This window comes from Zingiber officinale, chromosome 2A (assembly GCF_018446385.1).
Source record: "Zingiber officinale cultivar Zhangliang chromosome 2A, Zo_v1.1, whole genome shotgun sequence".
NCBI lineage: Eukaryota > Viridiplantae > Streptophyta > Magnoliopsida > Zingiberales > Zingiberaceae > Zingiber > Zingiber officinale.
Window position 1 is genome coordinate 104,211,001 of NC_055988.1, and position 72,089 is coordinate 104,283,089.

Here is a 72,089-nt window from a genome sequence, read left to right on the forward strand (position 1 = left end):
GCTCGGTCGAGATGTCCGAGTCAGGAGATCAAAAGGGTTGTGCGAGTAAGAGATCCAGATTGGGAGGGCAAATGGGCACGCTGGTTGCGGTGCTCTAGTCAAAAGGCCGGGAAAGCATCATCAGGAATAAGGAAGAAGGAGAAGGAACCAACCCGATCAGGATTTACATAATAAGGCTTCCGAAGCAGGATATGCAGGTCAGGATTACAGGTCGAGATTTACAGGTCAGGCTAGATAGGTCCAGATTTACAGGTTGAGATTTACAAACCAAGCTAGGCAGGTCAGGATTTATAGGTCAAGACTTACAGGACAGGCTATGCAGGACAGGATTCACAGGTCAGGATTTAGACAGGTTATGCAGGGCAGGATTCATAGGTCAGGATTTACAGAATAGGGCTTCCGAGTCAGGATTCACAGGTCAGGATTTACAGATTGAGATTTCCAAGTCAGGCTAAGCAGGTAAAGATTTATAAGTCAGGATTTACAGACTGAGACTTCCGAGTCAGGCTATGCAGGGCAGAATTCACAGACCAAGGCTTACAGGTCAGGATATGTTGGTTTGGATAGATCGGTCTGGCGGGACTTCTCCCTTCCAGTCAGTTGGTCATTACACAACAATTAAGCCAAAGAATCGCAACCACCTATCAGAGAATAACCACTGGGTGTCAGGGTATATTCCAATGGTCCATGACTCATTACCAGAAGAACCTTCTTGTAACCTATGATAGGATGCCACGTGACACTTACTCCCAGACAAGGTCTGACACCCGACATTCCCTGACATTTGCCAGAGACCAAAAGTACGCATTGTCATATAAAAAGGGGTGCCCTCTCTCTTACGCAGGTACGCTCTCTCACTTTTCGTATTTGTCTTTTACTTTCTGCAATTTTTTACTGTTCTTCAAGAGAAAAAGTACCTGACTTGAGCGTCGGAGGGTCTGCACCGGGGGCTTTTCCCTGGTTCTTGATCCCTACCATGAGGGGGGCTTGTCTGAGTGTGCGCAGAGAGCACCCACATCTGTACCCTCGTCATCACCCCCTATTAGTAGCCCGTGGAGCTTGACTGTGCAGCATTGTCCTTGTGGAACGTCTCCGCCAATTTCCATCAACGCCAGTGACAGTATAACCAACCTCCGTCTAACTCATATTCTAGACGGGATCACTTAGCATGACAAATAGTTGCTCGAGCTTCATTTTTTTTCTCTCTAAAACAATGGAGCATGGAATTGTTAATACAACAATGAGGACATTTGATACATGAAAAGGCAACTTGCAACTTATTGAAACATCCCTCGGGATCTAAACTTCCAAGTCGGGTAACCTGTGACAAAAGTGGGCAAGCACACCTTAAATTAACTGTAAGATTTCTTATAGCAATGTATACATCGACTGGATTTAAGACTATGAACAATGTCAAACAAAGAAGGGCATAGTTAAATCTACTAGAGAAGAATAGCTATGAAATCCAAAGCCTGTAGGATAATTGCAACAAAGTAGCTTAAGAAAAAAGAAAGAGATCCACATAAGCTCATTCCTGTCAAATTAAGACTCCAAATCAGAATTCTTGGGCAGGTCTCCAGATCAGAATCCTTAGGCAGAACTCCAGATCAGGATTCCTGAGCAGATCTCCAGATCAGAATCCTTGGACAAAACTTCAGATAGGAATTACTGGACATATATCCAGATTAGAATGCTTGGGTAGGTCTCTGGATCAAAATGCCTGGGCACACTTCCAGACTCTCGCCCCAGTGCGAGTTATAAGTGAGCTTGCTCTCGCGACCAATGACCTCTCGGTCGAGATTCCAGACTCTCGCCCGAGTGCGAGTTATAAGTGAGCAAGCTCTCACACCTCCAGACTCTCTCCCCAGTGCGAGTTATAAGTGAGCTTGCTCTCACGACCAAAGACCTCTCAATTAGGATTCCAGACTCTTGCCCCAGTGTGAGTCATAAGTGAGCATGCTCTCACGTCTCCAGACTCTCATCCCAGTGCGAGTTATAAGTGAGCTTGCTCTCACGACCAACGACCTCTCGGTTAGGATTCCAGACTCTCGCCCCAGTGCGAGTTATAAGTGAGCATGCTCTCATGTCTCCAGACTCTCACCCCAGTGCGAATTATAAGTGAGCTTGCTCTCATGACCAATGACCTCTCGGTCGGGATTCCAGACTCTCGCCCCAGTGCAAGTTATAAGTGAGCTTGCTCTCATGACCAACGACCTCTCGGTCGGGATTCCAGACTCTCGCCCTAGTACGAGTTATAAGTGAGCTTGCTCTCATGACCAATGACCTCTCGATCGGGATTCCAGACTCTCGCCCCAGTGCGAGTTATAAGTGAGCATGCTCTCATGCCTCCCGACTCTCGCCCCAGTGCGAGTTATAAGTGAGCTTGCTCTCACGACCAACGACCTCTTGGTCGGGATTCCAGACTCTCGCCCCAGTGCGAGTTATAAGTGAGCTTGCTCTCACTACCAACGACCTCTCGATCGGGATTCTAGACTCTCGCCCCAGTGCGAGTTATAAGTGAGCATGCTCTCACGCCTCCAGACTTTCGACTCATTGCGAGTTATAAGTAAAGTTGCTCTCACGACCAACGACCTCTCGGTCGAGATTCCAGACTCTCGTCCCAGTGCGAGTTATAAGTGAGCATGCTCTCACGCCTCCCGACTCTCGCCCCAGTGTCAGTTATAAGTGAGTTTGCTCTCACGACCAACGATCTCTCGGTAGGGATTCCAAGCTCTCACCCTAGAGCGAGTTATAAGTGAGCTTGCTCTCACGACCAACGACCTCTCGGTCGGGATTCCAAACTCTCGTCCCAGTGCAAGTTATAAGTGAGCATGCTCTCACGCCTCTAGACTCTCACCCCAGTGCGAGTTATAAGTGAGCTTGCTCTCACGACCAACGACCTCTCGATCGGGATTCCAGACTCTCGCCCCAGTGCGAGTTATAAGTGAGCATGCTCTCACGCCTCTAGACTCTTTCCCCAGTGTGAGTTATAAGTGAGCTTTCTCTCATGACCAATGACCTCTCGGTCGGGATTTCAAACTCTCACCAACGACCTCTTGGTCGGGATTCTAGACTCTCGCCCCAGTGCGAGTTATAAGTGAGCATGCTCTCACGCTTCTAGACTCTCGCCTCAGTGCGAGTTATAAGTGAGCTTGCTCTCATGACCAACAACCTCTCGGTCGGGATTCCAGACTCTCGTCCCAGTGCGAGTTATAAGTGAGCATGCTCTCACGCCTCCAGACTCTCGGCCTAGTGCGAGTTATAAGTGAGCTTGCTCTCACGACCAACGACCTCTCGGTCGGGATTCCAGGCTTTCACCCCAGTTTGAGTTATAAGTGAGCATGCTCTCACGCCTCTAGACTCTCTCTCCAGTGCGAGTTATAAGTGAGCTTGCTTTCACGACCAACGACCTCTTGGTTCGGATTCCAGACTCTTGCCCTAGTGTGAGTTATAAGTCAGCATGTTCTCACACTTCTAGACTCTTGTCCTAGTGCGAGTTACAAGTGAGCATACTCTCACGCCTCCAGACACTCACCCGAGTGTGAGTTATAAGTGAGCTTGCTCTTACGACAAACGACCTCTCGATCGGGATTCCAAATTCTCGCCCCAATGCGAGTTATAAGTGAGCATGCTCTCACACCTCCAGACTCTCGCCCCAGTGCGAATTATAAGTGAGCTTGCTCTCACGACCCAGGACCTCTCGGTCGGGATTCCAGACTCTTGCCCCAGTGCGAGTTATAAGTGAGCATGCTCTCACGCTTCTAGACTCTCGTCCCAGTATAAGTTACAAGTGAGCATGCTCTCACGCCTCCAAACTCTCGCCCCAATGCGAGTTATAAGTGAGCTTGTTCTCACGACCAACGACCTCTCGGTCAGGATTCCAGACTCTAGCCTCAATGCCAACTATCAGTAAGTATAGTTTCATATTCAGCAATTCAGGGGATTACACAAAAGGAGAAGTGCCAGAAAGAAGAAGGAAACATAAAAGAAAGATATGAACAAAGATCCACAACATAGCCTGATTGACATTTATTTGATAAAGTTCAGAAGGCATTCTTCAAAATACATATTGTCACGCTAGGAGTGTAAGTAGTGCCCACTTCCCTTTCAATCAGCAGGGTCAAGTTGACACTGATAGCTGGATCAATCTGCCCGACTTGCCCACTCCAACTGGGCTCATACTTGGGTCAGTTCTATCTTGATACACTGGATGGAGTGATGTTGCTGGGTGATAATTTCATCTTTTAGCCGACTTTCTTCTTGGAGAAGGGTCAGAGAGTCCTCATGTTTTATCTTTAAATAGGCGATAAAGTGAGCCTGACTCTCTAGATCGGCATGAGCCTTATGCTTCAAGGCCGCCTCAGCTCAGGTCCGGGACTTAGCGGTTAACCAAAGTTCTTCCATCTCTCGACGAAGGGAAGATTAAAGGTCCCTACTCTGTGTCATCTCCAATAAGGCCTCATCCTTCTAGGCAAGTAACTGAGTCAGATGAGTGAGTTGTTGGTGTAAAGATGATATTTCATCAGGATCCAATAGAGATTCCATGGCAGGAAGGAGTACAAGGAAAGTGTAAGGGTATGAGAGGGGTCAACTCTTCTTAAAGAGATAGAAGTGAAGGATTATCATCGGAACACACAAACGACACATAGGAAATGGTATCGCATTCAAGGACACGATGTGTATCCCAAGATCTGGGGATTGATGTAGTGGCACAAACATCCGGGAGATGGTGCAGCATCCAAGAGCATGGTAAATTCTCAAGGGCATGGGGAGAGGAAGCAGTAGTTGATGTCGCGGTAACAAGGCTGAGTGAAACCGGATTCTGGTCTAGTCAGTCGGATCCGGGCCTCCTTCAACTAGACTTAGGGGGAGGCTTGTGATACGATGCATGGTAGTAGGGTCGGGTCAAGGTGACGTGGCAGTCAGAAGTCAAGGTAACATGGTAGTTAGAAGTCAAGGAGACGTGACAGTCAGGAGTTAAGAGGACACGGTAGTTAAAAGTCACGGGGACATGACAGTCAAAAGACAAGGAGGTGAGACAGTTTGTATATGGAGGGGGACCACCTGGGGTTATCTAGGGTATGAAGTCAGAGAGGGGTCTCCCAGTCGAGAAACCAAGGTTGCGGCAAGAAGCATGGTCAGGACCCAACCCGACCTAGCTTTACCGATTAGGGGTTGTTGAGTGAGCCTATGTGAGTACACTTATCACCCTCAGTGGGGTCGGAATCATAAAAACTGACAGAAGGGGTCGACCAGTCTATTCATCAGCACTCAACAGACCAACCAGGGTCGTTTCAATCACATCCGGGCAGGACAGAAGACACTACATGATAACAGGGCAGGGAATCGTAACTACCTGTCAGAGAATATCTACTGTATGTCAAGGAATATTCCAGCGGTTGGGATCATCTGCCCGTAGAGCCCTCCTCTGGTCTATAGGAGTGGGTCATGTGTCCTCCACCACTCGACAAGTCCTGACACTCGACATCCTCTGACAGGGGTCAGTCTCCAGAAGGTATGTATTGTCATATAAAAAGGAATGTTCCCTCCCTTGCACAAGTACGCTCACTCGCACACTTGTCTATTTTTCTACTTCCTTCGTACAATGTTCTTCTGGGGAAAAAGTACCTAACTTGAGCGTCGAAGGGCCTGCTCCGGAGACTTTTTCCCTGGTTCTTGGTCTCTAACGCTCCGTATGTTTGTCTGAGTGTGCGCAGGGGTCTGGTATCGCCGACGTCGGCTCCGTATTTCTTCAGGGTCACGTGGGAACCCCCTCTGGGGTGCTCGTGTGACAGTCTCATCATAGTCTCCTCCCTGTCAACACTCGCGACACTTCATCCGATCTTCGTCTGACTCAGACTCCGGACAAGAACACACTCCTTAAATTGTAAGATTTCTTATAGCAATGTATACATCGACTGAATTTAAGACTACGAACAATGTCAAACAAAGAAGCGCATAGTCAAATCTACTAGAGAAGAATAGATATGAAAGCCAAAGCCTGTAGGATTATTGCAACAAAGTAGCTTAAGAAAAAAGAAAGAGATCCACATAAGCTCATTCCTGTCAAATTACTTGTCCGCCAGAAAGAAGTACAACCGCTAACTTTTCTTCTGAAATGGCCTTCAAACCTCGCTTCCACCACCTTTCTTTTTCCTCTACCGTTCTCGCTTCCACAGTTGAGTCACACTGGCTCAATGGCAGGCAACGGCTGGCCTGATTATTTGAAAGTAACAACAATGGTGAGACCATGATCTTCCTACTATCCAAAGTGAATTGATCCCATAAACAAACATATAAGAAGCATTCACCTGGAGAACCAAGCGAACATCTAATGATCCGAGCAAGCCTCTGATACACAGAAGGCATTAATTTTTATTTTCCGACTCGAAGCATAAAGAAAGCATGAGGAAAAACTCACTTTTATCCTTGTTAGCCAAGTAACATAAAGAAATCTACATTGGGAATAAAGTTATAAACTTCGAGTCCAGGATTCAATTAGTTCAGCATAAAATTGCAAAAAACGCAGGCATAAATGCACACCTATCCAAAATTTAAAAAATCGCGTGGGAATTCCAGAGGCAAAAAATGAAGAATTGCGTTGGAATTCCAGAGGCAAAAATGACAAGAGCATCCATCACAAGAGAACAGAGCCAGTTTCTATGGCTGCAAAAATTTTCTATGTAAGGAATTCTCTATTTGACAGAGCTTGTCTGCCACAGGAATCAATGTTCTATGTGAAACAGTCGATTCTTAGTGTGGGTGAAAATAAATGTTGATCGTAAATACAAATCAGAGCTTCATATGATCTGAATCCTTCTCTCATTTGTTTCTACTGCAAAGTCGGCTGGATCAGCAGCAGCAGCAGCAAGATAAATGAATTCGAATAGCTGTGCCCGTGGTAATTTGTCTCGTTTGCGAGAAATTGCATGCGATAGACGAAGGATTTCTGTTCTCAGTTCTCTTCGGCCGCCTATCCAAACAAAAAACAAAAAATAAAAAATAAAAAATAAAAAACAAAAAACAAAAAACAAAAAACAAACAAAATATGAAATAAAAAAACAAAACAAAATGAAAAACACGCAAAACGAACGAAAAAAAAATCTGCGTATCCTGGTAAAAATGCGTGTAACAAGAAATGAAAGCGGAAAATGTTGTAAAAAAAAAACCGCCGTCTGTGGGAATCGAACCCACGACCACGTGGTTAAAAGCCACGCGCTCTACCAGCTGAGCTAAGACGGCTGATAAATATTATTTGCAATTTTTATTTTCTCAGTTCTCTTTGGCCGCCTATCCAAACAAAAAACTAAAAATAAAAGACAAAAAAAATATGAAAAAAAAAAAAGAAAAAACACGCAAAACGAAAGAAAAAAAAAAATCTGCGTATCCTGGTAAAAATGTGTGTAACAAGAAAAGAAAGCGGAAAATGTTGTATAAAACAAGTCGCCGTCTGTGGGAATCGAACCCACGACCACGTGGTTAAAAGCCACGCGCTCTACCAGCTGAGCTAAGACGGCCGATATCCCTTGTTTATAGATACTTACTACTATACTTAAATTCAAATTTTAGTCGATAGTTGTTTACTACAAAAGGTGTTAGGTCAATTTTTGATAAGTTTAAAATGTCTCGTGTGTTTAGTATTTTCATGTAAAGGGTTATTACATTAGAGTAACATATCCCTTATAATTTATCAGTCTCAATCATATTATGAGACTAAGAATATTGGATCGGTTGGAATGAGCAATATTACTTTTTACTCCAATAGAATAAGAAATTTTATATCCTTAAGCTATCTTCCTCTCTCTCTCATGCATTCTTCTTTTCTCCCACTGTAAAACTAAGTTTTCGCTCCTTCTCTATATTACTTGTAGCTCTTCCTCAATGTCAGTAGACCCTTGAACTAAAGCCTCGATACACTAATATATGATTTTATCTTAACTGGGATATATTTTTCATACTAAATATACTCATGTGGTAGGCCATTGTAGTTATCATAAAGTAACTACTAAAATATATAAAATTATTTTTTTAAAAAAAAATAGTTGTTATAATAATTATAACAGTCCTAAAATTTGGTCAAAATTATATTTAAATTTAGTTAAATCCTTTTTATATTTTTAAAAAGATTTTTTTTAATAATTCAAATAAATAAAAGTATTTTTGCTCATAAAATGATTTGGTAAAATTTACAGTGTTATCGATTGTGCCACTAATAGCTAGTAAGATTTGTTGATAGCTAAGAGTCTCTTACTTGATGCCCCTTACACTCACTACGGCTGTAATACGAGCTAGCATAGTTCGTGAAAACTATAGAGGCTCAAGTCAAACTCGAGCCCGACTTGAAAAAATAAATTAAAAGCCTATGCAAATGGGATTCAAACCGTAGACATTTATAATGACATGCTCAAGTCACAAACTCTTCCTTAACTTATTCCAAATAATAATAATTTTAATTATTAAAATATTAAATTAATTTGGTTTGACAAGGCTTGACAAATTTTCAAGTCAGTGTTAAATGAGCTCGAGTTTGGCTCGGATATTAAAGGAGCCGACTCGAGCTCAGCTCGAGCTAAGTCAAATTCAAGTTTGAGTCGAGCTTTGATCAAGCCGTTTACGAGCAGCTCACGAGTAGCTCGACTCATTTGCACCCCTAACATTCACTCTTATCTAAGAGCCTCTTGCAAGGGAGCATGCTCCTCTACTCATCCTCAACACGCTTAGCAACCTCCTCTTTTTCAAACAAGGTGAGGAAAATGTTAATCTACTTGAGCTTTAGCCCGAGGGCCCATTTATTTATTTATTATATGCAATTGTTTATCCAATTAACCTGAGTAGATTATAAATTTTAACTCCGCCACGGTATGCGAAGGACCCTCTATGATAATGCTCCTGGCATCGACCTTGCCACCCCCTAACATCCTCCTTGGTGTCCTTGCCTCCACCTCCCTCATGCCTTCTTAAATGGAAGCTCAATGTATATATTCTCAAGGTAATTAACTGTTATTACATCTATGAAAATGTGCAGCCCATTTCGATATTTCACTGTGACAATTCAGATCTTTGATTTAGCTGCAGAGACCGAATGCCATTCCACATGCATCCATTTTCATCTGAATCGATATTTGTGGATCATATTCATTTACTTCTGAAAATGACCTCCATAACTCGAATCTCCATATACAACATTGCACGTGTTCAAGCAGCAATTTTTCTTGCTCAAGCATTGACAATGCTTCCAACTCTTTTTCTTTTTTTCCCTGTATTTTGTGGTTCATAAAAGATTCAAAGTATTCTGATTGACTCTTTGATGAACGGTCTCATACAAGTTTAAGTTTCTGTGGTGCCTTGATCAGCCAGTTGCACGCTGCAGAGACTGCTTCCTGCTGAATCTCTCTGTTTCTAGATTTCCAGCGTTGAATATCTTGTGTCTGTTTTGTTTCTTATGGACATCAAAGACCACGCGATAGGATATTGTTCTCGTGCCTCTCTGAAACTTGCACAGGAAGGTTGTTTTTGTGTCTGAAACTTTAATAATTTAGTGAACCATGTAGCTAAGTTATTCAAATTTTTAAGCTGCATACAAGTTTAGTATTTAGGGCGAATTACATTTTACCCACTGAGCTTTACTTTAAATACGAAATGACCCTCGTAATTTTAAAAGTAACAAAAAAGCTCATAAGGCTTGGCTAAAGTAACAAAAAAAAACCTCTTGACTGATAAGCGATAGTAGTCAACCGGTAAAAATAAACAAAAGACATATATACTCTTGCGTTTCAGCGGGAGAAAAAAGTAAAAAATTACCTAAAGCAACTGAAAATTAACTAAAGTAAAAAAATTACTGCAGCTTAAGAGAGTCATTCCACTGATCGATTATGTAAACCCTAAATCCACAAAGTCAAAATATCTTTGATTACAAATTCTTTACCGAAATATAATCGCTTACTCTTTACAGTGAAAGAAACAAAATGTGGGAAAGAGGAGTCTGGTTGGGAGCATACGACGAGGAGAACGGCTGGTTGTGGTTTGGAGCATAAGATGAGGAGAACGGATTTTTGCAATAGATACATTTCGGTAAGAAATTTATAATCAAAGATATTCTGGCTTTGTAGGTTTAGGGTTACATAATAGATCAATGGAATGACTCTCTCAAGTTGCAGTAATTTATTTTAGTTAATTTTCAGCTGCTTAAGATAATTTTTTACTTTTTTCCTTGCTAAAATGTAAGGGTATATATGTCTTTTTCTTATCTTTGCCGGTTGACTACTATCGCCGATTAGTCAAGTAACTTTTTGTTAGTTTAGCCAAATTTCAAGGACTTTTTTATTACTTTTGAAACCACAAAAGTCGTTTTATACTTTAACCAAATCTCAAGGGGTAAAATGTAATTCGCCCTAATATTTATCGATATGTATTTCTATTTTTTATTATATCCCTTCTTCCTGTGCTCCATAAAATAGCGGACTCCAATAGACTGTGACTGTCAAAAATCTATAGTGCAATGAAATGTTTCTAAAGTGCCCCAATTTTAATATCCTAATCCATGTATTGATGCCTAAGGCCATCAATAAGTTTTGACCAATCAAATAGGAACTTTGGGAATCAGATACCTTTGCAATCGAATAACGTGCCTCAACCATTTGTAAATACTTTTTTTCTTTTTTTCTTCTTCTTCTTTTTACCTGAATTAGTTTAGATATCAGATCAGTTCACTGATTTGGCCTGAGTGATCTTCGTTTGTCCTGTTCATAGTTGTGATATGAGCAGGGCAGGGCATATATGCCACGAGCATGGTGATAAGATAAAGAGAATAAGGAGTAGAAGTTATGGACCTTCGTTTCTGAGCTTGAGATCTTTGCCATACTTGACAAATTTGGATCACATTCGAGCATCTGATCCTCTTTGATAGAAGATGGATCATGGGATGAGAATTTCATTTCTTATCAATGATATTGTACTGGATAATCATGCCCGAACTCTGGTCCTCTCGTTTAGAGTTGGTAGCGGGGGAGTCATGCTTGTGTTAGACAATTTTATTAGGGATTACAGTCTAAACTGAAATTACAATCGGAACAACTCAGATTTATTTGGTGAAATGACTTGAGTTGATAATCTCAAATTGTCAATCTGGGTTGAAAAGACCGAGCTATTGGGATATCGATGGCCGACTAACTACCGTGTGCTCCTGAGTGCCTGCTTCCCGAACCTAAGTGGGAAGCGGTCGAGTGCTCAATCTAGATGAGTCCCTAAGTACTCCCGAGTTACGCTGAGTGCACTCGTTGCCCAACTACCAAGTCAGTCGAGTCTGAGTGGGTTGTTGTTGCTTGTGCACTAAGTCAGGAGAGCAATGCTGAGTTAGGAGCCGCATGCCCAATTGTCGAGTACCGCATGAGCCCGAGTGGGCCATGGATCGTTTATTTTCTAGGATACAATAACAGATCTACAATCGCAACCCAACATTAGTTATTTGTGGCGAAATGAGCAAGTCTCCGAGTGATATTACAGGATTGTCAAGTGGAATGCTTGACCGAGGGGAAGCAAAGGTGGAAGGTGGTTGCATCCTCCTTGTATAAGAACTTAGACTCATAACATCATTTAATAGTCATTTACTGTCTTTACTTGGCGTAGCACAGACGGTGGGCGCATGATATCTCTGGCGTAATGGTCAGGAGTCGATTCTCAGGAACTGACGACCTGGGGTTTACCCCGCCATGCGCCTATGGCCTGTGTACCTGCATGAACCTCCCTCCATATCCGTGGGGCCGGCACTAGGAGGGCCGCTAAGGTAGCGGATCTACCATTTTGAAAGGTCAAAACACAAGTTAATTCGCTTGAAAAAATTTTACCCTGGTTTAGCATTTGACGTGCACAAGTAATACTCACACATAAGTCATCTTTGATTTAATAGAATACTAGCACTGGATTTACATCCCTCTGAATGCGTGCGTGAGAGTCTTTCCCAATATATATGTTCACAATATTAATACTTGTGGCACATTATAAATCACAATGGAATGTCCTTATTTTCTACCTCTTTTCTATTTACTATCACACAATTAATGCGGGGTGAGTATGGGTGCCCAAATTAGAGATCAAGCTATTTGCAATAGATAAGTGACCATTCTTGCAATTTGTGGTTTCTTCAGTTGAAAGCAAGCATCCTTTTCGAAAGCGATCAAGATAAGATAATAGAACAAAGCTTAGCATTCATGTAGGAGCAACCGCGAAGTCAAATAGTGACATGTTTCGTCTCTTAATTGAAAACTTAGTCATGATTTTTTCAACACACTTGTAAAAATGGAATAGCTAGTTGTTGGGATAGACAGTGACACCGTTGCTTATGGTCAAGCTAAGCTATACCAAACTGATTGAGTTCCCCGATCGCGGTTGAATCTTCTATTTCCTTTTCTATGGTTGGGGGTGATTGGCGAGGAGGCCGCTTCGACACCACCAATTAGAACTCTCATGTCAACCGCAATCCTTTTTCGAAAACAAGTATTATGTTTCTATAGAATTTTACGCAAGTCTACTCTTCTACAATAATTGGATGTAGGGGAACTTCATTAAAATAAACAAAGGAGACAAAGTTTTGTAATAGGGAGAACAAAAGTATACAACTCATGCACACTCATAAAATTTCTTCTTCTTTTTAATTATTATAATAAATTGTTATAATATATCTTTATGTCCTTTAACACCTAATTAAATAATTAATTGCCCAATTTTAAAGATATTGACGAAAACATTACATCACTTTGTTTAACTAATAGGTTTATAGGTTTGTAGGTTTATGTTACCATCACAAAGAAATCAAAGAGAGAAGGAAAATAAATAACAAAAAGTACCTTTCTTTGTGTCTTTTTCTTGTTAGAAATGTCAAACACATGAGTTTGCAAATTTTCTCCTAAGAAAAATAATTAATATCCGCTTAACACGTTTTATATTATTATAACCTCCATGACAATAGGATCCTCACAAGAATAATAAAAAAAATCGTAAATTTGTGTGATAATAATAATTCTAATACTAAAACAATAGGATCCTCATGTTTAATTGTGCTAGCTAATGAACATAAATACTCTAACTCAATATCAAGAGCCGTGACATAATCAGGGGTGTAGCCGCCTTGTGGAGAGGAGTGTGACCGACCCTTTTATTTTTATTTTTTTAATTAATAGTATATATTTAAAAAATCCCTCACTCCGATTTTGACCATTCTATTCATCCTCATTTGTCGTCAAAAATTATTTAGCAAATCCTCGACTTAAGTAATCAAATGGTAGTTTACGAGGAAATATCACAACTTAGAATGTTAAATATAGAATTTTAAATATATATAATAATAAATGGATAAATTAAATATAGAATATGAAATGAGGGTATTAAATTAAAATTGGATTGAGTTCGAACTAAATCCAACAGGTAGACGTGGAGATAATGATTATGTTGGTTCAAATTGAGATTGATTTGAAGTTGAATTTGGTTAAATTATGACCGAGTCAAATTTCAAATTTAAACAAATTTGATCGGTTTAAAATAAATTATGATATTTTTGAGAAATTTTTTTTTTCATTTTTATCTTCGTTTTCTCCCTACGTGATCCTGTCCGAACGCTGAGTCGATGGACGTTGGGCACGTGGCGCTCTTCCAACTGATGATGTGGATCTCTGACCGGCCGTATGGATCTCTGGCGAACCTGTAAGGAAGTCAAGCCGGGAAGGGGTTCCCGGCGACGACCCTCCGACGCTCAAGTCAAGCAAGAGGAAAATGATGAAGTGGCTCTAAAGATGAGAGATCGCGTCCCTCCGGTGAAGTTTGTGGGCTCTTATATAGAGCCCTAGGGAGGCTTGTGCACACCTGTCGAGGCGTACACGTGTCTTTTACCATACCTCAGTATGGGCTTACCAGAGGAGCATGCCTGACACCATACTGCTACAGTCCGATCACCTCTCTGATGGGACAGCAGAACCTTCCGTCGTATGATTATGTGTATGACTTGGTCGTCGAACATGCCTATTGTCAGAAGATGTTCCCCAATGTCCCCTTGTCCTTGTCTCTTTTTTCCCCGAGTCGAGTGTCCATCCGCTCAGCAGGCATTGGCCCGACCGGACATAGGTATCGGCCCGACCGGGAAGATTTCACTCCATCGCGTGCTCGGCTTAGACTGTTCCTTCACAGCATTGCTTCTTTATGCCTCGGCCGAGCGGACTACCCGCTCGGCCCGGCGACCCTGTTCACCATGAGCGTCGGAAACCCGACTCCCCGTCGGGTTGTCTTTGATTCCGCCCGGACCCGTTCGGCCGATCGACTCAACCCTTCTCCAATCGGATGGACCTCATGTTGACCATTTTGACTTTTGACCTCCACGTGTCATTGGCTCCCCCACAAAGGGGGTCCCCTGTCCATACTGTCGGATCACTTGCCACCCCTTCAAGTCTAGTCGAAGGAGGTGATTAGTCTGACTGACTGGACCGCCAGTCACGCCGAGCGGCGTCTCTGTGAAACTATCCTCCGCTCGACCCCCACGGGGGTAGCTATGACCTTAGTCAATGCCAACATTCCTCGGATCTCTTCGAAATTTGCGCCAATCTTCGACATTAAGGTCGGGCATGCGCTCTGTGCCTCGTGAAGGCGCTCATTAAATGCACTCCAGTGGCCGAATGCCACGTGGCGCTGCTGCCGTCATCGTACGGCGGCGGCGTCGCGGGCGACGAGACCGAGGCGGTTTAAAATGGACGGCCCGATGCGTGCTTCGGTTCCCATGACCTACATCCGACGGTGGAGGCCGCTCGGGCTCAACCCTATAAAGCCTTCGCCTTCTCCCCCTCCTCGCCGCATCTGTGCCTTCTCGTGCTCCACAGCTTCCTCTGGCGTTTCAGACTTCCGGCGATCCCGCTTTTCCGTTTCCGGTGATCTCCAGCCTCCTCCTTTCGATCCTCAGCTTCTTTGTAAGGTCCTTACCCCTTCTCTGTTATCTTCATGTTTTTTGTCGAGTTCTCGCTCTCTGGTTGCTATATTGTTTGTCGTCTTCTTCTTTCTATTATTTGCCTCTCCTCGCCTTTTGTGGTTTCGCCCGTTCGGACAATGACCAGTTCCTCTCAGCCTCAATACCCAGCCCTCGGCCCGTGGTATACCACCATGGAGTCTCACTTCGATCGGCGCGACGCCGATATTCTGATGGACAATTTTGACATCCCTTCTGATTTTGAACTTATCTTACCCTCCCCCTCCTCTCGGCAACACAAACCGCCGTGCGGAGCTTTCTGTGTTTTCCGTGACCAGTTCATAGCCGGTCTGCGCTTTCCAATCCATCCCTTTATCGTAGAAGTGTGTAATTTTTTCGGCATTCCGCTCGGAAGCTTAGTCCCTAACACCTTCCGCCTTCTATGTGGCGTTGTTGTCTTGTTCAAAATCCACAACATTCCCCTCCGACCGGAGGTCTTCTATTATTTTTATTATCCTAAACAATCCGAGCTGGGTACTTACATGTTCCAGGCTCGGCCCGGTCTAGTCTTCTTTAATAAACTGCCCTCTTCCAATAAACATTGGAAAGAGTACTACTTATATCTTCGTTTTCTCGAACGGGCCTCCTTCCAAACCCAGTGGCAGGTTGGAACTCTAATCTCCCCTGAGCTAAAGAGGTTCAAGACCCGACCGGACTATCTTCACGCTGCCAACATGCTAGTCGGTCTGAAGTTTGACATCAACAAGTTCTTACCTGAAGGGGTGATGTACATATTTGGCCTGAGTCCGATCCGGACTCCCCTCCCGAGCGGCTTCGGTAAGAATTTTACTTGTACATTCGCCTTAATTGCTAACTGATTTTCTCCTTTTTCCTTTGCAGCGGACATTGTCATGGAGTCCGTGATGGCCGGGATTTTGAAGAGGAAAGCGGCGGTGCTCGAGGCCGCAGTTGCCAAGGAGATGGAGTTGCTCGGCATTGAGCCGGTCGGCTCACACGAAGGGGAGAGCGGGACTCACGAGGAGTCGGCCGCTCAAGCCTCTCCCCGGGATGTGGCAAGAGGCGCCACCCCCAGCAGGGGACCAACAGTTCAGGAGGAAGGCTCCGCTCAGGAGGAAGAACGCCCTCCCCAACAAAAGAAGCGCCGAATGGAGACACCCCTTCGATCGATCACTTCCACGGTCCAGCCGTCCGAACGGACCACTGCCGATTCTCGCGGCAAAGCCCCAGCGGTGGAGGCGATCTCGTCCGATCGGACCCCGTCCCAACTGGACGCGTCCGCGGACCCCCTCGAGGCCATACCTGTCAGCGCCCTTCCACCCTCTCCCTGCCGAGTCCAGCGCTCGACCATTTTATCCCAGTTTTCTGCACCGGCCTCAGATCCTTCCCCAGCTTCCGCTCAAACAACGCCCTGTCGGCGCCGTACCATCAGGGTCTCCCTACATCTCCCCACCGAAGAGTTGATGCCCGAGTCCGATCGGCCAACCGCGCCTAGCCGAGATGTGGGCCAACGCTCGGGCGCGTGTCGCGATGATTCCACTCGGCAATCTGGCCAATAGCCACATGCAGCAGGCCACTGGGGTAAGTGTGTTTTCTTCCGAAGTTTTTTATGCCGTAATTCCGATCGGCTATTAATGATTTTATTTATGTCAGAAATGGGTAGAGGAGATCGCTGTCTCCAATCGTCTAGCCATGGTGGACGAAGAATTAAAGAGGCTAAGGAGTTCGGGCGGCGCACCCTCCCAGGGTCCTTCATACGCCGAGCTATAGAAAGAGCTCAAGAAGACCCAAGATCTGTTGGCGGCTGAGCAAAAGAAGACGACTGATCAGACCTATACTCTGGGAGAACTTGAGAGACAAGTGAAGATGCTCGATCGGAAGATAAGTCTTGCCACAGATCGGAAGAAGACGGCCATCGCCGACCTGGAGAAGAAAAACGTCGAGGCGCGGGGCCTGGAGCAACGGGTTAAGGAACTGATGGATCAGCTGGTCGGCGAGAAGGCGGCCCGATCGGATGAGGTGGTGAAGTTTGAGGCTGCCTTGCAAGAACACCAGGCAGCCGCCGATGCTTCCCGAGCGGCCCTCAAGGAATACTAGGAGGCTGAGCCAGGCCGGGTCGCCGCCTTGAGGCTAAATTACATCCGTTCGGCCGAATTCTCGGAGAAAGTTTGCGAACGGATGTACAATGCCTTTGAGCTTGCCCTCACCGCCACGACGGACTATCTGAAGTCCAAGGGTCAGCTCCCTGACTCCGCCAGCATCCCGGCCCAAGACTATGCGGCGCTCCTTAGCACCATCCCTAAGGACCTTTATGATTTTCTGGAAGAGAAGTCTTTATGTAATTTGGCCGTTCGGCCAAAAGTTTCCTTTTTTGTAATTCGGCTGCTCGGCCTTGATTTCTCTAATTTCAATGGAAAATTTATCTTTGTGCAACTTCGTTTCTACTTTGCATGCTTGTGGGTGATTGGTCGGGGCCTATGACACACAACTTGGCCAACTAGGCCTCCCGAGTGGGCGTAGGTGACATACGACTTGTCACTACTTTTCCTTGCCGCTTATCTTCAAGCGTCTTTCGTTCCGGCCGGAGGGTTTATAGTCGCCAGTACGGCTCTCGATATTTAACGTCGGAGCTCGACGGTCTTCCGGCCGGAGGGTTTATAGTCGCCGGTTCGACTCTCGATATTTAACGTCGGAGCTCGACGGTCTTCCGGCCGGAGGGTTTATAGTCGCCGGTTCGACTCTCGATATTTAACGTCGGAGCTCGACGGTCTTCCGGCCGGAGGGTTTATAGTCGTCGGTTCGACTCTCGATATTTAACGTCGGAGCACGACGGTCTTCCGGCCGGAGGGTTTATAGTCGCCGGTTCGACTCTCGATATTTGACGTCGGAGCTCGGCGGTCTTCCGGCCGGAGGGTTTATAGTCGCTGGTTCGACTCTCGATATTTAATGTCGGAGCTTGATGGTCTTCTGGCCGGAGGGTTTATAGTTGCCGGTTCGACTCTCGATATTTAACGTCGGAGCTCGACGGTCTTCCGGCCGGAGGGTTTATAGTCGCCGGTTCGACTCTCGATATTTAACGTCGGAGCTCGACGGTCTTCCGGCCGGAGGGTTTATAGTCACCGGTTCGACTCTCGATATTTAACGTCAGAGCTCGACGGTCTTCCGGCCGGAGGGTTTATAGTCGCCGGTTCGACTCTCGATATTTAACGTCAGAGCTCGACGGTCTTTCAGCCAGAGGGTTTATAGTCACCGGTTCGACTCTCGATATTTAAAGTCGGAGCTCGACGGTCTTCCGGTCGGAGGGTTTATAATCGCTGGTACGACTCTCGATATTTAACGTCGGAGCTCGACGGTCTTCCGGCCGGAGGGTTTATAGTCACCAGTACGACTCTCGATATTTAACGTCGGAGCTCGACGGTCTTCCGATTCGGCTAACGATGCCCTATACTTGCGCTAATTTTTTGATTTTTTACTCCTGCACTTCAAGTATACAGCCGAACGGAAAGTATACAGTATACATTACATTGGCGCACCTTTCACCCCGCCTGGTAAGGCTGGAGGTGGTTCGCGCTCCATGGTCGATCCAATTGTCTTCCGTCTTCATCCTCCAAATATTACGCACCCGAGCGGAGCTTTTCGATGACTTTGAAGGGGCCCGCCCAAGGAGCCTCCAGCTTGCCAACGTCCCCGACCGGCTTTACTTTCTTCCACACTAGGTCGCCGACCTGGAATGCTCTAGGGATCACGCGCCGGTTGTAGTTCTGCTTCATTCTCTGCCGGTACGCCATCAGCCGGACGGACGCCTTGGCTCGCTCTTTGTCGATCAGGTCCAACTCCATCTTCCTCCGCTCGGCATTGTCATCATCATAGTTCTGGATCCGGACGGACTCTACGCCGACTTCAATTGGGATAACTGCTTCGCCGCCGTACACCAAATGGAATGGTGTGACGCTCGTTCCCTCCTTTGGGGTCGTGCGGATTGCCCATAGGACGCCCGACAGCTCGTCCACCCAGCTTTCTCCTGTGTGATTAAGTCGAGCCTGAAGAATTCTAAGGATTTCTCGGTTGGTTACTTCAGCTTGGCCGTTGCTCTAGGGATACGCCACGGAAGTAAAGTGTTGTTCGATGCCATAACTTTTGCACCATTCTTCGAGCTGCTTCTCGGCGAACTATCGCCCGTTATCAGATATGAGCCGGCGAGGAATGCCGAACCGACAAATTATATGCTGCCAGATAAACCTTTTAACCATCTGCTCGGTGATCTTGGCTAGTGGCTCAGCCTCCACCCATTTGGAAAAGTAATCGACCGCCACTAGAAGAAACTTTCGCTGACCGGTCGCCATAGGGAACGGACCTACGATATCCATTCCCCACTGATCGAACGGACAGGACACAGTAGATGCTTTCATCTCCTCCGCCGGTCGGTGGGAGACGTTGTGGTACCGGTCCGAGCGGCGTCTGCTTGCAGGGTTGGCCAGAAGTACCCGACCAGCAGGATCTTCCTAGCCAGCGATCGCCCGCCCGGATGTCCTCCGCACGATCCTTGGTGCACTTCCTCGAGGATGTACTCCGCGTCCTCTGAGCTCACACACTTCAAAAGTGGGCGGGAGAAAGCCTTCTTGTAGAGTTGGTCTCCAACAAGTGTGAACCGACCGGCTCTCCTCCTCAATAGCTGAGCTTCATCCCGATTAGACGGTGTCGCACCCGAGCGCAGAAACTCTATGATGGTTGTCCTCCAATCACTCGGGAATGCGAGGCCCTCCATCCGGTCAATGTGCGCCACCAAGGATACTTGCTCAATTGGCTACTGGATGATGACCGGTGATATTGAACTTGCAAGCTTGGCTAACTCATCTGCCGCCTGGTTCTCTGTTCGGGGTATCTTCTGGATAACGACTTCTCTGAAGTGGGCCTTGAGCTTTTCGAAGGCCTCAGCGTAGAGCTTGAGCCGAGCGTTGTTAATCTCAAAAGTGCCCGAGTGCTGCTGGGCTGCCTGCAAGCCGGCTATGACGGCCTCATACTCCGCTTCATTATTTGTGGCTTTGTAGTCCAGCCGGACGGATAGGTGCATCTGTTCTTCTTGGGGGGAGAATAATAACACACCAATTCCGCTCTCGCGCCGAGTGGACGATCCATCCACAAATATTTTCTAGATAGCTTCGTGTTCAGGATTTTGCACTTCGGTAACAAAATCTGCTAAGGACTGCGCCTTTATCGCCGAACGGGGTTGATACTGAATGTCAAATTCACTAAACTCTGTTGTCCATTTGATGAGCCGTCCGAACGCTTCTGGATTCAGCAGCACTCTTCCCAATGGGCTATTTGTCCGGACGATGATTGTATGTGCCAGGAAATAAGGTCGAAGTCTCCGAGCGGCGAGAACCAAAGCAAAAGCTAGCTTCTCGAGCCCAGTGTAGCGAGATTCAGCATCTTTTAGAATATGGCTCAAGAAGTACACGGGTTGTTCTTCACCGCTCGTCCTCACTAATGCTGAGCCTACTACCCGCTCGGTTAAAGATAAATAAATATAGAGCGGCTCACCTACAACTGGCTTGGCTAACACGGGCAAGGAGTTCAGGTACGTCTTCAACTCCTCAAACGCCCGATCACATTTCTCGTCCCAATGAAACTTAGTAGCTTTGCGTAGGATCTTGAAAAATGGGAGACTCCGGTCGGCAGTCTTAGAGATGAATCTTGACAATGCAGTTATCCGCCCGGTCAGGCGCTGTACTTCCCTCAGATTTCTTGGGGGCGCCATATCTTGCAACGCTTTTACCTTGCTGGGATTTGTCTCTATGCCCCGCTCGGTCACTATATAGCCCAAGAAACGCCCGCCTTTTGCTCCGAACAAACATTTTTGAGGGTTGAGCTTGACTCCGTACTTCCTCAGCGTTTGGAAGGTCTCCTCTATGTTCGTAAAAAGATCAGCCGCTCGGACAAACTTGATGAGAATATCATCCATGTACACTTCTAAATTGCGTCCGATCTGCTCCTTGAATACCTTGTTCATTAAGCGCTGGTAGGTTGCTCCCGCGTTCTTTAGTCCGAACGGCATTACATTGTAACAGTAAGTGTCGTCGGTTGTGACGAAGCTGACCTTCTCTTGATCTTCTCGGGCGAGCGGCACCTGATGGTAGCCCTGATAGGCGTCTAGCATGCATATCAGCTCGCACCCCGCTGTGGAGTCCACCAGTTGATCAATCCGGGGCAGAGGGTAGAAATCCTTTGGGCATGCTTTGTTGAGATCCCGGAAATCGATGCAAACCCTCCACTTGTTGCCCGGCTTGGAGACTAGCACTACATTTGCGAGCCAGCTCGGGAACTGAACCTCCCTTATATGGCCGGCCTCCAGGAGCTTCTCGACCTCTGTCCGGATGATGGCGTTTTGTTCGGCGCTAAAGTCCCTCTTCCTTTGCTTCACCGGCCGAGCGTCCAGTCGGACGTGAAGCTCATGTTGTGCTACACTTGGCGAAATTCCCGGCAGCTCATGCGTCGACCAAATGAAGACGTCGCAGTTTCTTTGGAGATATTTGATCACCTCCTTTTTCTGGCTTGCCTCCAGATTGGTCGCAATGAATGTGGTGGCCCCCGATCGGGTCGGGTGGATCTGCACCTCCTCTTTTTCTTCATAAACCAAAGAGGGTGGTTTTTCAGTTATGGCGTTCACCTCGATCCGTGGCGTCTGTAGGACCATTGGGCCGGCTAGAAAGGGGGTTGAATAGCCCTACAAGAATCAAAACGCAAAACACCCTTCTCGAACTCTTAAACTAACACTTGCATAAAATAAGAGAAATAAATAAAAGCAGAAAAGTAAAAGGCACACCGAGATTTACTTGGTTACAACCGGGAAGGTTGTTAATCCAAGAAAGCGTAGCACTAGTATCTCCTTCAGGCGGAGAAGCCTTTTACAGCAATGAAGCGCACAACAGAAGCTAAAAACAGAAAAGCATACAAGTGTAGAAAGAATGCTTGAGTTCTCAGTTGAATTAAAGCTTCTGGACCAAGGCTATATTTATAGCCTTGGTCGGGGTGCCTGGAAGGGTTCCGGACGCCCCGGACTGCTCCGGGCGCCCCGGAGCCCAAAGTCAACAGTTGTTAACTTTTTTGTCCGGGACATCTTCTCTGGTTTAGTCCTGCCTCGGTCCGGTTCTTTTCCTCCGGATCCGCTCACTTGGGTGATCTCTGCCATCCGGAAAAGGGCTCACCCGAACCCAACTTCTGGTCTTCTCGAGCGTGCTTCCCTCACGCTTCTCGTCCCTCGGAATTGCCGCGTGTTTCATTCTCGTCCGCCAGCGTACTCATCCGCAGTCTTCGTCCCTCGGTCGTTGACCTTCTCGCTAGCTGTGTCTCTTGCTCCCCGAGCAATCTTTCGCTCCGGCTTTCGTCCCTCGGAACCACCGCGCGCTTCCTTCTCGTCCGCCGGTGTACTCTTCCGCAGCACCTCGTCCCTCGGACTGCCATCCTTCTCGCTAGCTGCGTCTTCCACTCGACTACCTGTGTTCCTAAGCTCCTGCACACTTAGACACAAGGTTAAATACACACAGGACCTAACTTAACTTGTTGTTCACACCAAAACAACCTTGGGGTTCCAACAGCGTCTTCCGCGCGGAATTAGCTTCGGCTTGGACCACTTCGACGTAGCATCGCCGAGCCGCCAGCTGGTCTCCTCGCACTTCTCCAACTTTATCTTCAACCGGGAACTTAATTTTTTGGTAGAAGGTGGAGACGGCCGCTCGGAACTCACTGAGCGCTGGTCTCCCCAGGATAACATTGTATGCTGAGGGAGAGTCGACCACGACGAAGTTGGCAGTCCGCGTCCTTCTGAGCGGCTCTTCTCCCAACGAAATAGCTAGTTGGACCTGTCCGACCGGTAAAACTTCATTGCCCGTAAACCCGTAGAGGGGGGTTGTCATGGGCAGCAACTCAACTCGATCAATTTGCAGTTGGTCGAAAGCCTTTTTAAATATAATGTTGACCGAGCTGCCTGTATCGATGAAAATGCGGTGAATAGTATAGTTAGCTATTACCACTTTGATGATGAGAGTGTCGTCATGTGGCACTTCGACTCCCTCAAGGTCCCTGGTCCCGAAGCTGATTTCGGGCCCGCTCGCCCGTTCTTGACTGCAGCCAACCGCATGGATCCTGAGCTGCCTGACACTCGCCTTCCTCGCTCTATTGGAGTCGCCTCCGGTCGGTTCACTCGAGATGATGTTGATTTCGCCCCGGGACGTGTTGCTTCTATTTTCTTCCTCCCGGGCGGACGGCCTAGGTCGCTCCTTAGATACCCGGGGATTGTCCTCGTGCCCCTGAGGATGATACCGCTCGGGAGACTTTCTAGATATCCTCTGATCGACTTCATGGTGTCGCTGTCACCTGTCGGATGATGGCGATCGACGACGACCACTCCGGGGAGCGGGGTGGGCGATCAGGGGAAGGCTTCGGCAATCTCGTATGTTATGCGTGTCAGTCCGGTGGAACGAGCAAAACATGGGGGTCCATACCTTCTTTTTTGTTTTGGGTCGCTCGGCGGTACCTCTTGGACGGCGTAGGACCTTGCGTGGTGAGGGCGGACTGCTTTGGCTCGCGGTCCTCTGGGCGGCTGGTGACCAGTGAGCGGCTTCTGCTCGGCAGGGGCTAGTCGCTCACTTGGAGCTTCTTTTCTTCGGGCTGCCTGTGCTTCCTCCACGTTAATGTACTCATTGGCCCGGTGTAACATATGATCATAGTCTCAGGGCAGCTTTCGAATAAGTGAACGGAAGAAGTCACCGTCCACGAGGCCTTGCGTGAACGCATTCATCATTGTTTCTGAGGTGGCCATTAGAATATCCATGGCCACCCGGTTGAATCGTTGGATGTAAGCTCGGAGCTACTCCCTGGGCTCTTGCTTGATGGCAAATAGACTAACACTGGTCTTCTGGTAACGCCGACTGCTCGCAAAATGATGGAGAAAAGCAATGCGGAACTCTTTAAAGCTGGTGATGGATCCGTCCGGCAGCCTCCGGAACCATCGTTGCGCCGATCCCGAGAGGATGGTAAGGAACACCCGACATTTCACTCCATCTGTGTATTGATGTAGTGTAGCTGTGTTGTCGAACTTTCCTAGATGGTAGTCCGGGTCGGTGGTTCCGTTGTATTCCTCGATCGCCGGGGGCACATAATGCTTGGGCAGAGGGTCCCGTAGGATGACCTCTGAAAACTGTCGGTTGATCCGCTCGGGGGATGCGTCCGTTCGGGGAGCCTTGCCTTTTCTGTAGTCTCGCCTGGGTGCCTCGTTGGATGAAGATCCTCGATCAAGGTTAGCTGGTGCGACTTCAGGAGGCGTACGGAATAGGGCCCGATGAAATGGAACCGGGACAGGCGGTGCTTCCGCTCGGCCTCCTGACGCTGACGTCGCTTGTTGCTCCAGTCGCTCGGCTTGCGCCTTCTGTTTCTGTTGCTCCACGAGCTTAGCTGCTCTTGCCTCGATTAGAGCGTCGAGCTCCTCCTGGGAGAGCATCACGGTGTGCGGTCGTCCAGCTTTGTCCATCTCTTCCGCTCGGATGCAGGTGCGTTCCCACAGACGGCGTCAATTTGATCCTGTCCGAACGCTGAGTCGATGGACGCTGGGCACGTGGCGCTCTTCCAACTGATGATGTGGATCTATGACCGACCGTATGGATCTCCGGCGAACCTGCAAGGAAGTCGAGCCGGGAAGGGGTTCCCGACGACGACCCTCCGACGACCCTCCGACGCTCAAGTCAGGCAAGAGGAAAACAATGAAGTGGCTCCAAAGATGAGAGATCGCCTTCCTCCGGTGAAGTTTATGGGCTCTTATATAGAGCTCTAGGGAGGCTTGTGCACACCTGTCGAGGCGTACACGTGTCCTTTACCATACCTCAGTATGGGCTTACCAGAGGAGCATGCCTGACACCATGCTGCTACAGTCCGAGCACCTCTCTGATGGGACAGCAGAACCTTCCGTCGTATGATTATGTGTATGACTTGGTCGTCGAACATGCCTATTGTCAAAAGATGTTCCCCAATGTCCCCTTGTCCTTGTCTCTTTTTTCCCCGAGCCGAGCGTCCATCCGCTCGGCAGGCATTGGCCCGACCGGACGTAGGTATCGGTCCGACCGAGAAGATTTCACTCCATCGCGTGCTCGGCTGAGATTGTTCCTTCACAGCATTGCTTCTTTACGCCTCGGCCGAGCGGACTACCCGCTCGGCCCGGCGACCCTTTTCACCATGAGCGTTGGAAACCCGACTCCCCGTCGGGTTGTCTTTGATTTCGCCCGGACCCATTCGGCCGATCGACCCAACCCTTCTCCGATCGGATGGACCTCATGCTGACCCTTTTGACTTTTGACCTCCACGTGTCATTGGCTCCCCACAAAGGGAGCCCCCCGTCCTTACTATCGGATCACTATGTATACTGCAACCCCACCGTGTCATACGATATCATTGTGCCTTCACTCATTTATCTCCCTTTTCTCCTTTTATAAGCTGTTGTTTTCCCACATTGTCCAACCACAACAATAATAAGAAGAGTAAGTTGTTCCTTTTTTATTGTCTATTTCATTAATTGAAAGAAGGAAGAAAGGAAGAGTTGTAAAGTATAAATTTTATTTTATTAGGTTGCTAGTTATGATGAATATTTAGATCAAAATGAAGATCTCATATATAGGAATACTAAATATTATGAGAAAGTGAGATCATAAATGATTTTTTTTTACTTAGAGTCATAGATAAATTATGAGAATCGATGTATGATTATTTTAACTAGAACCTAGGATTAAGGTCAAAATTTTTAAAATTAAGTTTGTATTTAGCTCCTTAAATTTAAAATTTAGATTTTTATATTGTGAAAATTGATTTATACTAATATTTAATTTTTTTTAAAATCACCCTCTCTAATTTAAAACCCTGGCTACGCCATTGAACATGATTGAATATAGCTCATGACTTTCAAAAATAATTTCAAGCAAAACATAACTTGATTTGATTCGATAATAATAAAAGTTTAAATCGAATTGCTTCATTTATAGTGTTAAATTTATTATTAAATTCAAAAGTAATTAGGTAGAACATCCTTTTGGGCAGAGTTTACGAGCAAAGTTATAAGAATTTAGGTTTAAAATTAATAATATCATATTATTATAGAGATATATGAATATATTTCGGTCCTAAGACTTATAATATTAATAATTAAGGATATACTTTAGCCAAAAGTAAAAAACAATGCATTTAGTTTTTTTAAATAATTAAGGATTTATCTAAAATAGGTAAATCTAGTTAGCCTCATTGTCTGGAGGTGACAGGCTTGACCCCACGAAATTTTTCTACTGGTCATCAGAGTAAATCAAAAAGCCAATATCCTTTGATTACACGACCCATTTGAAGGATAAATTTCTATAAATATACTAATTTATCTAAATCGTATGACAAAAAATGATTCATTCGCCTCCAACTGTCAACTTGTCCCAGGGCGGAAGAGGTAAATTATATTTACAATGTGAATATTTCTCGACAGGTTAATTATATTTTATAAAAGTTACTAAACCGTAATGAATGAGAACATTATAAATATGATGAAGCGGGATCACTTTTTGATAAAAACTGAAAGTGAACACCTCTTTGAGAAAATAGGACGTTTTTTTTCTCCAATTTTTTCCATGTATTTTTAATTTTTTAAAATCAAAATGTATGTTAAATTTATTAAAATATTGGAAATTTAATTCCGTTCAAATTAGTGCATTGATTAAGATGGCAAGGCCTAATAAAGAGAAAGCCAAAGCCAAACTCACAGACGTGTAGAGTTGAATGAAACCAAAAACCACGCGAGACGGAGCCCGAGACGTTTTGGCGCTCTCCGCTCCGCATCCAGTTCGAGCAAAGCAAGCGCAACTTCTGGCCGCCTCCTCCTCCTCCGTAACTGTTCCCACTCTGCGTCGGCTCTCGTTATCATCCCGGATTTCTCACGTCTTTTGAAAAAGTAGAAGATTTTGGATGCCCTTGTTGAAGATTTCAGCGGTGGCGGTCGGAGATTCTGGCGCAGGCGGACGGAGAGGAGGGGGAAGTATGGATTTGGAGAGACAATCTAGGGTCTCGGAGAGCCGGTCTTCAGTGAGTTAATTGCTGTTTTTTTTATTTTGTTTTTGTTTTTGTTTTCTTCCTCATGGCGTTTCTCGTGGTTTTTTTTTTCTGCTTTCCGGCGTTTTTTGGAACGCCCAAAGATTTGAACTTTTCGGAGATTCGAGGATTTGTAGGGCCTGGATATATATTTTTTCGATGTTTTTTTAATGGAAACAGGAACCGAAGTCGTCTTCTTAATGCCTTTTTGGTTAGGGATTTTGATTGCAGATGTTGAGTTTAGAAGTTAGCAAATTCAATTAAGATTTATTTGCTCTATAGGGCAAGTTAGAATTTTGATCCCCTGGTAAGAATATTTTTGTTGTTGTTGGAAAAGTCGATTTTCCATCTGGCTCTATTTTCTTGTACTAATTGTACATTTTACTGTCCTCTCATCAGAATAGAACAGAGTTTGCGGACTTTCTGGCCTCTTGTTTTCAAACATGAACCTAAATATTTATTAACAATCAAACTTTTGTTCATTTATGTTTGAGAATGTTGATTCACGAGGTCTTGGCAGTATTTCTTTTATTCTCATTCACAATTGCACAATAAATTTTGTCCGACCCACCCCTTCGTGAATAAATCACGTACATTTTTCTGGCCATTACACTGTTGTTTCAATGCATTTACTCTGTTCTGATGATTTTTGCTACGCTCTTGACGAACAATCTTTGGGTCTTGATTTCTGTCACTAACTCTTACTGCTTGTAGAAATCATACAGAACCACGCTTTTATTGGCCTACCAGAGTTTTGGTGTCGTGTATGGCGATTTAAGCATCTCTCCTATTTATGTCTTCAAGAGCACCTTCTCGGGCAGGCTACGCCTCCATGAAGAGGATGCTGAGATTCTAGGCGCTCTTTCTCTAGTTTTCTGGAGTCTCACTCTCATCGCTCTCTGCAAGTACATCATCTTGGTGCTAGGAGCAGATGATAATGGTGAAGGTAGTTACTATATTTCAAAATCCGGTCCAGTATACTTGGGTCTTCCATCTTCATTTTCTCTCTTGTATACAGGCGGGACCTTTGCTCTGTATTCATTAATGTCGCGGCATTCAAAGATTGGACTGTCGAGGACATCCCATGCTGCACATGAACATCTGACTGCTTACGAGCTTGAAACTGACTGTGAGGAAACTCGAACTAGTTTACGGATAAAGAAATTTCTCGAGAAGAATCAGACTTCTCGACTTTTGCTACTACTATTTACACTATTAGGGACAAGTATGGTCATTGGCGATGGTTGTTTGACCCCGACAATCTCAGGTATAGTCGGATTCCTGTGAAATGCTGCTTTATGGTCTAAACAATTGAGTAAAATTCTGAAGCTGATTAAAGTAGAAATTTCGCAAGATGAGTTAGTCTTAAATTGGTCATTGTCAGCATTAGCAAAACAAGTGATTATATTGGGGGTGAAATGTGCAAAGCTAAAAGATAATACATAAGTAAACATTGTGGTTCTGGAGAAAAAAAATAAAAATCTAAAACATAACACCATGGGTTCCTTCAAAATGACATCGACAATTGGAGTTGTCAATTCTAGTATTTTCTTCATGAAACTAACTTGAGAGCTACCTATGTGAATTTGCGTGTTTGACGTTTTCAATAGTAAAAAAGGTAAGATACAGATTAAGAACATACTAGGGGCTCAGTTTAGTATTAGAGTATCTGAGGTTTTTTTTAAGAAAGAAAAATTGCACTGCATTTGCATGAAGGTAAATCCTATAATTTGAACTGACATTTTTTTCCTTTTCATATTTCTCTAGTTGTTTCAGCTGTTTCTGGACTCAGAATTAAGCTTCCAGGTCTTCATGAAGGTAAGAGCACAGCCTTTTTCTCTGCCTCTCCTCTCTATCTCTCACACACTTGTGCTTATGTGCAACACACAAGACCAGTACAGCACTAACACTGCCACCAATAACGATCACAACAATTCATCAAAGCACGGTTCATCACAGTATTGAATCCATTTTGAAATAATAATATTTTGGCTTTAGGTGTTTTGCGTTGACTAAAGGTAGGGTACATATATCATTTTTCTTAAAAATGACAAGCTACTCTCTGTTTAAGGAAATTTTATCTTTTTCTATTGCATGGGCACCAGCCAAGAGTTGCGTCGTTGACTCAACAGCTGATATAACAGGCTTATTCTTATTCATGCAGGTTACACTGTTGTTATTTCATGCGTCATCTTAATTGGGCTGTTTGCTCTACAACATTATGGAACTCATCGAATTGGTTTTTTGTTTTCTCCAATCTTGATCGCTTGGCTTATTTGCATAAGTACTATTGGAATCTACAACACCATTAAGTGGAACCCTGGTGTTATTCGTGCTATCTCACCGCATTATATTTATCTCTTCTTTAAGAAGTCTGGGAAGGATGGATGGAGTTCTCTTGGAGGCCTTGTCCTTTGTGTTACAGGTTTGTCACTTCGATATATAATTTACAAACAGCTGTATTTATTTTTTTAGCTAATTATAAATGCGCTTTATTAGGTGCTGAGGCAATGTTTGCTGACCTTGGGCATTTCTCAAAGCTTTCTATTCGGGTAAGATAACACTTGGAATGTTAACTTGTTAAAGTCATTAGAACGATGCTGACTTATAGGTATTAGAAGTTTCTTAACTGATATTATAGATGTTGTTCTATTCACTGTTCTGGATCTGAAACTTACTATCCTGCAATTATCCTTAATTTTCTTTAATGTTAATTATCCTTATTTTTCACTCAGGAACTCACTTTCTTTTAGCATTTTCATTCATGATGTGCTTAATTCTAGTTGTTTCTTGCATGTGTATCATATTTCAGTTAGAAATAGATTGTAGGTAATTCAAACTTGTGGTGAAAGAAACTTGGGTCATTTTTTTTTTTAGTCCGTAGTTCACTTTGCTTTAGTTTCAATAATTAGAAATGCTCTTCAAAATTGTTCTTTCATTCAGCTAATTGTTATTTCAAACTAAGACAAATGAAAATAGTTTTATCTAGATTCTCATTTACTATTTTTTCAGATAGCATTTACGGCAGTAGTATATCCTTGCTTGGTTCTTGCATACATGGGCGAAGCCGCCTACCTGTCCAAGCACAGAGATGATCTCCAACAAAGCTTCTTTAAAGCTCTCCCAGGTGGTTAAACTGACAACTCTTTTGCAATATAAAAAAAAGTCCTGATTTCTCAGCTTACTAGAGGAAGGTCTGGTAATGATCACACTTGCTTTCCTGTCTCCAAAATCTATTCCATTAAAGAGGAGAAATGACCTTAAAATAGTCAAGCATAGGCCCTTTAGAAATCTTTGGTCTGTAAGTTGCTAAAATCAAACTGTTCTGATGAATATTTAGTTGTCACTTCAGATTCTTTGTTTCTTTAGTTGCTAGCATCATCAATAATTTCACCTAGTCTTTTTGAATTCTTAATTCAGATAGAGTATTCTGGCCAGTGTTCGTCATTGCGACATTGGCCACAGTTGTTGGAAGTCAGGCAATTATTTCAGCAACCTTTTCCATTATCAGTCAATGTAGAGCTTTGGGATGTTTCCCTCGTGTCAAAATTATACACACCTCGAACCATATCAATGGGCAAATATACATACCAGAGGTGAACTGGCTTCTTATGCTCTTGTGTCTCATTGTTGCCATCGGTTTCAGAGATACTACAATGATTGGAAATGCTTATGGTATGTTCTTTATTCTTCATTCTGAGTCTCCGACAACTGAAAACAACAAACCTTATTGGTTTGAACTTTGATAAATGATCCATAATTTCTTCTTCTTCCATCTTTTAGGATTGGCTGTAATTACAGTAATGCTGGTGACAACATGCTTGATGTTTCTTATCATCACTGTCGTCTGGAAGCGATCAATATTCCTAGCACTCCTCTTCACCTTGACCTTTGGTTCTCTAGAACTCCTCTATTTATCTGCATGTGTTGCCAAAGTTGGTCATGGAGGTTGGCTTCCCCTTGTTATATCGCTGACAATCTTGACGGCAATGTTTACATGGCACTATGGCACTGTTAAGAAGAGGGAATTCGAGCTTCAAAACAAGGTCAGCCTCGACAGGATACTCAGCAGCAGCCCCAGCCTTGGCCTTGTCCGAGTCCCAGGAGTTGGCCTCGTCTACTCTAACATCATAAATGGAGTCCCACCGCTATTTGCCCACTTTGTCACAAATTTTCCAGCTTTTCATCGAGTTCTCGTATTCGTGTGTTTGCAGACACTAACAGTGCCAAAAGTTCCTCTTCATGAACGATTCTTAATCACAAGAATTGGACAACCTGAGCATGGGATCTTTAGATGCCTAGTAAGGTATGGCTATAAGGATGGAGGTTCAGACAATTTCGAATTCGAGAATCAGTTGCTGCTTAAGCTTGCAGAGTTCCTTGACCAGGAAGGTCGAAATTCTTCAGCCAACGGTGACAAGCCACCGATTGCTAAACCCTCAGAGTCAGTCTCGGATGCTCTTGCTGGGCTTGCAATTGTTGCAGATGGTGGAAAGAAGGTGCGGTTTAAATTGGTTGAAGAAACACAAGAACTGAGGCAAGAGGTGTGGGAATTGCTGGAAGAGAGGGAAGCTGGCGTTTCATACATGATGGGCCACACCTGTGTTGTAGCTCATGAATCCTCGCCATGGATCAAAAAGTTTACAATCGATGTAATATACGGGTTTCTTCGACGAAATTCCCGCAGTCCTGCAGTTTCTCTTGGGATCCCACACTCTTCCCTTATTCAGGTTGGCATGATTTATCATGTATGAAGCCAAGGAAATAAGAACTAGACATCGATCAAAAATTTAGTTCAAAGTTCAGAATGAGACATCAGTTGACAATTTAGAGCAAATGATACATTCCGTGCATGAAGATTGGTAAATATAATTACTCTTCAGAAGAATAGAGGTTGGAAGTCATTAGTCAGGAGATAAAGAGTAATAAAGGTACATTACAAACTTCAATCGTAAAGTCTGTAAATTTTTTAGTTTATCTAATATTTGATCTAACATCATTTTACACAAAGAATGAAGATTTGACTTTACAGTGTATTTCTGTATTCACTTGTTTTTGCAACAGCGTTCATCTTCTCTCTCGCTCTCTTTCTCTCTTAGAAAGAGTGTTTCCAAATTTTTTATGCACATTTGAGTTCAAATCATTCCATAGCGACAGTGAGAAAACAGTTTGGCTGCAGATTTTGATGTGCCATGGTGTTAAGAGAAGTTTCCTCTGATCTGCACCGGTTTCTTTGTCCACTGGTGTTACTAGGTCGTCGAGAGAGGAAAGCTTTTTGGCAGCTAATGAAGAGCCAAGTAAACTACAATGGTCTAGTATTAAGCATAGTTAGGTAATAAACCAATGTGTGGAACCTGACACTGAAAATATCTATTTAGCAAGCACGATATCACAAACTATCTTTACAGATTTCAGATGTTCCTTAGCAAATATAAAGACAAACTAACTACTGATGGCAATGGCTAAAGTCTCGTGACACATTACAAAACACTTGCACAAACCTATACTTCCCCGGAAAGAAGAATCATCATCCCTCCTCAAGGCCAGTGTTTGCATACAATCGAGAGGTCAAAGGCTGGCCAAACCAAAGTGGTAATTCTTACATTGTACCAACAACCCTAGTGTTAATGTGAGTCATCTTGTCATCATAGAGCTTGGCCAAACCAAAGTCTGAGATTTTCGGGTGGAGATCAGCTTCAAGTAGGATATTACTAGCCGTCACATTTCTATGCACAATACGCACTCTTGACTCCTGGTGAAGGTAGGCTAGACCTCTTGCTATACCAAGCAATATATCAAAGTTTTTGGCAAATCAAGATGCAAACTGCTTTTCCCTACAATCCATGAATGGTTAAAGAGATTAAAACCTGTTCCATGTGAGAGTTGTGGGTTGTATTAAAATCTTATGCTTTATCATTGAGCTGCAAATACCATGAGCATTTTCTAATCTTGATTCCCAGGAGTTTAAGAATTGTAAGACTTGTGAATGTTCAATACCGTTCTAATTCTTAACTAGTCGCTTCATGTAAATTTTGTTAACTGGAGCAATGCACAGTATATTATATGAATGCCTTTTGCTTAATAAACCGAAAATTGCTTGGTCTAGACTCTTGTTCTCTGAGTACTCATAAAGCAGAATCCTCTTGTCTTCCCCAACACAGCAGCCATACAACTTTACAAGATTTCGATGCTGCAATGCAGATATAGTTGCAATTTCGGTCAAGAACTGTGCCTTGATGAGATGTTGCTGCAAGTTGCTTGACAGCAATTGCTCTTCCATCTTGAAGTTCTCCCTGCATGGTAGAGTGTTTGTTTCAATAAAGTATCTTTATGGCATTGCCTTATTTTCATCAAGATAATTTAGCAGAAAAGGACACCGATGAATAACTCTTATGAATAAAGTAGATATTTTGAATACAGAGTGATACGGCGAGTATTAAGAGTTATCACGGGGCAAAGAAGGTCAAAACAGTATGTTTAGTTGGGTCAAAGTCAAGAGAGGTGAATGACCATTTCTTTTTGGTAGAGCTGAGTCGACCTAGAGCAGAGCCGATTTGCCAATCTGCTTGGCAGAGTTGAGCTGACTCAAAGCAGAGTTGATCCGTCAATTTGCCTGGCAGAGCCAAGCTAACCCAGAGCAGAATCAATTTGCCTGAGCCGAATGGCTGGATTTCTAGTTTTCCAAGGTTGGCCCGCTAGGGCCGATCGACTGGATTCCCTGTAAAGGCCGATCCGCTAGAGCTGATCCACTACGGTCAACCTGTCAGGGCCAAACGGCTAGATTCCTAGGAAAGGCCGACCTGCCAAAGTCAATTTGCCAGAGCCGATCTGCCAAAGCCGATCTGCCAGGGCCGACCAATTAGTCTTCTCGGCCAACCCGCCAGTCCGACCCACTAAGATAATCCGCTAGGGCCAACTCACTAGGCTTCTTGGCCGACCCGCCAATTCAACCAATTGAGCCGAGCCGACCCATCTGCGGTTAGTCTTATACTGACCGCCGAGGCTTAGATCCCCAATCGAATATATAGCCCATGCCCAATTGGCTTTGCCACTCGAACGCTCCAGCTCACCTCCCCTTCGACTCGACGCCCCTTCCTGGCCCAAATATTTAGATTTACTAGTAGCACGTGGACCCCATGTGGATTGTTAGAATGTCAGAATACGTGGGCTATCAGAACATGTGTATTTTCTAAACACGTGGAGCAGCTTGGTTGACATAACGTAGTCCCACAAGATCTCCTACCAAACATAGACAATATGACCTTTTGACATTTATGACGTGACATGTTCTTTATTATATATGTGACATCCCGTCAGAAGTATTTCCTATAAATGACTTCTTGCAGGCCAGAAAAAAAAGGGGGAGAGAACATACACTCATGTTTCATTATTTCTTTTGCACTGTTTATCTTCTCCATTTGTGACATCGCCGAGTACTGAATTGATCGTCGGAGTGGAATGCCAGGGCGCCCCGGTGTCCTTGCATGTTCTTCCAGAGACGGGGATAACTCATCGACATCTCCTGCAACTCCACTTTCCTCTTGGTCATGTAGACTTAATCAACACCAGCAACACCTCACTGGCATTCCCAGCTCGAAGTCTTCTTCCAATCAACATTCCAGCAGTTCCTCGTTGGTATTCTATCTCCCACTGCTTCCCGATAGGATCACAAAGGTTTGGTGCTGATGACAAATCCATTCAAAAAAAAAAAAAAAAAAAAAAAAAAAACCTTGAAAACTGAACCCTTCCCCCAATGTGTTAGAGGAATTGAAGTCATCAGTGCAGTCCTTAGTTCAACATAACTGAAGGTGAAAGGCTTCACATCTAGTCCTATTAATACTGAAAGCAAAAAAGGGCTGGATCAATCAAACATATGGTGATCCATGGCATCAGACTTGTAAGCAACTATTACCTTCTTCTTCTTCTTCTTCACTTAACCTTCTGTGTCTTTGTCTCAAGAAAATAATTCTACAGAAAGCCAATCCTAAAACTGCAACTCCAACTGAAATGCCCACGATCAAACCTGCATGATTTTTCTTTGAACTTGACAGTCTATTTGATAAGTCTGCATAGTGACACTAACATGTCAGGAGTTTTTTCTTTTAAAGAAAAGAAAACTAGCACAATTGTGCAAGTTACTACCAGGAGATATACCTATAGATGAAATCAATGGGCGATGATATCCTAGTGTCCTAGTGTTGGCAGACAGTAGGTACCCTTGCCAGCCCAAAAGAAATGAATTTCGAGGAAGACACAGCTACAAAGGATTGCCACCAGCCAGCTTTCTGATATCGAAGTCTCTCTCTTTTAGATCATTCTACAACAGAATATATAAACAGGAGAAGAATAACTTAGTTCTCCCTTATGCAATGACAGTGCTTAAATATTTCCTACAGTTAAGGTATGATAGACAGGAAAGTGCAGAATAAACAACTCATTAAGTAAATGAAATTTTGATTAAACAGACACTTTTTTCATCTTAATTAGGGAGTAAGATATGTCTAATGTTGCATCAAAAAGGTATGATTTGCACATCACATGTCAAGAAGATGTAATTTTTATTTGACGTGCGCATAATATTATTTCTTGTCAATGTTCAGTCTTTCCTTTTTTCTTCTTTTGTTTTGGTTTTCCACAAACATCAACTTGTTTGTTAGACTACAAGAATTGGTATTGTGATTTTAATACCTGAATATAAATATCAAACACCCCTCTACGCACACTTTCGAAAATAAGTGTGTCGGAGAAAGCAGTCTCCGCGAACTAGAGCCTAACAGTATAGTTTCCATTCTCAAGACCATGACCATAGTATCTTAGTGAGGATGGAGACAATCTTGCAGTTTGAAACAATTCTGGGTCTAGAATATTTTCAACTATTATAGTTGTGTAAGCAGAAGCAGATGAGCCCATAAAGCGGCCAACACTGCTAACACCCCATCTTGTTGTATCAGTCAAAAAAATATGATGCAGTTGTGAGATTTGCATCATCAACCTCATACAAAGTGTTTTCAGAAGCTCTTATTGCTCTACTGGCACTGCAATTAATTGCAATGGATGCTGAAGTGAAAGATTATGGTTAGGTGAGATGTAGAAATATTTTATCAGTTTCTTTGGAACATTAAGACTGGATAACTTCGCACGGATTGGAAAACTAGGATAGCCTGGAAAAGTGCGTTGGAGACAGTTTAACTGTGAAGGCAAGTTGCTGCACAAGAAACAATGGATGAATGTTCAATACTGAGAGGAAAAAAAATCTTTCACAGAGAAAACTAGAAATATGGAACAAATTGTCTTTTATTAACTTCTGTTGGAGTGGATCAATCACAAAATTGTTTGCCACCAAATTCCTGGACATAAATCAGAATTGAACTTTAATGAAAAAAGGAAAGGAAATTGTGCTTTCAAGTCTGTCAATTATTGATCAGGACAGAAATTGTTAAGGTAATAAAATCTGAACCTAGATATTGGACTTGGACTAAATAAGTTTTGCCAAAGCTCTATTTGATAATATTTACTAAAATTAGTGTTGCTATATTTACTTAACATAATAAATAAATCTTTTAACATACAAGTGTAAGTTTCCTTGGCTAACCCAAGATGGAAAGCTTCCTCATAATTGATTGTATGACAAATCTCTGCAAAGAAACAACACAGCATGTAGATGAATGGAATTCAATGATAGTTAAAAGAAATGCAAGATTTAAGTCAATTTGCATAAAAAATATATAAAGGCATGATACATGTTTGTTAGTTCATTGCTCTTCTACAGAGGTAAGGAACCAGAGAGGCTGTTGTTGCCAAGAAATATGATAAAATAAGAAATAAAAAAGTAAATCAGAACACTTCAAATCTAACTAAACCGGTATCTTAATCATATATTTTGGAGTTGTAGTGAATCTTTTTCTCACAGGAAAACAAGTGAACTCAAATTGAAGAGGGACTACGGAACTTGGTCAGTTATGTTGTTAAAGCTCAAATCTCTGTACAAGCAAATAATGGCAGAAATATAAAAATCTTGCACAGAAATAGATGAAGCTAGGTGATTGAAAAATCCCGATGAGTGAAGTTATGTAAAAATCCTAGTGAGTAAAGCTAGGTGATAGAAAGTCCTGGTGAGTGAAGCTAGGTGAAAATCCTAATGAGTGAAGTTAGGTGGTGAAAAACCCTGGTGAGTGAAGCCAAGCAGGAGGAAATTTAGGTGGATTAAGGTCGATCAGACACTTGGTGTTTTGAAAGTCCAAATGGATCATAGAGGATAGAATACTTGGCACGAGATGGAAAGTCCAAGTGAGTCAAGGTTAACTAAACACTTGGCATGAGGAGAAAAGTCCAATTGGGTCAAAGGATTGACCGAATACTTGGTGAAGAAATCCCAACAAGTCAAGGTTGACCGGATGCTAGGTAAGGATGAGTCCCAATAGGTCATGATTGACCGGAGGATGGGTGAAGGGAACCCTAGACTTAGGTTTGGAAGTTATTGTTCTGTAATCGATTAGGCTAATAGATTACTATAACTTAAGAGATTGTCATAATTGCTTAAGCTTGGTAAGCGATCAGGTTGATCGCTTAAGCTAGGATTTCATGAATGCACAGAAGCTTCAGTAAGGTTGCTTAATCGCTTACGAGCCATTCTCGCGCAAATAGAAGCATGCCTAATCAATTAGGCTAGTCGATTAGGTATGCGCAATCGATTAAGGTAATCAATTATGCTTGAAAACTAGTCGTTGTGAGCATGATAAAAGGTATTCGCGTGTGCTGTTTCATCAACTCTAGACTCCATCTTCTCCGCTAGTTCTTGGAAACTTAGGGCGGAGGTGTTGCTGCACTTCCAAGCTTACAAGAGGCATTCACAAGCAACAAGAGATCAAGTAAGAAGATTTTTCATTTGCATTTATGTATTTACTTCTTGTTTCGAGTTATATTTCTTTTTCTTGAGTTGTAGAGGTTTCTCCACCTCCAGATTATTCCAAGAAAGAGTGTATTTCATAATGGAGAGTGTGCTCGGCATGGATCCTTGGATTAGTCACCTCATTGAGGTGGATATCAAGTAAATTCTTATGTTAGCATTGGGTAGCTTTACTTCAAGTTTTTTTGCTGCACCAACATATACGAAGCGAGCAAACAAGCGAGACGAGCTATTCACCCCCTCTAGCTCTGAAGTGACCCAACAAGTGGTATCGGAGTGAGGCTGCTCTTCACCAGACTCATTGTCGGAAGGGCAACGAGCTAGAGGAAGAAGAAGTTGAAGCCCTAAAGTCAAAGATTTCAAAATTGTTGGGACCGAAAAGTAGCTAGAGGGGGGGTGAATAGCTTGTCGCGTGCTCGTTGCTCGGCGTTGCTTGTTTCTTCAAAGATGCGCAGCGGAAAATACAGAAACAAACCACACAACGCTAACAAGGTTGGTTTACTTGGTATCCACCTCACAAGAGGTGACTCGTCCAAGGATCCACACCTACACACACACCCTCCACTAATAAAACTCTCCTTTATGGTAACTACCAAGGGCGGAGAAGCCCTACAAGACTCAATACAAGAAGAAAGGGAAAGGTAATGAAATACAAGCTCACAAGCTTACAATGAGAGCAAAAACCCTAACCCTAGTTTCTTCTTCTTGCTTTGATCCGCCTCTTGACTTGGAAGAACCTCCAAGAGCCTTCAAGAACTGGCGATCTCGAGCTTGAGAAGAGCTGTAGAGAAGCTGGTGAAGATCTGAAATGAATCGGTGAAGAGATGCCGCAGCCATCGCACGCCTGCAGCTCAAATACGACGCAACGGTCGGATCCCGATCGATTCGAAAACTCCCAATCGATCGGGGAGGCTTTGGATCGATCCACGGATCGATCAAGAGCGCCTCTGTGCTATGGAGAAAACGCCTGGATCGATCCACGGATCGATCCAGCGCTTATCGCGCGAACCAGCAGCGTCCCAATCGATCGGCTGATCGATTGGGACCTCTGGATCGATCCACTGATCGATTCAGAGGCTCTCTGTTCGTTGGGAAAGGCCTGGATCGATCCACTGATCGATCCAGCTCTTGGTTTTTGTCCAAAACCAAGTCCCAAGCCTCTCAAACCAACATTCGGTCAACCTTGACCTGTTGGTATATCATGCCTAGCATCTGGTCACTCCCTTGACTTGCCAAGACTCCCCACCAAGTATCCGGTCAATCCCTTTGACCCACTTGGACTTTTCTCTTTGTGCCAAGTATCCGGTCACTCCCTTGACCTACTTGGACTTCCACTAGATGTCTGGTCAGTCTTGACCCATCTGGATTTCGCCGTGCCTGGCTTCACTCACCAGGTCTTTCACCTAGCTTCACTCACTAGGATTTTCACCTGGTTTCACTCACCAGGACTTTCTTCTGCCTGGCTTCACTCACCAGGACTTCCAATCTGCTTAGCTTCACTCACTAGGACTTCTCTTCTGCCTGGCTTCACTCACCAGGACTTTCTTCTGCCTAACATCCCAATTAGGACTTCCCAGTCAAGTATCCGGTCATTTTTGACCTACTTGACTCTTCTTCAATCAACCTTGTATTGTCAAACATCGAAATCCAAACCAAGACTCAAGCTTGGTCAACCAGGTCAACCTTGACTTGAGGGATGTTGCACCAACAATCTCCCCCTTTTTGATTTTTGACAATACCAACACTATCACTTACAATACCACATATAAGTTAGGCTAATCCCATAGCCTAAACCTTCTTCATGCCGCTAGGTAATGAATACATAAGTTAAGCCCTTCATTCTCCCCCTAAGAGGGCAAACTCCCTCTAGGTAATAAAAGCCTAACTTACTCCCTTTCATTCTCCCCCTATTGGCACACATCAAACCATGCCCCATTTTTGAGCACACATCAACAAATTCACTTGTTGAAAACTCTCCCCCTGAAGAGTTGCTCATCATTGTTCACAACTTCACTCGTTGTGATCAACACGATAATGAAGGTCCCATACCCTTCATTATCCTTAACCCTACATTCTTCCCCAATGTAGGCAAATGCCCATCCTTGAGCATTATCCACTTGAAACCACTTGAACAATGAGGATATCCACTCCCCATTTAAGTTCAAATGCTCAACCTTGAGCATGTTCTTAACGGAAGGTTAACCACCCTCCAAGGTTCATGAAAAATAATTTTTATGTCTTTAAAGAGTCCCTCCCCCTAAAGACATGGTGGTAACTTCTGTCAATGCACCAACAATGACTTGGAATCCCTAAAACTTTAGGAAACCCAATTTTAGAAGTTTCGAGGTTCAAATATTCAAAATTTGAAACAAACCTCAACCTAAACTTCAACTTAGCCTTCCTTAACCAATCCATCCTTGTTTTCCACACGAAAACACCCGTTTTATGTATACAAATGTATTTTCAGGGGTTTGGAATGGTTACCTAGACTAAAATAGGTTCAAAGATGCTAAAATCAGACCTTCTCAACCAAAATCAGCAACTTGGATCGATTGGAGTTGGGTTCCAATCGATTGAACCTTGCTGAATCGATCCATTGATCGATTCAAGATGTGTAGATCGATCGGTTGATCGATCCAGCGAGCTTCTGCTCGCGAGAATTGCCTTCTGAATCGATCCACTGATCGATTCAGATCTTGGTTGCTGAATTTCAAATTCAGCCAACTTCAGAAACCCCTAGAAAATTCTACAAAAATCCAAAAATCATGAAATTTCGTGTAGACATTATTTAGGGCATACTTTATCATGGAAAAATTGTTTTCTATGAAAGTACATCATATTTTCAAAGATTGACACAAGCTTGAAAACTTGCTAAAACTTTAGCGTTTTCTTCAAGTTTGTGTCTAACTATTCAATGGTGATTACTATCAAAAGATAGCCTTCACCAAGGTTTTCCAAAAGCCTTTTAAAATAATTTTCAAAACCAATATCCCATCACATTCCTTGGGCTTAATGCACATGACTTGTACATTAGCTTTCCCAATGATGGACAAACACATAACTATGTGTTTTGATGAACCTAAAACTCAAAGAAATACACTAAATCAACATTATGAGTTTTATTCATCTTCCTAACATCTCACTTGTATCTAATGTGCACTAAAACACATACAAGTCACCTTATAGTCCTTGTGAGATGTGAGATTTTGGTTTTGCCCTATTCTATGGATCATGCATATCTATCTAGGTATTTTAGAGATATTAGACATCCACCTAGGATGTCACTTGTTAATAAGTGTTGTTGAATGCCATTTGTCCTTAATTACAAGGAATTAAACTTAATGCATGATTATTTTATGGCATACATCAAAAGGAAATAATTTCAAAAGAAAATATCCTATAACTACATGATGTATGAATGTCATGACATGATATTTTTGGATTTTTCATAATAAAACAAGAAAAAAATAAAACATGATGCCATGGCATATAATGGGCAAACAATCATGGCAAGGTTTAGCATAAATAAAATATATCTAGATTACCTTTCTAAGTATCCTTAACCACTTAGCTAACTCAAAATATACCACTTGTTTTAACTTAAAACGTTAAACCTAGATTACCCTAAATGCTTCAAAGAAATGCCAAAACCTAAATTGACATTTCTATTTCTCTTGATTTGTTTATGCCACAAAAAAGTTAAGCATATCCTCAAATGTTGGCATATTCCATTTTTCCTCAAGAGTAATCACATAAATCAAGGCCCGGATTCCCTTAAATTTCTAAGAGAAAACCAAAATCCCAACTTGGTATTTCTCTAGGTTTTCCCAATTTATGCCATTTTAAGATAAAATCAATTTTTCCACCATTAGACACATTTTACTCTTTCAAGGAGTAAATAATAATTCCATTTCATTTTCAAAGGTTAACAAAAACCTTGAAAATGCTCCTTGAGTGTCACTTTCCTCTAAGTTGGGTTAACTACCCTTTTAATCGGAGTTGACACTCTCTAACCCATCTATGGGGTAGAGAAGATGCTCCTAGGAACCCAACACCTATTTGTGCTCCTTGGATCTTTTAGGTACTCACTAGGGATAACTTCCCTAGATACCTTCCTAGTGACCTTGTTGGGCTTGTTAGAAGCCTTGATCACATTTTCTAGGTCAATTCTAGGGATAGCCTCCCTTGTGACCTTGTTAGTGACTTTCTTAGACTTCTTAGAAGTTCTAGTCACTTTGGTTGCAAAGATACTTATAGGGATATCTTCCCTTGTATCCTTGACTTGACCTCTAGACTTAGGGTTTGTTGCATAACTATATGGAACCCTATGATAACTAGGCACATCATTTTTAGCTTTGATTTTGTATCCCAAACCTCTATGGTCATTTGATGGCTTTTGTACTCCTAAACCTAGGTTATGCTCATTTTGCCCTAATAGGATATTTTCCAATCTTTTTAGGGTCTCTTCTAATTTATCAAGTCTTGACCTCAAGACTTGATTTTCCCTCACTAAGTCCTTAGTATTTGATTTTTCATTTGATCCATGAGCATTTTTATTCTTGGGCTTGTATTTATTATCCTTAGTGTTCTTGCCCAAATGTCTATCTACCTTCCTAACCTTAGGTTGGGTAGTCTTGGTATGTAGGGCCACATGCTTTTCCTTAATGCCCTCATGCTTTCTATTCTTATGGTAAATTGCATTAAAATGATAAAAAATAGAATTAACATGCTTTTTACCATAACGTAAAGGGGTAGGCTCAATAAATGTTACATTCTTCTTTACCTTGGAGGCTCCCCCTTGACTAGTGCCTCCTTGAGCCTTGACCATCTTCTTCCCCTTGGGGCATTGACTTCGGTAATGCCATTTTTGTTGACACAAGAAGCACACAATGTGCTCCTTGCTCTTTTTTGTCCTGGGGGTTGTCTCCTTGAGCTTCTCCTTGCCCTTTTGTGTCACTTGACCCTTCTTCTTGGCCAAGTGGGGGCACTTGCTCTTGTAGTGCCTACTTTGCCTACACTCAAAACATATTATATGATTTTTATTTTTAATTGAAACATTTATACCTTCTTGTGTAGGGATGGCACTTGCTCCTCCATTTGATATTTCTTGAATTTTGGAGGTGGCACCATCTTCTTCTTCTTCACTTGACCCGGATGTGGAGGCCTCTTCTTGCTCCGGGTTCATTGATCTACACTCCCCCTCAATCCTAGAGGTGGAGGCTTCATCATCTTGTACATGGAACAAGGAGTATGCTCCCTCCTTGTTTTCTTCATTGCACTCCCTTGAAGATGAAGCTTCTTCTTGGACTTCTTCTTCGGAGGTTGAGCATCTCTCAACCTCGGAGTCCTCCTCTTGGTCTTGCTCCAAAGAGTCACCCTCTCTGGATTCTTCTTGCCTTGTATAGTGGAGGGGATCTCTTCATGAAGCTTGGCCAATTTACTCCATAATTCCTTTGCATCTTCAAATTCTCCAATTTTGCAAAGGATGGTGCTTGGCAATAAATTGACCAAAAGCTTGGTCACTTTGTCATTTGCCTCGCACCTTTGGACTTGCTCTTGGCTCCACTTGCTCCTCTTGAGAACTTTGCCCTTTGAGTTTGTTGGAGTCTTGAAGCCTTCCATAAGAGCAAACTATTGCTCTATCTCCATCTTAAGAAAATTTTCGATTCTTGATTTCCAAGAATCGAAGCTCGTGGAAGTGTATGGTGGAGCCACCCTCGTGTCGAATCCGAGACCATCTCGGAATTCCATTGTAGAAGTTGAGCTTTTGAATTTCTTTGACTTTGACAATTTTGCTTCAACTTCTTCACCCTCTAGCTCTTCTTGTTATGCTTGACCCTTCCGGCGATGATTCCAGTGAAGAGCGGTCTCGCTCTGATACCACTTGTTGGGACCGAAAAGTAGATAGAGGGGGGGGGTGAATAGCTCGTCGCGTGCTCGTTGCTCGGCGTTGCTTGTTTCTTCAAAGATGCGCAGCGAAAAATACAGAAACAAACCACACAACGCTAACAAGGTTGGTTTACTTGGTATCCACCTCACAAGAGGTGACTAGTCCAAGGATCCACACCTACACACACACCCTCCACTAATAAAACTCTCCTTTATGGTAACTACCAAGGGCGGAGAAGCCCTACAAGACTCAATACAAGAAGAAAGGGAAAAGTAATGAAATACAAGCTCACAAGCTTACAATGAGAGCAAAAACCCTAACCCTAGTTTCTTCTTCTTGCTTTGATCCGCCTCTTGACTTGGAAGAACCTCCAAAAGCCTTCAAGAACTGGCGATCTCGAGCTTGAGAAGAGCTGTAGAGAAGCTGGTGAAGATCTGAAATGAATCGGTGAAGAGATGCCGCAGCCATCGCACGCCTGCAGCTCAAATACGACGCAACGGTCGGATCCCGATCGATTCGAAAACTCCCAATCAATCGGGGAGGCTTTGGATCGATCCACGGATCGATCTAGAGTGCCTCTGTGCCCTGGAGAAAATGCCTGGATCGATCCACGGATCGATCCAGCGCTTATCGCGCGAACCAACAGCGTCCCAATCGATCGGCTGATCGATTGGGACCTCTGGATCGATCCACTGATCGGTCCAGAGGCTCTCTGTTCGTTGGGAAAGGCCTGGATCGATCCACTGATTGATCCAGCTCTTGGTTTTTGCCCAAAACCAAGTCCCAAGCCTCTCAAACCAACATTCGGTCAACCTTGACCTGTTGGTATATCATGCCTAGCATCTGGTCACTCCCTTGACCTGCCAAGACTCCCCACCAAGTATCCGGTCAATCCCTTTGACCCACTTGGACTTTTCTCTTTGTGCCAAGTATCCGGTCACTCCCTTGACCTACTTGGACTTCCACCAGATGTTTGGTCAGTCTTGACCCATCTGGATTTCCCCGTGCCTGGCTTCACTCACCAGGTCTTTCACCTAGCTTCACTCACTAGGATTTTCACATGGCTTCACTCACCAGGACTTTCTTCTGCCTGGCTTCACTCACCAGGACTTCCAATCTGCCTAGCTTCACTCACTAGGACTTCTCTTCTGCCTGGCTTCACTCACCAGGACTTTCTTCTGCCTAACATCCCAGTTAGGACTTCCCAGTCAAGTATCCGGTCATTTTTGACCTACTTGACTCTTCTTCAATCAACCTTGTATTGTCAAACATCGAAACCCAAACCAAGACTCAAGCTTGGTCAACCAGGTCAACCTTGACCTGAGGGATGTTGCATCAACAAAAATCTCAACTTTAAGATGAATTTTCTAAATGGACTCGGATTCGACACAAAGATGTCTCCACCATTCACAATGACAAGTTTTGATCTTTGGAGATCAAGGATCAAAAATTTATTGATGATGGAGATAGATCAATGGTTTACTTTAATAGAAGGTTTTGAAGTTCTAACGGATTCAAAAGGAAAACTCATTAAGAGAAGCAAACGGAGCAAGGAGCAAATTCAAAGAAGCGAGGAAAATGACAAAGTGGCCAAATTATTGGTCAATTTATTGTCAAGCAATGTTTTAGAAAAAAAAAATTAGAGACTATGAAGATTCCAAAGAGCTTTGGAGCAAGTTGGCAAGAATCCATGAAGAATCCTCCACTACACCAAATCAAGAAGATCCATCCTCAATAGAGTGCAACGATAAAGGCAAAGAGGGAGCATACTCTTTGTTTCATGTACATGAGAATTCGGAGGTTGAGAGATGCTCAACATCTAAGAATGAAGATAAAGAGCCATCCACCTCAAGGATTGAGGGGGAGTGTAGATCAACGCCAGATCAAGAAGAGGCCTCTACATCCAGATCAAGAAAAGAAAATGCTAAACCTACAAATGAATGTATAAAAATTTCAATTGTCAATAATAAAAATCATATTATTTGTTTTAAGTGTAGGGAGAAAGGCCATTACAAGAGTATGTCCTAAGTTGACCAAGGAAAAGGGTCAATCGGCACCAAAGGGCAAGGAGAAGCCCAAGAAAGTTGACCCTATAGTACGCTAAGGCAAGGAACACATTGTATGTTTCTTGTGCAAGCAAAAGGGGCACTATCAGAATCAATGCCCAAGGAGGAAGATTCCGATCAAGAGTCAAGGGGGAGTTTTTAAGAATAACTCCAAGGTACCATTAGTTAATGGTATTTCTTTAAGTCGTGATAAAAAGCATCATAGGTCTAATCTTTATCATTTTAATGCTATTTATCATGAAAATAGGAAGCATGATAGAATTAAAGAAAACTATGTAGCATATCATGCTAAGACTACCTCACCTAAGGTTAGGAAGGTAGATAGTAATTTAGGCAAGAACTCTAAGGATTTTAAATATAAGCCTAAAAATAAAAATGCTCAAGGAAATCAAGAAAAATCCAAATCTAAGGATTTAAGAATTGAAAACTAAGCCATGAGGTCAAGGCTTGATAAATTAGAAAAGACCCTAAAAAGAATGGAAAATATTTTTAAGGGGCAAAGTGAACATAGCCTAGGTTTAGGAGAACAAGAGTCATCCAATGGTCATAGAAATTTGGGATACAAACCTAAAGCCAAGAAGGATGTGGCAGCATACCATAGGGTTCCATATGTTAGGACCAAAAGGAATTTAGATATCTCCATAATAACATGATATTGTCCACTTTGAGCCTAAGCTCTCATGGTTTTGCTCTTGGGCTCTACTAAAAAAGTCTCATACCAATGAAGATATCTTTCCCTTATAAATCTATGATCTTTCCCATGTATTTTCAATGTGGGACTTTGTTTGCAACTTGCAACCCAACAGCCCCCCCCCTCAAACGAAGGACCACAGGCTTCCCACGCCCGATCCTCAACCTACCAGGCCTTCTTGTCCCTTGGCGGTCGGCTAGAGGGGGGTGAATAGCCCTGCAAAAATAACACGAACCTTCCTCTAACGTTACAACTTAATTAGACTAACACTTGCATAAAATAAATAAGAAACTAGAAAGAAGAGGCACAACGATGTTTACTTGGTTACAACCGGGGAGTTTGTTAATCCAAGGAAGTTGAAGCTCACTATCAAAGTCTCCTTCAGGTGGAGAAGTTTCTTACAGCATTGATGTCTCACAAATAAGTAGTAGAACAAACTAGAAGCGTTTACAAGTGTTATTTCTAAGCTCTGGGACCAGAGCTATATTGATAGCCCTGGTCGGGGCACTTAAAAGGGTTCCAGGCACCTAGAGGAGGATGAAAGTTTATCCCTGTCGCAACGGATCGCGTTTGACGCGATCTGGATAATTTTCATGGTCCCAGCACTCGGACTAAAGCTAACCTTATGTTAACTTGTTCGGTCTGGGTTCTTGCTCTAGCTCCGTTCGCTTGGGTCCAGGTCTTCCGTTCTAGCTCCAACTCTGCTTGCTTAGGTGATTTCGACCATCCGGAATAGGGCTCACCCGAACCTATTTTCCGGCCTTCGAGCAATCTTCCGCTCCGGCTTCTCGTCCCTCGGAAATGTCACGCGCCTCCTTCTCGTTCGCCCGCGTACTCTTCCGTAGCACCTCGTCTCTCGGACGCACCGAGCCCGTCGGCTCTCTCTCTCGTGCCATCCTTCTCGCTAGCTGCGTCTTTCACTCGAATTCTTGTGCTCCTAAGTTCCTACACACTTAGACACGGGGGTTAAAACTTACAGGACCTAACCTGACTTAGTTGATCACATCAAAATTAACTTGTGGCACTAATAATCTCTCTCTTTTTGATGTGAACAATCCAAGTTAAGTTAGGGTAAACAAATATAAAGAAATAATAGCAGGGTAATAAATTTGTAACTCAACAATGTGTAAAAAATTAAATTACTCTCCCCCTAGACTTAATTTTTCCTTCTCCCCCTTTGATCACATTAAATAGGGTGCTTTTAAAATGACTTTGGAAGATCTAAACTTAAAGTCTAAGGAAAAATCAGAAAAATTTTCACAAAAAGTTGAATTTTAAAAAGATTTTTAAAAGTTTTGTATTTGGATAACTAATTCATAGAAAATTTTCTAACAGATTGTTTGGACTTTGGATTAAGTCTTATAAAAAATAAATTTGCTAAAATAACTCTAACAAATATGATTTTTGTTAAATAAATTGTAACGATCAAAATTTTTCTTACAGAAATTTTGATGAACTATTTAAAGTATAAGTTAAATTGATTAAATGTTTCATAGTTAGTCAATTAAATATTTTATTTTAGTAATTGGCTTTCAAGTTGTGGCGAGCTACTAAGCCTTCTTGGATATTGGAACAATAACCACTTTTTAGACAAAACATTTTAAAGAAATTAAATATTTAACTATCTCTCTGAAAGCCTAAAAAAATAGTTAACTTAAGCATATTTTGGAACCTAATATAGATTCCATCCTACTGGGTTAATTAAAAATTTCTGAGGAATATATTTTCTAATTTTCCCTTTGTAATATCCAATTTAACCCTTTATAGTTCTCGAAATTTGAAGCAGGCAAATTTAAACATGCAAAAATTTTTAAATTTTCTATTTGATCCTTTAAATTTGCATTCTCAATTTTTAATTTTTCAAGATCCTCTATTTCTATTTTCATTTTTTCATTTTCAGTTTTAATCTTGTCAAGATCTTCTAATTGGCAAGATAGATCTAAGGTTGATTTTAACTCTTTATTTTCTTTTTCTAACTTACAGTAATTTTTTGATAATAGTTTTATAAACTGAAATGACTTGTCAGGAGGAAGAGACCGTACTTGACTTACCTTGTCAATCCTGTAATCTAAAGCTCCCCTTGAAGTGTTGCTTTCTTCCAATGTTGCTCCCCATTTATCGATGCTCTCAATGCTCATTTCAGACGAGCTTGCTTCATCTTCGTCTTCTTGGTGACTTGCCACTAGCACAAGTCCGGTGATTGCTTCGATCTCTGATTCAGACGATGTTTCGTCCCATGTCACCTTTAGAGTTTTATACTTGTTCTGGGTTGCCTTCTTGATCTTTTCCTCCTTGTTCTTCAATTTTGGACAGTTATCTTTCACGTACCCTTCTTCATTGCAGTGGTAGCACTTTACCTTTCTTTTCCTTTTTATACCCTACACTTGATTAAATTTATTTGATTTAAATAATTTTTTAAATCTACTTACTATGAATGTCATTTCATCATCCTCAAGAGAAGATTCAAAATCTCATTCGTCCATCTTTGCCTTTAAGTCAATATTATGCTTTGGCTCCTTCTTCAGATCTGCACATCTCGTTTCATGGACTTCAAAAGTTGAAAATATTTCTTCTAAAGTACTTGATTCGAGATCATTAGATATATAATAAGAATTTACTAATGATGCTCATTCAGTATTTCTAAGAAATGTGCTAAGCCCGCACCTTAGTGAATCTCAGTTGCTTACCTTTTCTCTAAGATTCATGAGTTCGGTGATGAGTTCCTTGATTCTTGAGTGGAGGTGTGTGACTACTTTGCCTTCTTCTAATCAGAGGTTGCTGATTTGGTTTTGAAGTAGGTTCCATCTTGCTAGTTTTGCCTCCAAGGTCCCTTCGTGTAATTCCAGGAATTTCTCCCAGAGCTCCTTAGCTGACTCGTAGGCTCTGATATAGTTGACTTCTTGAGGTGGTAAAATACTAAGCAGATGAAACTCTACTTTACCATTTGCCACGAAGTCGGCTTGCTCCTTCTTCATCCACTGATATTCTTCTTTGTCTTTCATTACTACAAAACTATATTTCATAATTATTAATAATTCAAAATCTGTTTTAAAAAATACCTCTATTTTTTTCTTCCAGCTCGCAAATCCCCCTCGAACTTCATTGGGTTGATACTTGGTCAGGCCATCTCATATGCTTCGTTCAGCGGTTAGTCCTCCTGAAGTGAATCCACTCTGATATCAATTATAGGACCCTTGGCGGCCGGCTAAGGGGGGGGGGGGTGAATAGCCCTGTAAAAATAATATGAACCTTCCTTGAACGTTACATCTTAATTAGACTAACACTTGCATAAAATAAATAAGAAACTAGAAAGAAGAGGCACAACGATGTCTACTTGGTTACAACCAGGGAGGTTGTTAATCCAAGGAACTTGAAGCTCACTATCAAAGTCTCCTTCAGGCGAAGAAGCCTCTTACAACGTTGATGGCTCATAAACACGTAGTAGAACAAACTAGAAGCATTTACAAGTGTTGTTTCTAAGCTTCTGGGATCAGGACTATATTTATATCCCTGGTTGGGGCGCCTGGAAGGGTTCTAGGCACTTGGAGGGAGATAAATTTTATCCCTGTCATAACGGATATCGTTTGGCGCGATCTGGATAATTTTTATGGTCCGAACGCCCGAACCAAAGTTCACCTTATGTTAACTTGTTTCGTCTGGTTCTTGCTTCGACTCTGCTCGCTTGGGTCTAGGTCTTCTGCTCCAGCTTTGACTCTGCTTGCTTGGGTGATTTCAACCATCCGGAATAAGGCTCACCCGAATCCATTTTCCATCTTTCGAGTAATCTTTCGCTCCAGCTTCTCGTCCCTTGGAAATGTCGCGCGCCTACTTCTCGTCCGCCATCGCACTCTTTCGTAGCACCTCGTCCCTAGGACGCACCGAGACCGTCGGCTCTCTCCCGTGCCGTCCTTCTCGCTAGCTATGTCTTTTGCTCAACTTCCTGTACTCCTAAGTTCCTACACACTTAGACACAGGGGGTAAAACCAACAGGACCTAACCTGATTTGGTTGACCACATCAAAACTACCTTGGGGTACTAACATCTCAATCCACCCAACCTACTAGGACTTTCTGCCTGGTGTCTGATTCTCTTAATTTGGACATGAGAGCCCCTACTTCATTTTTCGAGGTTAATATCCTACTCACATGACTCAATTAGACTATAGCTCTTGTACACAGTCAGCGGTTAGACCTTCTGGTAGTCCGAGTTTTGATACCGATTGTTAGGAGGTAAAGGAATTTAGATATCTCGACAATAGCATGATATTGTCCACTTTTATCCTAAGCCCTCATATTTTTGATCTTGGGCTCTATCCAAAAGGCATCATGCCATGGAGATATCTTTTCCTTATAAATCTATGATCTTTCCCATGTATTTTCAATGTAGGACTTTGTTTGCAACTTGTAACCCAACACCATATAATTATGGAACCAACCCTAGGTCAAGTGGTCAAGTCAAGGCTACAAGGGAAGTTATCCCTAGGGATGTAAATGAACCAAACGGTTCGCGAGCTATTCGGAGCTCGATTCGGTAAAAAGCTCGTTCGAGTTTGTTTATTTATCTTATCGAGCCGAGCTCGAGCTCAATTTCGAGCTCGACAGTTTTATCGAGCTGAGCTCGAGCTTAAGGATATTCAGCTCGTGAACTCGTGAACATGTTTGTTTATAGGCTCGCGAGCCAAAAAAATGAGCCTTAAAATGAGCCTTAAACTGAGCCAAAAAATGAGCTCTAAAATGAGCAAAAAAAACGAGCTCTAAAACGAGCCTTAAAATGAGTTTTAAAATGAGCCAAAAAATGAGCTCCAAAACGAGCCAAAAACGGGCGCTAAACGAGCTCTAAATGAGCCCGAAAATGAGCCCGAGCTCGTTTAACGAGTTAGGCTCGTTAACTTTGATAATCGAGCTAATAATGAGCCGAGCTCGAACTGTTCGCGAGCTTAATAATTCTAAAATGAGCCGAGCTCAAGCCTTGTGATAAAAGCTCAATTCGAGCTCGAGCCGAGCTCGAGCCCGAATATAACTTAAACGAGCCGAGCTCGAGCCTAATACTGTTCGACTTGGTTCGGCTCGTTTACATCCCTAGTTATCCCTAGAGTTAACCTTGAAGAGACAAATGTGACTAAAACTTTTAAAAGCCTAAGAAAGTCACTAAGAAGGTCACAAGAGAAGTTATTCCTAGAGTTGACCTAGAGGAATCTAGTGTGACCAAGGCTTTTAAGAAGCCTAGAAAAGTCATTAGAAAGGTATCAAGGGAAGTTGTTCCTAGTGAATACCTAGAACACCTAAGGAGCACCAATTGATTTTGAATTCCTAGGAGTATGTTTTCTACATCCTAGAGGAGTTTAGAGAATGTCAACTCTAATTGGAAGGGTAATTAACCTAACCTTGAAGAAGTTGACATTTGGAGGGCATTTTCAAAGTAGTTGTACTCCTTGAAAATGAGAAAGTTTAATTGTTTACTCTTTGAAAGAGTAAAATGTGTTAAAATTTAGACTTAATTAAAAAAATGGCACAATTAGGAAAGAGTCAAAGAAATGTCAAGTTGAGATTTTGACATTTTCTTGGGAGAAAAAGGGGCAACTTAGGATTAACTTTGACTTAGCAAATGGTTTAAGGCCAGAAACACTTAGATAGATAATCTAGATATTTTCCTTTATGCTAAATTGTCATGACTGTTTGTCCATCATATGCCATGACATCATATTTTACATTCATATTTGTTATGAAAAATAAAAAATATCATGTCATGTCATACATACATCATGTAGCTATAATAGGTTTTCTTTTTAAAAATACTCATTTGATGTATGCCATAAATCAGCATGTATTATTTTAATTCCTTGAAATTAGGGATAATGGCATTAATCAACAAATGACATCCTAGATGGATGATCAATTTAAAATATCTAGATAGAAATGCATGATCTCTTAGTTTAAGATAAAATCAAAATCTACATCTCACAAGGACTATAAGTTGACTTGTATATGTCTTGATACACATTAGATACAAGTGAGATATTAGGAGGATGAACAAAACTCAAGATGTTGATTTAGTGCATCTTTTTGTGTTTTAATTTCATCAAAACACATTATTATGTGTTATCCAATCATTGGAAAAACTAGTGTACAAGTCATGGGCATTTAGTTCAAGGAACATGGTTGGAAATTGGTTTTGAAAATCATTTCAAAATAATTTTGGAAAATCTTGGTGAAGGCTATCTTTTGATAGGAATCACCATTATATAGTTAGACACAAACTTGGAAGAAACATTTAAGTTTTCAAGAGTTTCCAACTTTGTGCCAATCTTTTAAAAATAGGATGTATTTTCTTAGAAAATTATTTTTCCATGATAGTATATGGCATAAATAATATCTACATGAATTTTCATGATTTTTAAAATTTTGTAGAATTATTTATGCATTTCTGAACTTCAACTGAAATTGATCTCAGGAATTTAGAAATTGTAATCGATTAGGGCAATCGATTACACAACCTTAATCGATTAAGGTAAATTTTCATGAGCATAGTGGCTCACGGAATCGATCACTGTGATCGATTGAGAAGGTTAATCGATTAGAGCAATTGATTACCACTTGGTAATCGATTAAATCCCTATTCTAATCAATTAAGGCTGGTCTTAAGCGATTAAGAGCTTTACGTAATCGCTTAAGGCCCTGCTTTTAGTTTAAATTGTTGGATCGAATGAGTATGATAGAGGAGGGGGGGGTCAATATTGTTGGTTGTTACTCGGAAAACCTAATGGTTCCACTGTACAAAAATTTTGTACAAAGGTCTGAACCTTTTCCTAGCTACCATGTGTTCTTTTAAATTAAACTTGGATCGCCTGCGGAACTTAACACGTTTTATCCAAAGTTTAATTTATTTGTTCTTTTAGGTTTATACTTGGATCTCCTGCGGAACTTAACACGTTCGATCCAAATCACCTAGGTTATTAATTCCATTAAATATTAATTTCCAAAATTGGCTTCCAGGACTGCATGGCGAGGCACATGGCCTTCTTGGATATGGGAACAACCACCACCGTCTAGACAAAGCCTTTTAAGGAAAGCTAATATTTAATTTCCTTAAATAACTTTAGGTCAACCAAAAAAAACAATCAAATCACAAGGAAAAGAAAAATAAAGAACACAACATCGAAAACTAATTCGAAATACTAGAATCGCATGCCTCTTGTATTTGGTATTTTTACAAAGAAATAAAACTAGTATGATGCGGAAATTAAATACTAGTATACCTTTTCTTTTGCAAACAAAAAACCTCTAGGTCTTCTACCGTATTCCTCTTCTAACCTCGGACTTTGTGTGGGCAACGATCTTCCGAGATGAGAAACCACCAAAGCACCTTCTTCTCCTTTCTTCAAGTTTCGGCCAAGCACAAAGCTTCCAAAAGATGAAGATCTTTTTCCACCAACCAAGCTCCAAGGGATGTAAGCTTTCTCTCCTTCTTCCTCAAGCTAGATCCGGCCACCTCCTCCAAGCTCCAATAGATAAAGGATTTCGGCCACACAAGAGGAAGAGAGAAAATGAGAAGGGCCGGCCACACCAAGGAAGAAAAGAGGGAGAAAATAGAATAGAGTTGTTCACCATGAAGCCTCCTCTACCCCCTCTTTTATAATCCTTGGTCTTGGCAAATAAGGAAAATTTAATAAAAACTTCCTTAATTCTTTTGCCATTGAAAAATAAAATTTATTTAATTAAAAACAATTTTCTTCTCATCAATTATAATGGCCGACCATATTAAAGCTACAAACGAGGAGAGTTTTAATTAATTAAAACTTCCTAATTTGTCTCCAGAAATTTATAAAAAATTTCTCCAATAATTTTCATCCCTTCATGATTGGTTAATAAAAAGGAAATTTTATAAATTAAAATCTTTCTTTTAAACATGTGGAAAGAAAGTTATCTCTAAAAAATTAAAATCTCTTTTAATCTACAAATAAGGAAAGATATCAAATCTTTTCTTAATCTCTTGTAGAAACTTATAAAAGAGAATATTTAATTTTTAAACTCTCTTTTAAATCATGAACATGGTTAAAAAGGAAAGTTTTCAACAAATAAGGAAAGATTTCAAATTTTAAACTCTCTTTTAAACATATAGATGATTTACAAATAAGGAAAGTTTTTACCAAAAATTAAAATCATCCTTTTAATCTACAAATAAGGAAAGAGATTAATCTCTTCTCTTAATCTTTTGTAGAAAACTATAAAAGGAAATTTTTAATTTTTTAAACTCTCTTTTAAAACCATGATATCCACATAAGAAATAATTTTAATAAAAATCTTTTTTAATATTCTAGTGGTCGGCCACCTAAGCTTGGGATCCAAGCTTTGGCCGGCCACTAACTTGGCTCATCCACTTGGTCTTGGCTGGCCCTAGCTTGGGTTCCAAGCTTGCTTGGCCGGCCCCATTGGATGGGTAAGAAGGTGGGTATGTGGTGGGTATAAATCTCTATATACAAGAGGCTACGATAGGGACCGAGAGGAGGAATTGGTTTTGGTCTCCTGATAAAATTAAGCATCCTGTGTTCGCCCCGAACACACAACTTAATTTTATCAATAATAATTCATTCCACTAGAGAACTATTATTGAACTACCGCACCAATCTCAAATTACATTTTGGGCTCCTTCTTATTATGAGTGTGTTAGTCTCCCTGTGTTTAAGATGTCGAATGTCCACTAATTAAGTGAGTTACTGACAACTCATTTAATTAATATCTTAGTCCATGAGTAGTACCACTCAACCTTATCGTCATGTCGGACTAAGTCCACCTGCAGGGTTTAACATGACAATCCTTATGAGCTCCTCTTGGGGACATTCTCAACCTAGATTACTAGGACACAGTTTGCTTCTATAATCAACAACACACACTATAAGTGATATCATTTCCCAACTTATCGGGTTTATTGATTTATCGAACTAAATCTCACCCATTGATAAATTAAAGAAATAAATATCAAATATATGTGCTTATTATTATATTAGGATTAAGAGCACACACTTCCATAATAACTGTGTTGTTTGTTCCTTTATAAAGTCAGTATAAAAGAAACGACCTTTAATGGTCCTACTCAATACACTCTAAGTGTACTAGTGTAATTATATAGTTAAGATAAACTAATACCTAATTACACTACGACCTTCTAATGGTTTGTTCCTTTCCATCTTGGTCGTGAGCTACTGTTTATAATTTATAAGGTACTGATAACATGATCTTCTGTGTGTGATACCACACACCATGTTATCTACAATATAAATTAATTGAACAACTACATTTATCATAAATGTAGACATTTGACCAATGTGATTTTTATTTCAAGATAAATGTTTATACCAAAAGCTAGGCTTTTAGTATACATCCTAACAAATATCGTGTTTTTAAAACTTTTCTTTTACTCGTTAAAAATAAAGTCGTGCAGTGGAAAAATAAAGAATAGTTCAGTTACTTGATTCGGAGTCTAGGTCGACTCCTACTCCAAGGCCCGCGATCCTTGACCGCACCGATGGGCAATTCACTATTACTCTTCTTTCTGAAAATCTCGGAAAGAAGCAGTGCGTACAATATGCAAGATAGTAACACCCTACTATCTTGTAAGATTTTAAGTATAATGCAAGCTTTTCTAAAATAAAATATACCGACAAAGATTTACGATGAAGCTTGGTCAGCCCTTCTGGATGGAGCAGCTTACGAGTCGTAGACCGGCAGCAGAAGCTTGCACAGAGATGATTTTCGAAGTAGAACATCATTATCTCTTGCCTTGGACCTCGAGCTCTCTTTTATAAGAATCGTCAATGTTCGATCGACTGATCCCTAGGTTCGATCGATCGAACCAGCTCCCTTCCTTCCTGGCTGAGATCCGATGCTGATTCGATCCTCGACAATTAATGACCATTAAGGGTTCGATTGACCGATCCCTTTGTTTGGTCGACCGAACGGGCTCCTTCATTGTTCGTTGAGATTTGCCGAGATTCACATTTACTGTGCCTTTAATGATTGATCGTTCGGTCGACCGATCCTCTGGTTCGGTCGATCGATCAATGTAGTTTCCTTCTGTTTCTGATCGTTGCTGATTGAATTGAACTGTTCTGAGTCACCCTGGTTCGGTCGATCGATCCCTACGTCCAGTCGATCGATCTGGTCATAACCTACAAAATAGTGTTAGACAAAGTATCTCTGCATCGTTAACACAAAGGTTAGCACAGTATATAATGCATGAGTAATATTAGATAGTAGAACTATCTTGATCTCAACTTGGAAATCTTCTCGATTTCTTCAGTTGGATCAGCGACCTTAGGTTGTTCCTAACAGGAACATGACCTCACTGTCGCTCCTCCAGTTGCTTACCTCAACTTACCTTAACTTACCTTCCAAACATTGGTCCTCTAGACTTGTTTGGACTTTCTCTACTCAGTGTCTGATCACCTGATCCACTAAGGCCTTTCCTGCAATACTACATTAGTCTTGGAGTTCACTCCTCCAAGACTTCTTGTTACCTAAGGTTATCTCCCCCTAGAATTTTCTCCATCTAGCTTCACTCACCAGAACCTAAGGTTACCACCCCCTAGGGTTTTCTCCACCTGGCTTCACTCACCAAGACTCAGTATTCGGCTACCTAAGGATCAGGTCCTTCAGGTATCTTTGCCTATAAATTATTTACACAAGTTAGCTTCCACAAATCTGGGACAAACTGATAATAATTTGTCACAAAAAGCTACTTTTAGAGCATCCCAGACCAACAATAACTAGACAATCTCTTCTTTTTAAAAAAAAAAAAATACAAACAAATAAACACCTTAAGCCTGGCTATTCAGAGCCAACTTACCATTGAACTTTATGTGAGGTTACATCATTATTTCAAATCTTTTCAAGTCATCTTTAATTGCATTAAGTAGATTTTTCTTTGGTCCTCCACCCATCACACATTCACAATTGATTCAAGTTCTTTGATTATACCTTTAAAGCCCATGATATTGGGATTCCTAGGCATGACACATGGCGGATAGGACTATTTGGAAAACCTCGAAGGCATGGTTGTTGGTGCAACATCCCTCAGGTCAAGGTTGACCTGGTTGACCAAGCTTGAGTCTTGGTTTGGGTTTCGATGTTTGACAATGCAAGGTTGATTGAAGAAGAGTCAAGTAGGTCAAGGATGACCGGATACTTAACTGGGAAGTCCTAACTGGGATGTTAGGCAGAAGAAAAGACCTAGTGAGTGAAGCTAGGCAGTGAGGAAAATCCTAGTAAGTGAAGCTAGGTGAAAGTCCTGGTGAGTGAAGTCAAGCAGAAGAAAATCCTGGTGAGTGAAGTCAGGTGAAAATCCTAGTGAGTGAAGCTAGGTGAAAGACCTGGTGAGTGAAGCCAGGCAGATTGGAAGTTTTGGTGAGTGAAGCCAGGCACGGGGAAATCCAGATGGGTCAAGATTGACCAGACATCTGGTGGAAGTCCAAGTAGGTCAAGGGACTGACCGAATACTTGGCACGAAGAGAAAAGTCCAAGTGGGTCAAAGGGATTGACCGGACACTTGGTGGGGAGTCCTGGCAGGTCAAGGGAGTGACCAGATGCTAGGCATGATATACCAACAGGTCAAGGTTGACCGAATGTTGGTTTGAGAGGCTTGGGACTTGGTTTTGGGCAAAAACCAAGAGCTGGATCGATCGGTCGATCCAGAGGGCTAGATCGATCGGTGGATCGATCCGGCTTTTCCGGAGACAAGCCTGCGGATCGATCGGTGGATCGATCCAGCCTTTCCGGGACTCCCGGATCGATCGGTGGATCGATCGAGGTCCCAATCAATCGCCGATCGATTGGGGCGCTCAGTTCGCGATAGCGGCGGATCGATCCGTGGATCGATCCATAGCCACAGAGGCGCTCTGGATCGATCCGTGGATCGATCCAAAGCCTCCCCGATCGATTGGGAGCTTTCGAATCGATCGGGATCCGACCGTTGCGTCGTATTTGAGCTGCAGGCGTGCGATGGCAGCGATAGAACTTCACGATTTCATCTCAGATCAACACAACGACTTCTCCACACTTCTCTCAAGCTCAAATCGTCAGTTCTTGAAGGTTCTTGGAGATTTCCCAAGTCAAGAGGCGAATCAAAAGCAAGAAGAAGAAAGCTAGGGTTAGGGTTTTCATTCTATATCTTGTAAGATATCTATTGTATTTGTTTCCCTTGCTTTCTTCTTGTATTGTGAGGGTTGTAGGGCTTCTCCGCCTTCAGTAGTTACTGAAAAGGAGTGATTTCATAGTGGAGGGTGTGTGAGTGTGTGGATCCTTGGATTAGTCACCTCTTGTGAGGTGGATACCAAGTAAATCCTCTTGTTAGCGTTGTGTATTGTGTTTTTTTTTTTCTTTGTATTCCGCTGCACATTTCTTGAAGAAACAAGCAACGCCAAGAACACGAGAAGCACGAAGAGCTATTCACCCCCCCCCTCTAGCTTAATTTTGGTCCTAACAAGTGGTATCAGAGCGAGGTTGCTCTTCACCGGAATCATCGCCGGAAGGGGCAAACAAAACAAGCAAAGCTAGAGGGTGAAGAAGTTGAAGCAAATTCATCAAAAGTCAAAGATTTCAAGAAACTCAACTTCAAGATGCAATTCCAAGATGGACTTGGATTTGACACAAGGGTGGCTCCACCGTACACATCCACAAGCTTCGATTCTTGGAAATCAAGAATTAAAAATTTTCTTATGATGGAGATAGAGCAATGGTTTGCTTTAATGGAAGGCTTCAAAGCTCCAACAAACTCCAAGGGCAAGCTTCTCAAGAAAAGCAAATGGAGCTTGGAGCAAATTCAAAGGAGCGAGGCAAATGATAAAGTGACCAAGCTTTTGGTCAACTTATTGCCTAGCCACATTTTGGCTCAAATCGGAGAATTCAACGATGCCAAGGAGCTTTGGAGCAAATTGGCAACAATCCATGAAGAACCCTCCATTGTATCGAATCAAGAGGAATCCAAAGAGGGCAACTCATTGGAGCAAGATCAAGAGGAGGACTCTGAAGTTGAGAGATGCCCAACTTCTGAAGAAGAGGAAGTCCAAGAAGCTTCATCCTCAAAGGAGTGCAATCAAAAGAGCAAGGAAAGAGCATATTCCTTGTTTCATGTACAAGAGGATGAAGAAGAAGGTGAAGCCTCCACCTCTAGGATTGAGGGGGAGCAATCTTCATTGACACTGGATCAAGAGCAAGAAGAATCCTCCACATCCGGGTCAAGAGAAGATGAGGATGAAGAAGCTTCCACCTCCGCAAGTCAAGCAAAATCGAATGGAGGAATATCTTTGGATCAAGAGGAAGCTTCTACCTCCGAATCAAAAGGAGAAGATGCCACCCCTACAAGCAAAGGTATAAACATTTCAATTAATGATAAAAATCATATCATATGCTTTGAATGTAGGGAACATGGGCATTACAAAAGTAAATGCCCTAAATTGACCAAGAAGAAGGGCCAAGTGGCACAAAAAGGCAAGGTGAAGCCCAAGGAGACCATCCCCAATACAAAGAAGAGCAAGGAGCATATTATATGCTTCTCTTGCAATCAAAAGGGGCATTACCGAAGTCAATGCCCCAAGAGGAAGAAGATGGTCAAGGCTCAAGGAGGAAGCTCAATTCAAGGGGGAGCCTCTAAGGTAAAAAGAAAGGTAACTTTCATTGAGCCTATTCGCTTGCATAATGGTAAAAAGCATGCTAATTCAAGTTTATATCATTTTAATGCTATTTACCATGAAAATAGGAGGCATGATAAAATTAAAGAAAATCATGTAGCTTATCATGCTAAGACTACCACACCTAGGATTAGGAAGATAGATAAAAATCTAGGCAATCACACTAAGGACCATAGTTATAAGCCTAGAAACAAAAATGCTCATGGGTGTAATGAAAAATCAAAATCTAAGGATTTAATGATAGAAAATCAAGGCTTGAGGTCAAGGCTTGATAAAATGGAAAAGACCCTAAAAAGGATGGAAAATATCCTAAAAGGGCAAAATGAGCAGAGCCTAGGTCTAGGAGCACAAAGGACATCCAATGACCATAGAGGTTTGGGATACAAACCCAAAGCTAAAAAGGATGTGCCTAGTTATCATAGGGTTCCATATAGGTATGGAACAAACCCTAAGTCTAGAGGTCAAGTCAAGGATACAAGGGAAGATATCCCTAGAAGTATCTTTGCAACCAAAGTGACTAAGACTTCTAAGAAGTCTAAGAAAGTCACTAACAAGGTCACAAGGGAGGCTATCCCTAGAGTTGACCTAGAAAATGTGACCAAGGCTTCTAAGAAGCCCAACAAGGTCACTAGGAAGGTATCTAGGGAAGTTATCCCTAGTAAGTACCTAGAGCATCCAAGGAGCACCAATAGGTGTTGGGTTCCTAGGAGCATCTTCTCTACCCTATAGATGGGTTAGAGAGTGTCAACTCTGATTAGAAGGGTAGTTAACCCAACTTTGAGGAAATTGACACTCAAGGAGCATTTTCAAGGTTTTTGTTAACCTTTGAAAATGAAATGGAATTATTATTTACTCCTTGAAAGAGTAAAATGTGCCTAATGGTGGAAAAATTGATTTTATCTTAAAATGGCATAAATTGGGAAAACCTAGAGAAATACCCAGTTGAGATTTTGGTATTCTCTTAGAAATTTAAGGCAATCCGGGCCTTGATTTATGTGATTACTCTTGAGGAAAAATGGATTATGCCAACATTTGAGGATATGCTTAATTTTAAGTGGCATAAACAAATCAAGAGAAATAGAAATGTCAATTTAGGTTTTGGCATTTCTTTGAAGCATTTAGGGTAATCTAGGTTTAACGTTTTAAGTTAAAACAAGTGGTATATTTTGAGTTAGCTAAGTGGTTAAGGATACTTAGATAGGTAATCTAGGTATATTATTATTTATGCTAAACTCTGTCATGATTGTTTGCCCATCATATGCCATGATATCATATTTATTTTTGCATTCATATCTTATTATGATAAATCCAAAAAAAAAAATACCATGTCATGACATTCATACATCATGTAGTTATAGGATATTTTCTTTTGAAAATTATTTCTTTTTGATGTATGCCATAACATAATCATGCATTAAGTTTAATTCCTTGTAATTAAGGAGAAATGACATTTAACAACACTTATTAACAAGTGACATCCTAGGTGGATGTCCAATATCTCTAAAATGACTAGATAGATATGCATGATCCCTAGAATAGGGCAAAACCAAAATCTCACATCTCACAAGGACTATAAGGTGACTTGTATGTGTTTTAGTGCACATTAGATACAGGTGAGATGTTAGGAAGATGAACAAAACTCAAGATGTTGATTTAGTACATTCTTTTGAGTTTTAGGTTCATCAAAACATATAGTTATGTGTTTTCCCATCATTGGGAAAGCTAATGTACAAGTAATGTGCATTAAGCCCAAGGAATATGGTGGGATATTGGTTTTGAAAATGTTTTTAAAATAATTTTGGAAAACCTTGGTGAAGGCTATCTTTTGATAGTAATCACCATTGAATAGTTAGACACAAACTTGAAGCAAACACTAAAGTTTTTGCAAGTTCTCAAGTTTGTATCAATCTTTGAAAATATGATGTATTTTCATAGAAAACTATTTTTCCATGATAAATTATACCCTAAATAATGTCTACACAAATTTTTACAATTTTTGGAATTTTATAAAATTTTCTAGAGGTTTCTGAAATTGGCTGAAATTGAATTTCAGCAATTTCAGGCCTTCAATCGATCAGTGGATCGATTGGAGTGCCTCAATCGATCAACCGATCGATTGAGAAGGCATTTCTCACCAGCAGAAGCTCGCTGGATCGATCAGCTGATCGATCCAAGAATACTGAATCGATCAGTGGATCGATTCAGCAGGGTTCAATCGATTGGAACCCAACTCCAATCGATCGAAGATGCTGATTTTGGCTGGGAAGGCCTGATTTCAGCATTTTTGAACCTATTTTAGTCTAGGTAACCATTCCAAACCCCTGAAAATACATTTGTATACATAAAAAGGGTGTTTTCGTATGGAAAACAAGGATGGATTGGTTAAGGAAGGCTAAGTTGAAGTTTAGGTTGAAGTTTGTTTCAAATTTTGAATATTTGAACCTCAAAACTTCTAAAATTGGGTTTCCTAAAGTTTTAGGGATTCCAAGTCATTGTTGGTACAATGACAGAAGTTACCACCATGTCTTTAGGGGGAGGGACTCTTTAAAGACATGAAAATTATTTTTCATGAACCTTGGAATGTGGTTAACCTTCCGTTAAGAACATGCTCAAGGTTGAGCGTTTGAACTTTAATGGGGAGTGGATATCCTCATTGTTCAAGTGGTTTCAAGTGGATAATGCTCAAGGATGGACATTTGCCTACATTGGGGGAGAATGTAGGGTTAAGGATAATGAAGGGTATGGGACCTTCATTATCGTGTTGATCACAACGAGTAAAGTTGTGAACTCTTCAGGGGGAGAGTTTTCAACAAGTGAATTTGTTGATGTGTGCCCAAAAATGGGGCATGGTTTGATGTGTGCCAATAGGGGGAGAATGAAAGGGAGTAAGTTAGGCTTTCATTACCTAGAGGGAGTTTGCCCTCTTAGGGGGAGAATGAAGGACTTAACTTATGTATTCATTACCTAGTGGCATGAAGAAGGTTTAGGCTATGGGATTAGCCTAACTTACATGTGGTATTGTAAGTGATAGTGTTGGTATTGTCAAACATCAAAAAGGGAGAGATTGTTGGTGCAACATCCCTCAGGTCAAGGTTGACCTGGTTGACCAAGCTTGAGTCTTGGTTTGGGTTTCGATCTTTGACAATGCAAGGTTGATTGAAGAAGAGTCAAGTAGGTCAAGAATGACCGGATACTTGACTGGGAAGTCCTAACTGGGATGTTAGGCAGAATGAAAGACCTGTTGGGACCGAAAAGTAGCTAGAGGGGGGGGGGGGGTGAATAGCTCGTCGTTGGCTCGTTGCTCGGCGTTGCTTGTTTCTTCAAAGATGCGCAGCGGAAAATACAGAAACTAACCACACAACGCTAACAAGGTTGGTTTACTTGGTATCCACCTCACAAGAGGTGACTAGTCCAAGGATCCACACCTACACACACACCCTCCACTAATAAAACTCTCCTTTATGGTAACTACCAAGGGCGGAGAAGCCCTACAAGACTCAATACAAGAAGAAAGGAAAATGTAATGAAATACAAGCTTACAAGCTTACAATGAGAGCAAAAACCCTAACACTAGTTTCTTCTTCTTGCTTTGATCCGCCTCTTGACTTGGAAGAACCTCCAAGAGCCTTAAAGAACTGGCGATCTCGAGCTTGAGAAGAGCTGTGGAGAAGCTGGTGAAGATCTGAAATGAATCGGTGAAGAGATGCCGAAGGAAATGAACGCCTGCGGCTTAAATCGACGCTAACGGTGGAATCCCGATCGATTGGAATGCTCCCAATCGATCGGGGAGGCTTTGGATCGATCCACGGATCGATCCGGGCACTCCGAAAAATGCCGGATCGATCCACGGATCGATCCGGCGCTTATCGAAAGAGCGTCCCAACCGATCCACCGATCGATTGGGACCTCGGATCGATCCACCGATCGATCCGAGTTTTCGTGAGGACTCACCGGATCGATCGGCGATCAATCCAGATCTTCTGGATCGATTCGGATCATCTGGATCGATCCACGGATCAATCCAAACCTGCTGGATCAATCGGCTGATCAATCCAGATCTTGGTTTTTGCCCAAAACCAAGTCCAAAGCCCCCTAAACCAACATCTAGTCAACCATGACTTGTTGGTACATAAGACCTAGCATCCGGTCACCCTTGACCAGCTAGGACTCTCTCACCAAGTGTCTAGTCAATCCCTTTGACCCACTTGGACTTTCCTCTTCTTGCCAAGTATCCGATCACTCCCTAAGACCTACTTGGACTTTTCTTCCTCGTGCCAAGTATCCGGTCAATCCCTTTGACCTACTTGGACTCTCACCAGATGTCTGGTCAACCTTGACCCATCTGGATTTCTCTTGCCTGGCTTCACTCACCAGGACTTTCCCAATTGCCTAGCTTCACTCACTAGGTCTTTCACCTAGCTTCACTCACCAGGATTTTCACCTGGCTTCACTCACCAGGATTTTCCTCCTGCCTAGCTTCACTCACTAGGTCTTTCACCTGGCTTCACTCACCAGGATTTTCCTCCTGCCTAGCTTCACTCACTAGGACTTCCCAATTGCCTAGCTTCACTCACTAGGTCTTTCACCTGGCTTCACTCACCAGGATTTTTCTCCTGCCTAGCTTCACTCACTAGGTCTTTCCTTCTGCCTAACATCCCAGTTAGGACTTCCCAGTCAAGTATCCGGTCATCCTTGACCTACTCGACTCTTCTTCAATCAACCTTGCATTGTCAAACATCGAAACCCAAACCAAGACTCAAGCTTGGTCAACCAGGTCAACCTTGACCTGAGGGATGTTGCACCAACAATCTCCCCCTTTTTGATGTTTGACAATACCAACACTATCACTTACAATACCACATGTAAGTTAGGCTAATCCCATAGCCTAAACCTTCTTCATGCCACTAGGTAATGAATACATAAGTTAAGCCCTTCATTCTCCCCCTAAGAGGGCAAACTCCCTCTAGGTAATAAAAGCTTAACTTACTCCCTTTCATTCTCCCCCTATTGGCACACATCAAACCATGCCCCATATTTGGGCACACATCAACAAATTCACTTGTTGAAAACTCTCCCCCTGAAGAGTTGCTCATCGTCGTTCACAACTTCACTCGTTGTGATCAGCACGATAATGAAGGTCCCATACCCTTCATTAACCTTAACCCTACATTCTCCCCCAATGTAGGCAAATGCCCATCCTTGAGCATTATCCACTTGAAACCACTTGAACAATGAGGATATCCACTCTCCATTAAAGTTCAAACGCTCAACCTTGAGTATGTTCTTAACGGAAGGTTAACCACCTTCCAAGGTTCATGAAAAATAATTTTTATGTCTTTAAAGAGTCCCTCCCCATAAAGACATGGTGGTAACTTCTGTCATTGCACCAACAATGACTTGGAATCCCCAAAACTTTAGGAAACCCAATTTTAGAAGTTTTGAGGTTCAAATATTCAAAATTTGACACAAACCTCAACCTAAACTTCAACTTTGCCTTCCTTAACCAATCCATCCTTGTTTTCCACACGAAAACACCCTTTTTATGTATACAAATGTATTTTCTGGGGTTTGGAATGGTTACCTAGACTAAAATAGGTTCAAAATGCTGAAAATAAGCTTTCCCAACCAAAATCAGCATCTTCGATCGATTGGAGTTGGGTTCCAATCGATTGAACCCTGCTGAATCGATCCACTGATCGATTCAGTCTTCTTGGATCGATCGGCTGATCGATCCAGCGAGTTTCTGCTCGCTAGAATTGCCTTCTGAATCAATCCACTGATCGATTCAGACACTCCAATCGATCCATGGATCGATCGGAGCTCTGATAGTTGCTGAATTTTAAATTCAGCCAACTTCAGAAACCCCTAGAAAATTCTACAAAAATCCAAAAATCATGAAATTTCGTGTAGACATTATTTAGGACATATATTATTAAGGAAAAATAGTTTTCTATGAAAATACATCATATTTTCAAAGATTGACACAAACTTGAAAACTTGCAAAGACTTTAGTGTTTTCTTCAAGTTTGTGTCTAACTATTCAATGGTGATTACTATCAAAAGATAGCCTTCACCAAAGTTTTCCAAAATCATTTTAAAATAATTTTAAAAACCAATATCCCATCACATTCCTTGGGCTTAATGCACATGACTTGTACATTAGCTTTCCCAATGATGGGAAAACACATAACTATGTGTTTTGATGAACCTAAAACTCAAAAGAATGCACTAAATCAACATCTTGAGTTTTATTCATCTTCCTAACATCTCACTTGTATCTAATGTGCACTAAAACACATACAAGTCATTTTATGTGTCTTTGTGAGATGTAAAATTTGGTTTTGCCTTAATCTAGGGATCATGCATATCTATCTGGGCATTTTGAGTGGTAAACATCCACCAAGGATGTTACTTGTTGATTCACTTGTTAAACAACTACCACTTGTTAAGCAAATGCCACTTGTTGAACTAATGCCATTTGTTCTTAATTTTAAAGAAAATAAAATAATGCATGATAATGTTATGACATACATCAAAAAGAAACAACTTTCAAAAGAAAGATTCCTGTAGCTACATGATGTATGTATGACATGACATGATATTTTTGTATTTTTCATAATAGATCATGAATACAAAATACAAAACTAAATATGATGTCATGGCATATAATGGGCAAAGAATCATGGCAAGGTTTAGCATTAATAAGAATATGCCTAGATTACCTATCTAAGTATCCTTAACCACTTAGCTAACTCAAAATATACCACTTGTTTTAACTTAAAATGGTAAACCTAGATTGCCATAAATGCTTCAAGAAAATGGCAAAACCCAAATTGACATTTCTTTTTCTCTTGATTTGTTTATGCCACTTAAAAATTAAGCATATCCTCAAATGTTGGCATATACCATTTTTCCTCAAGAGTAGCACTTTAAATTAAAGCTCGGATTGCCTTAAGGTTCTAAGAGAATACCAAAATCCCAACTTGGTATTTCTCTAGGTTTTCCCAATTTATGCCATTTTAAGATAAAATCAAATTTTCCACCATTAGGCACATTTTACTCTTTCAAAGAGTAAATAATAATTCCATTTCATTTTCAAAGGTTAACAAAAACCTTGAAAATGCTCCTTGAGTGTCAATTTCCTCAAAGTTGGGTTAACTACCCTTCTAATCGGAGTTGACACTCTCTAACCCATCTATGGGGTAGAGAAAATGCTCCTAGGAACCCAACACCTATTGGTGCTCCTTGGATGCTCTAGGTACTCACTAGGGATAACTTCCCTAGATACCTTCCTAGTGACCTTGTTGGGCTTCTTAGAAGCCTTTGTCACATTTTCTAGGTCAACTCTAAGGATAGCCTCCCTTGTGACCTTGTTAGTGACTTTCTTAGACTTCTTAGAAGTCTTAGTCACTTTGGTTGCAAAGATACTTCTAGGATATCTTTCCTTGTATCCTTGACTTGACCTCTAGACTTAGTGTTTGTTCCATAAATATATGGAACCCTATGATAACTAGGCACATCATTTTTTGTTTTGGTTTTGTATCCCAAACCTCTATGGCCATTTGATGGCTTTTGTACCCCTAAACCTAGGTTATGCTCATTTTGCCCTAATAGGATATTTTCCAATCTTTTTAGGGTCTTTTCTAATTTATCAAGTCTTGACCTCAAGCCTTGATTTTCCCTCACTAAGTCCTTAGTATTTGATTTTTCATTTGATCCATGAGCATTTTTATTCTTGGGCTTGTATCTATTATCGTTAGTGTTCTTGCCCAAATATCTATCTACCTTCCTAACCTTAGGTTGGGTAGTCTTGGCATGTAGGGCCACATGCTTTTCCTTAATGCCCTCATGCTTTCTATTCTTATGGTAAATTGCATTAAAATGATAAAAATTAGAACTATCATGCTTTTTACCATAACGTAAAGGGGTAGGCTCAATAAATGTTACCTTCTTCCTTACCTTGGAGGCTCCCCCTTGACTAGTGCCTCCTTGAGCCTTGACCATCTTCTTCCCCTTGGGGCATTGACTTCGGTAATGCCCTTTTTTTTGACATAAGAAGCACACAATGTGCTCCTTGCTCTTCTTTGTCCCGGGGGTGGTCTCCTTGGGCTTCTCCTTGCACTTTTGTGTCACTTGACCCTTCTTCTTGGCCAAGTTGGGACACTTGCTCTTGTAGTGCCCAATTTCCCTACACTCAAAACATATTATATGATTTTTATTTTTAATTGAAACATTTATACCTTCTTGTGTAGGGATGACACTTGCTCCTCCATTTGATATTTCTTGAATTTTGGAGGTGGCACCATCTTCTTCTTCTTCACTTGACCCGGATGTGGAGGCCTCTTCTTGCTCTGGGTTCATTGATCTACACTCCCCTTCAATCCTAGAGGTGGAGGCTTCATCATCTTGTACATGGAACAAGGAGTATGCTCCCTCCTTGTTCTCTTCATTGCACTCCCTCGAAGATGAAGCATCTTCTTGGACTTCTTCTTCGGAGGTTGAGCATCCCTCAACCTCGGAGTCCTCCTCTTGGTCTTGCTCCAAAGAGTCACCCTCTCTGGATTCTTCTTGCTCTTGAATAGTGGAGGGGATCTCTTCATGAAGTTTGGCCAATTTACTCCATAATTCCTTTGCATCTTCAAATTCTCCAATTTTGCAAAGGATGGTGCTTGGCAATAAATTGACCAAAAGCTTGGTCACATTGTCATTGGCCTCGCACCTTTGGACTTGCTCTTGGCTCCACTTGCTCCTCTTGAGAACTTTGCCCTTTGAGTTTGTTGGAGTCTTGAAGCCTTCCATAAGAGCAAACCATTGCTCTATCTCCATCATAAGAAAATTTTCGATTCTTGATTTCCAAGAATCGAAGCTCGTGGAAGTGTATGGTGGAGCCACCTCGTGTCGAATCCGAGCCCATCTCGGAATTCCATTGTAGAAGTTGAGCTTTTGAATTTCTTTGACTTTGACAATTTTGCTTCAACTTCTTCACCCTCTAGCTCTTCTTGTTATGCTTGACCCTTCCGGCGATGATTCCGGTGAAGAGAGGCCTCGCTCTGATACCACTTGTTGGGACCAAAAAGTAGCTAGAGGGAGGGGGGTGAATAGCTCGTCGTTGGCTCGTTGCTCGGCGTTGCTTGTTTCTTCAAAGATGCACAGCGGAAAATACAGAAACAAGCCACACAACGCTAACAAGGTTGGTTTACTTGGTATCCACCTCACAAGAGGTGACTAGTCCAATGATCCACACCTACACACACACCCTCCACTAATAAAACTCTCCTTTATGGTAACTACCAAGGGCGGAGAAGCCCTACAAGACTCAATACAAGAAGAAAGGAAAAGGTAATGAAATACAAGCTTACAAGCTTACAATGAGAGCAAAAACCCTAACCCTAGTTTCTTCTTCTTGCTTTGATCCGCCTCTTGACTTGGAAGAACCTCCAAGAGCCTTCAAGAACTGGCGATCTCGAGCTTGAGAAGAGCTGTGGAGAAGCTGGTGAAGATCTGAAATGAATCGGTGAAGAGATGCCGAAGATGCCGCTTAAATCGACGCTAACGGTGGAATCCCGATCGATTGGAATGCTCCCAATCAATCGGGAGGCTTTGGATCGATCCACGGATCGATCCGGAGCGCCTCTGTTGCCGATCGATCCACGGATCGATCCAGCGCTATCGCTAGCAGAAGCGTCCCAATCGATCCATCGATCGATTGGGACCTCGATCGATCCACCGATCCATCCGGAGGGTTCGCAGGGACTCACCGGATCGATCGCCGATCGATCCAGATCTTCGGATCGATCCACCGATCGATCCAGATCTGCTGGATCGATCCAGGATCAGCTCGGATCAATCGGTTGATCAATCCAGATCTTGGTTTTTGCCCAAAACCAAGTCCAAAGCCCCCTAAACCAACATCTAGTCAACCATGACTTGTTGGTACATAAGACCTAGCATCCGGTCACCCTTGACCAGCTAGGACTCTCTCACCAAATGTCTAGTCAATCCCTTTGACCCACTTGGACTTTCCTCTTCTTGCCAAGTATCCGATCACTCCCTAAGACCTACTTGGACTTTTCTTCCTCGTGCCAAGTATCCGGTCAATCCCTTTGACCTACTTGGACTCTCACCAGATGTCTGGTCAACCTTGACCCATCTGGATTTCTCTTGCCTGGCTTCACTCACCAGGACTTTCCCAATTGCCTAGCTTCACTCACTAGGTCTTTCACCTGGCTTCACTCACCAGGATTTTCACCTGGCTTCACTCACCAGGATTTTCCTCCTGCCTAGCTTCACTCACTAGGTCTTTCACCTGGCTTCACTCACCAGGATTTTCCTCCTGCCTAGCTTCACTCACTAGGACTTCCCAATTGCCTAGCTTCACTCACTAGGTCTTTCACCTGGCTTCACTCACCAGGATTTTTCTCCTGCCTAGCTTCACTCACTAGGTCTTTCCTTCTGCCTAACATCCCAGTTAGGACTTCCCAGTCAAGTATCCGGTCATCCTTAACCTACTCGACTCTTCTTCAATCAACCTTGCATTGTCAAACATCGAAACCCAAACCAAGACTCAAGCTTGGTCAACCAGGTCAACCTTGACCTGAGGGATGTTGCACCAACAAGATCTAGTGAGTGAAGCTAGGCAGTGAGGAAAATCCTAGTAAGTGAAGCTAGGTGAAAGTCCTGGTGAGTGAAGTCAGGCAGAAGAAAATCCTGGTGAGTGAAGCCAGGTGAAAATCCTAGTGAGTGAAGTTAGGTGAAAAACCTGGTGAGTGAAGTCAGGCAGAAGAGAAGTCCTAGTGAGTGAAGCTAGGCAGATTGGAAGTTCTGGTGAGTGAAGCCAGGCACGGGGAAATCCAGATGGGTCAAGATTGACTAGACATCTGGTGGAAGTCCAAGTAGGTCAAGGGAGTGACCGGATACTTGGCACGAAGAGAAAAGTCCAAGTGGGTCAAAGGGATTGACCGGACACTTGGTGGGGAGTCCTGGCAGGTCAAGGGAGTGACCAGATGCTAGGCATGATATACCAACAGGTCAAGGTTGACCGAATGTTGGTTTGAGAGGCTTGAGACTTGGTTTTGGGCAAAAACCAAGAGCTGGATCGATCAGTGGATCGATCCAGGCCTTTCCCAGCGAACAGAGAGCCTCTGGATCGATCAGTGGATCGATCCAGAGGTCTCAATCGATCAGCCGATCGATTGGGACACTGCTGGTTCGCGCGATAAGCGCTGGATCGATCCGTGGATCGATCCAGGCGTTTTCCCAGAGCACAGAGGCGCTCTGGATCGATCCTTGGATCGATCCAAAGCCTCCCCGATCGATTGGGAGCTTTCTAATCGATCTGGATCCGACCGTTGCGTCGTATTTGAGCTGCAGGCGTGCGATGGCTGCGGCAGAACTTCACGATTTCATCTCAGATCAACACAGCGACTTCTCCACACTTCTCTTTAGCTCAGATCGCCAGTTCTTGAAGGTTCTTGGAGATTTCCCAAGTCAAGAGGTGAATCAAAAGCAAGAAGAAGAAAGCTAGGGTTAGGGTTTTCATTCCATATCTTGTAAGATATCTATTGTATTTGTTTCCCTTGCTTTCTTCTTGTATTGTGAGGGTTGTAGGGCTTCTCCGCCTTCAGTAGTTACTGAAAAGGAGTGATTTCATAGTGGAGGGTGTGTGAGTGTGTGGATCCTTGGATTAGTCACCTCTTGTGAGGTGGATACCAAGTAAATCCTCTTGTTAGCGTTGTGTATTGTGTTTGTTTTTGTTTCTTTGTATTCCGCTGCACATTTCTTGAAGAAA

The 72,089-nt window shown here is 42.3% G+C and overlaps 1 protein-coding gene and 2 non-coding genes across 3 annotated transcripts; 1 reads left to right on the forward strand and 2 right to left on the reverse strand.

Moving 5' to 3' along the window:
- Window positions 1-7,169: 7,169 nt before the first annotated feature.
- On the reverse strand, window positions 7,170-7,242 carry TRNAK-UUU. Its single transcript has one exon. It is a non-coding gene; the product is annotated as a tRNA-Lys (tRNA).
- A 202-nt stretch (window positions 7,243-7,444) lies between these two features.
- On the reverse strand, window positions 7,445-7,517 carry TRNAK-UUU. Its single transcript has one exon. It is a non-coding gene; the product is annotated as a tRNA-Lys (tRNA).
- Window positions 7,518-26,731: 19,214 nt separating this feature from the next.
- On the forward strand, window positions 26,732-31,952 carry LOC122041811 (probable potassium transporter 13). Its single transcript, XM_042601634.1, has 9 exons — window positions 26,732-27,061; window positions 27,782-28,013; window positions 28,086-28,334; window positions 28,835-28,885; window positions 29,232-29,492; window positions 29,567-29,619; window positions 30,080-30,194; window positions 30,488-30,742; window positions 30,851-31,952. The coding sequence occupies exons 1-9, from the start codon at window positions 26,945-26,947 to the stop codon at window positions 31,819-31,821; spliced, it is 2,304 nt and encodes a 767-aa protein (XP_042457568.1). The 5' UTR covers window positions 26,732-26,944; the 3' UTR covers window positions 31,822-31,952.
- Window positions 31,953-72,089: the final 40,137 nt, after the last annotated feature.

Coding starts and splice junctions, on each gene's coding strand:
- LOC122041811 (XM_042601634.1), top strand. CDS start 26,945: ATGCCCTTGTTGAAGATTTCAGCGGTGGCGGTCGGAGATTCTGGCGCA. Junction 30,195..30,487: donor CTTCTTTAAAGCTCTCCCAG/GTGGTTAAACTG, acceptor TTCTTAATTCAG/ATAGAGTATTCTGGCCAGTG. Junction 30,743..30,850: donor AATGATTGGAAATGCTTATG/GTATGTTCTTTA, acceptor TCCATCTTTTAG/GATTGGCTGTAATTACAGTA.